General features: G+C 34.9%; 1 protein-coding gene across 1 annotated transcript; it reads left to right on the top strand.

The window, feature by feature from the left end:
- The first annotated feature begins 252 nt into the window (after nt 1–252).
- On the top strand, nt 253–48,239 carry LOC145667535 (caspase-1-like). Its single transcript, XM_081735009.1, has 6 exons — nt 253–383; nt 28,033–28,391; nt 29,190–29,440; nt 33,503–33,678; nt 36,323–36,458; nt 47,926–48,239. Exons 1-6 carry the CDS (start codon nt 357–359, stop codon nt 48,162–48,164), a joined length of 1,188 nt encoding a protein of 395 aa, XP_081591135.1. The 5' UTR covers nt 253–356; the 3' UTR covers nt 48,165–48,239.
- The last annotated feature ends 23,850 nt before the right edge of the window (nt 48,240–72,089 follow it).

The raw sequence follows: 72,089 nt of genomic DNA on the forward strand, positions 1-72,089 counted from the left end.
GACATGCAAGCAGTCGAAATGACTTTCAGTTTCTTGTCATAATATATCAAATAATTCGAAGCTATTGACAATAAACCTTGCCGTGTATTCTTCAATTCGCGGTAATCTTTCAACGTCAGTACATTTTTATACAATTAACTGTTTAAATCATTATCTTGAACTACTACACAAAGCTTCTATTGGTAAAGAAAAGAAAGAAAACATCGCGTCATCTAGATAAGGTTATGTATCTGTTACAGCTGAAAGGAAGAATAAAAATTGACGACATTTATTAGACATTCATTCTGTGAAATAACAAAACATTCTGGATTTGAAATATTTTTCATCAAGAGGTATAGACCAGTGGTGCTACCCAAATGAATTCTCCAGATGCTACTAAGGGGGTAAGGAGATGTATTTATATCTATTATTTAGTTTTGAGAAGTGGATTTCATTGACATCTAACCTTAGAAAATTAGTTTTGTGTGCTTAGTGGCAGGCAAAATTAAAAATACTTTTTGTTTTCGTTCCTACTTTATCCCTAAAGAACGATTCTACATTTAAATTTTAAACTAAATACTTTTAAAACACTACAAACTACAGTCAATGATGTATGCAGAAATATGAGAGTCTTTTTTAAATAAAAAAAATTGATTGTATTTGAGAGCTTCTCGGTAGCTGGGAATTCGTGATTTTCAGACGGCAATTTGACTGAACATCTTGGTTTTGTATATTCATTCATTTATTTATTTTCTTAAATACATTTTTCACTTCTTGAAAACAGTTTAGAGAAATCACATAGGTAAACATATAAATTTTATCAATACAAGCTTAGGAAAAATCTTATCTTATGTATTAATATTTGAATACAAAACAAGAAACAGTACATGAGGTAAAGTTTCTTTCCTTAGCATGTAGCGGTAAAATTGAAACATCGATCTATGTGACTTCTCTCAAGAGCCATTACTAATATTTATAATATCTAGGTAGATAAGTCACTAAGTGCAAAGACTGGATAGGTGATAAAGCAGGGATAATAAACTAAAGCTTATGATTTGAGGTAAATGTAAGTAAATGCAGAAGTGTAATCAATTTGTAATTTGTGCTTTTCTTAATTCAGTTCAATATTAATGACACACAACACATCAACATTACATCCGATTAACGACAAAGATTAGTGATGACCATGTCAGAGCTTATGAAATAGAGGTATTAGTTGTGCAATGATAGATAACTATATACACAGTAATAATAATCGTTCAAGGTGATAAATGATCATAATGTGCATGATTAAACTAATTCTGGCTAATGTTGAATAAGAATGCGTCGATGTAGTGTATAATAAAAGATTTGCAGACAAATTGTTGATCAGCGGCAAAATAAATTGTATCCAGCGATCAAACACTTGATAATAATTTAATATATAAAAATGAAACTGATTTTATGTTAGGTTAAATCACAGGAAAATGTTTGAATCGATTTATTGATTTTTTAAAATCATTGAATATAGTTATCAACTACTTCGAACTAAATTTTTTTATCACTTGTTTAGTTTGTAAAAAAAAAGTTTATCCTAAGAAGAGAGCGGGAAATCATTATTTATTCAAAAAATTTAGTATTGAGAGAACGTGAAATTGAAAGATGGAACTTAATATACAAACTTCTCATTAGAAATTAAAGGACAGCGTTCCCTTTTTAAAGAGAAGGGGAGATTTTCCTATTTTCACCATTGAAAAAACGTTATCTGTTATTTGTGATCACATCAGAAGAAAACTGCTGCTCCGTTTGAAATAAATTTCGGAACATAATTAATACTTATCACGAGGTAGTGTTTTATATGTCACTTTGATTGAAGAGGGAGTGAGGGGTATCAGAATTTCAGCCAAAAGTAGAGTATCTCACGATTCTTTCAAGTTAGGATCATAAAACTCAGTAGATAAATCCCGTTATTAAAAATAAGCGAACGCATATCTAAGCGTTTCTAAAATTTCCGTTTTCAAGATGAAAAAATTTCTATAACAATTTTCGTTAGATTGAAATCAACATTGTCTATTATTTATGATCATATGATGCGAAAACGGTTGACCCGTTTGAAATGAATTTTGGAACATGGTGTCTAGCTCAAATTGGATTTTTATAATGTCAGTTAGATTAAAGAGTGTATCCTAATGGGGAAGATGGTTCACTATTTATCACTAAAATAGAATATCTTTGTATGTCCAAAGGGTTGGGGGGAGAGGGTTCATATATTTTCCACAAATCTATTTTCCACATGCGAAGAGACATTTCAGCTTGTGTGATCTTATATCACCGGCAAACAGCTGAACCAATTGAAATAAAATCTTGAATATAGTTTTCAACTGTCCCGAACTAGGCTTCTATCATGTTACTTTGCTTGAAATGCATATCCTAACAGGAAAGCGGGGGTCGTACAGATAATTTATGTGAAAAATGTAGTATCTCGCGAGTACATCAAGTTAGGAGTGGAACTTAGTGTGCAAACTTCTTGTTAAATGTAAACGGAGTCTCAGCGTTTCTAAAATTCACGTTTCAAAGGGTCATTTTAAATAGTTATATCTTTTCGCCAGATTGAAAGCGACGTTATCTGTTATTTGTGATTGCATTACATGAAAACTGTAGAACTGTTTGAAATGAATTTTGGAACATTGTCGGCGCCTACCTCGAGCCAGGTTTTTATAATATCATTAATTAAAGGGAGGTGTGGGGGGATTAAAATTTCAACCGAAAGTAGAGTATCTCATGGGTCTCTCAAGCTAGGTAATGAAACTCTGTACATGAATTTCTCATCAAAAAAGAAATTAGATATGTATCCCAGTATTTCCAACATTTCGGTTTTAAGAGGGGCAATTTTTATAATTGTATTCACCAGTTTGAAACTGACATTGTCTCTTCTTTGTGATCTCATGATGGGGAAAACAACTGACCCGATTGATATGAATTTTGGAACATAGTATCTACCTCAATCCCAATCAAGGTTCTTATCATGTAGTTTTGATTAAAGATCGTATTCTAATGGGAAGGATGCCTTAAAACTTATGCTATGAAAAGAACATCTTATGGGCTTTTATTATTACACTTTCATTGAAATGTGTATCCTGATGGAGGAAAGAGGATTCAAATATTTTGCACAAATCTATCATCCTCGTACGACAAATGGCCATGGGCTGTACTGACATATATCTATCTGTTGTATTACAAGAGTATGAAAATAAGTTAGAATTGTTTATAATCTTTGTATTTTGAATGCTTTAGTTAATATGAGTGTTCAGTAAACATTTTCTCTTTATGACTTTCAAATTGTAAGACTTTAAAATTTCAGTTATTGTAAAGTGAAGTTTGAACGCAGTCTATTTTGACTCTACATCAGTGGAGACTCGGAACTAAAGCCAGCATGATTCACGCGACAATGGACTACATAAATAATAGAATACTCAACCTTTTTTTTTTTTTTTTTTTGGTTGTTGCAAAATTAACATCTTACGTCATCAGATAGACTCATCCGATTTTTATCAAATTTAGAGTAATGATAGATTTCGACTTACTTAATATGCCTCTAAAATATTTTTCTGTGCAGACCTCTGATTTCCGAGGTTCATAATATTTATAAAAAATAATACAAGTTTCCTTTGGCGTCGAGAGAATGAAATTCTGTGCTATATTATTAAAAACTCCACTAAAATTGATTTGTTCCCTTTGATGTTATTGATGAGTGTATACGTCATATATTAAGTAAATTTGGATGCCAAAAATCAAATTAATTGTAAGAAAAAAATAAAATAAGGTTTATACTGTCTACATAGTTTGAAGTATACCTAAAAGAGGTCTATGCATACAAACATACTGCTAGAAATTAAGTCCAATTCGACCACCCCTTACACGAAGTAACATGTGCCACACTGTGTTGTTGTGTAACTGGACAGTTAGCGAATTCCTTCGTGGCGATGTGGATAGCGTACGCCTCTTCGGCATCGAAGACTCGGGTTCGGTTCCAACTTTAAGCTGTAGTTTCTAGTCTCATATAGTCTTGCTGTTGAACGGGATGCTAAATTCAAATTAAATTCAAAATGGACAGTTAGCACGAATGATGCTCGCCATCAAGTATACAAATTGGGAAGAATAATTTAAACAGGTAACTAGGTAATACCAATGTATGGCAAAGTAGATTTTTAGAAGGACTTGCTATATATTTTGTGTATCTTTATGAATAAAGAATTATTATTATTATTATTATTATTATTTGCATAGACAGTGATTCCCAACCTTGTTTACTGGCGGCCCCCTTTATGAACCCCATATTTTTCATGCTTCCTCCTTCCTGCTCGTTGGTTATATGTGTTTGTTGTGTAACCCCCTTGGGCAATTTTAAATGCAACATTAACTTCTCAAATCTTTAACAACAACAATAATAATAATAATAATAATAATAATAATAATAATAATAATAATAATAATAATAATAATAATAATAATAATAATAATAATAAATCTTATCAATTTAGATTAATTTTCAGCAAGACTTCTGAATACTTGTAGTGCAGTATTATTATTTTTTTTAACGGCCTTGTTCTTAATGAAACCACAGTTCTTAGTAAATAGTTACTTTGTGTTTGTGCGGTACTTAATTTAACGCTTGTTTCTTACAACATTCTTAATATTGGTAATTGTGATTGTAGTTAATTTCTGTCAGTAACTTGCATCCTCTTGGTCGCTCCGCGTGTCTCCTGATCGGGAACCATTAGAGAGTATTGTCCTCTACTCAGGCACGTAGCCAGGATTTCGTAATAGGGGGGGTCCGAGACATGAAATACTGTGGTTATCAAACTATTTTACTAGCAACATATATTGGTTTGTTAAGACTTTAAAATTAGGACATATTAGCAAGGGCGCCGATTTCTCTGTAAATTTCGGGGGTCCATTCAGATGCAGAAGGCATATATGAGGATTTTAAGACAAATTGCATTCAAATTATGCCAATATATTGTATATTTATAAATACAACAAGGGGGCCCACATGACCTTTGGGGGCTGGCCCCCCTTGGCTAGCAGGATCGGCGCCCATGCATGTTAGTAAGTATTTTAGTAACAAACTATAATGAAATCTAGAATAAAAGAATATTTATAATTTTTTTTAAAAATTACAATATCTACGTTCTTTCTTCTGTTCATCCAAATATGACAATTTTCCTTTCATTATGACAACTATTTAAAAAAGTACTATCCAATAATGTGTTGTAAAATATTTTATATCTGCGTTCCTTTCTCTGTTGAATCAAATGTTAACAGGACTTGCTTTCCACATAACTTTTTTGTTTTTATAATTCCGTCAATTACTATCTGTTCCAAATGACAAGTTAAAGGAGCAGTAGAAAACCGTTTCTGAAAAAAAAAAAAAAACGTTTGATAGCACAGGGAAGCGATGATAAAAAACTATTTTTATTTTTAGCTTTATTTTTATCTTTATTTTTAACGCTGATTCTTCCTATTTCTTGTTTCTTTTTGTTTCGTCCTTGCTTAATTTTTTATTTATGGTCTCGAAGGGGGGGTCCGAACCCCCCGGACCCACCCCTTGGCTACGTGCCTGGAAGAAACATGTATAATAAGGGGGGAAAATGAAAAAGAATGAAGACTTTCAACATGTGGTTGTGGAAAAGAATGAAGACAATTAGCTGGTCCAACGGAAAACCAGTCAAGAAGTTTTAGGAATATAGGGAGAAAAGAACAATATTAAATGTGTTAAAAAGAAAAAGAAAGAAATAGTAGGGACATTGACTGGGAAGGAAGTGTATTCTGACAAATGTGAGAAAATATGGTAGAAGAAAACAGAGAGAAGGGCGAAAGAGGCTGCAATTGATGGACAGTATTATACCTGAAACTAGGATCGTGGTGCATGAAAGCGTCTCAAGTGATCAACCAGAAATGACAGAATACATAAAAGATGATGTAGTAGACTGTCTTGTTGTGTTGTGAATGGTTAGTCTTTAGCGTATATGCCATCGATACCAATTTGGGACACAGAACATTCGATTTTGATCCTTCATAGTGAGAAATTTAAGAAGTAGCAAACTGCGATCTAAATAACGAGAAATAATGGATTGGAAGATTACGAATGACCATATATCATCCACTTTATGTGTGCTATCTGGTCGGCTATAAACTCCTTTCTTGTGAAGGCTGTTTATCCAGAAATCTTCATTCTTATAGGTATGTTGGTAATGTTCAGTACAATTTACAAGGAACTATATTTCCAACATACACAATCCAGGTAGTTCTGACGCAGTTTTTTCTTTTTTTTCTTTTTTTTTTTTACCGTGATGTACATTGTTTGATCATACGATTGCAAAATTTTGCCTCTCAAAGCTTCTAATAATGGACCAGCTTCAAAAGTAATCATTCTTATAACGTTGGAGAAATTTAATAGAAGACACTAGATTTTCTTGTCTTGATCTACAAGAAACTCAAAAGTTGGAATCCATTATAGACACTACAGATTAGTTTATACGGTATCCAAAGTACATTCTGTAGAAAATATCTTGTCCATTTTTCTCCAGAGACAACCATGTAGACGATGTACACAACTGAAAATGGCGACTGAAATTTATTGTAATCTATGAACACAAACCATTCTCAGTTATTAGAAAAATATATTTTTCTTTTAGAAACACAAAACAGAGACATGATTGCAGTATTGTATAATTATTACTTACATACTTTTTTTTTTTTTTTTTTAATCATGACTGTGCCAGTAGCTTATTTCATCTACCATATTGTAATACATTTCAGTGAACTTAGGTATTCAACCGTCTATTTTACTTATTTTCTTTTATTTGATTCCATTCGAGAATTTTGTTTCCGAAGTTGATTGTTCGTAGCAAAAGCAGAATAAAACGATAATCAGAGTGAGGAATAATTGTAGTTGCTACTAGTATAACCTGTTTTTTGCTTATATTCAGTGGTAAAAATGAATCTGAAAAGCCAGTTGGGCGGTAGGTAGCGGCATAACGTCACGCCGTCCTCCTGTCTATCTTCGCACATTGTAATTTTTTAGGAACTGGTGGAATGCTGTACATATTTTTTGGAGGTGGTGGGATGGTGCGCCCAGCGTTCTCCCTCACTTTTACCCTTGCTTACATTACAATGGTAAAATAAAAAATGTTATCCAGCGGGCATCAGAATTGCCTAAATTTCATTATGTTAATATTTCTTTTGAGCTTCTCTGAACAATTAATTTACCTTTGAAATAAGGGATAGCGGATAATGAACTAACTCTATGACTTACGGAATTTGAATGTTCATTGCCGCATTCACAAAAGCTCTCTATTTGACTTCTGTCCTTGGCCATCTGGATCTAGTTTCGACTTTATATTACTATTTCATCTTAATATTGTCCTCCCATATACGCCTAGGTCTTCTTAGTGCACATTTTTCGGTTGGAATTCCAGTTAAAATTTTGCAAGCGTCCTTACATTCTTAAATTTTTGCTATATGACCTGCTCACTTGAGCCTTCTAGACTTAACCCGTCAACGCCCAGTGTCACCTACAGGTGACACTACTTTAAAGGCGTCTTCTTGTTCACCAATCGTCCAGCAAAGGGTCGTAGTGAACCAGTCTGAACCACAGTAGCACCAGCTACTTACCTATGTATGTTTCATCACCACACACACAAAAAAAGTTTCGAAGTCGACGTATTGTACAAGAAAGAAGACGCCTTTAAAATAGTGTCACCTGTAAGTGACACTGGGCGTTGACGGATGACCATAATAATGTTTGGTAAACGATATGAATTGTGTGAGGAACTGAAATTCTGGGTCATTTCCCATTCCCGTTCTTCTTGAGTCCGAATATTCGTCTGAGAATTTTATTTCAAACGCTCTCAGTTTTCGTTCTTCTATAAAACTCAGAGACCATGTTTCGTAACCATACAATACAACAGGCATAATTACAGTTTTATATATATTTAAACTCCAAATTCTTCGACAGAATTCGAGAAGACGAAAAAGTTCTGAATGAAGAATAATCGAATCCCCTGCTTTCAGCTGACATTTAATTTCTACGTAGACATGGTTTTGGTCTGTTAATGTTGATCCTAGATATTTGAATATGTTAGTCTCTACTACTTGATATTTTAGTGCATCCATTAGGAATTTATGAATTAAGAATTAGATTTTTGGGTTCTCTCGGCATCTAAGGCCATTTAGCCCGTTACGTATATGAGGGACGACGTTCCTCGACGAGCACACTATTCGATGAAAGAGACGGAAGAAAGGACTGGGGAAGGAAGGAAGCGACCTGGGACCATTACGTTAGGAATCATTCCGGCATTTGCCTGGTGTGAATGAGGGAAACCCAAGAAAAACCTCACTTAAGTTGGCTGGCCTGAAAAAGCCGTTACACTTTGAGACCGAATGTCCCCACCGAGAATCGAACCCGGCACCAAAGGCGAGAGCGTTAGCGACTACGCCACGCGGGGCCACTAGTGCATCCATAATTTGTATTATTCCGGTAAAGATAAATTTCCATGTGTTTAGTTTTCTAGAGGACATTAATCTAGGCTTAATTAGTTCGTGTGAAATTTAGCATCCATTTTCGGCACAAAAGATATATTCTGACCTGAATTTGCAATTTAACGTTATATTCTGACAACATGAAGATCTACTGGGAACCCAACATTGCTCTCCCCTCTCCCCCCACGATCGAGAACGTTATCTTTATATGCAGTGACTAATACATAACTTTCACACTCAAAAACGTAATTAAACAAGCGCTTCAGAAGCATACACGTCATCAGCGTTTTGTGATCAAAGTGATCTTTGAGCTTTCTTGCAACACAGGAGAAAACAAACACGTTAACACATGTTGCTTAAGTTGTTTCATAATTGGGCAACGATATTGATTGGAAGATTTTTATCATTGAAATAGTTGATTATTCTAATTCTAATTAGAAAATTATGTGATCTTATTGTTAGTATTAACATCAACAATAATACTGCGTAGATGAAAACAATAAGTGCTACTCTGATTAGATAAAACAAATGCATTAGTCATTTATCAAAATAGTAATACTAATACAACCAGTTCTGAAATTGAAGGAGTGAAATGATTCATCACATAATCTTTGAATTTTTGAAAATACGCAGTCAATAATTTGTAACACTTCCGCTTTTTCAAATTACATAAACCAATGAATACTGAGTGGGTATAGGCAAATGGTAAGTATTCATTGATTCGCAGTCAGCAGGTCTCGGCCTCGAATCCAGTGCTTGTCCATTTTAAAGTTCTACAATTTTTCTTCATTTTCATCTGACAAATGCCGTCATGGGCTCTTCAAATATAGGCTTTGGACGACTTTCTTCTTGTAGTTTGGTAATGATTGTAGTATAGTCTGGCCTTACAGGCCATCCTGATATATGTTACCGTAAAATGAATAAATACATGAAAACCTTTTAAAAACAAATAATAACGGACTTCAATAAAAACACTAAAAAGCAGAAAATAATAATAATAATAAACTGCTTAAAAACACAAAGTAATCTATAGAAAAATTGAAGTTTGTAGTACTAAGCCGAACAAAATTAATACCTCAAATTACTAACCAAACCAATTTGTGCAAATATGTTTTTTGCACAACTCATTTCAAACTCATTTCAAAGAATACTAAACTCTTTATCATCCTCATGTACTTCATTTTCTACTTCAACATCTAGGCCACACGGTCTATCTCTACTCTCATACATGTTCTTAACATTTTCTTTTCATCTTCCTAAGACTTCCATAATCGAAACTAAATCAATAGTGAAAAGTTGACTAGTTTCGTTTCTAGTATAATTTATAATATGAAATTTATTAATTTCTAAAATAGGGAACCAATATTCTCATGATGAATTGAAACAAGTATCCATTCAATTTTCGACCGTCTCTAAAGCAAATGAGTAATTCATTTCACCACTCATTTTCAGCACAAAGACGTAGACCAACTGTTTAGTGTAAACTCTGAATCACTTATTTTTTTTATCGAGAATCGAAGCCCGTGCCCCATGACGAAGACGCATTTTCAAATCATATAACCACGAGAGTTTCAAAATTTGCATGAAGTTCCACAACTCTACCGGGGCTGAACCTCCGGGAGTGTTATCAGCCTTATAATTATCCTATCTGACTTGACAATTGACTATTCTCTACTAACTCTTATCTTATAATTATTTATTTGAACACAAGCGTAACGCTTACATATTTGTCCGAGGCTTGAAATGATTATGCTTTCACAGTGACATTTCAATGGTTAATCAATTTAATAGTTCAAGAATATTCATTGGCTCACTAAATGCTTTTTTTTTTTTTTTTTTTTTTAAGTTGCGTAATCATGTACCAGGTGTTACTAAATTTCGAAATTGTAATGTACACTAAGAAAGTATTGTTTTGTTCCTTCATAATAATTTCTGAACATGAGCGTCGCAAACAAACAATGATTCGTCATAGATTCCACTCTTTCTTGATACAATATAGGTCATTCTTTAGTGTGTATGTTTGTATCCACGTACGACAAGCAGAATAAGTCTATCCCACTTCCATCGTGTTGAGGTGGGCAGCACAACCACAGAGCTTATGCTCCACCCTATTTTCTCTTCTCCCGCGATCTTCCGTACCGACTGAAACAGATTCTTTTTATCAGTCACGAAAAATGTGTGATTATTATACGTAAGGGCAGGTGTTAAAAGGGTTGTTCTATGAGGCAGGCGATCGCTAGAAAGAACCAAGCTAGAATATGTGAATTCGAAGTGTCATCAAGCATCGTGACTTCATCTATGATGCTTAATCTTTTATATATGTCTATCAAAACTTCATATTAAAATAAATATTTTTTTTTCGGTTGTTCCTTATTCGTATACAGGAATAAATGTCCATATTTTTTTTGTATTAATTGGGAAGGCACGTGGTTTTGTGACCACATTATAAAGCCGACTCTTACTTTGAGCAACTATTGGATCCCACATTAAGTTTACCTCTCATATAGCCTCGCTGTTGAAAGAGAAGCTAAACTAAAATAAAATCAAATAAAAAATCTAAAAATGTTATGGTTCTTTGACCTAGTAATAAACAGCAAAACATGTTCATATTCAGAATCTTCACTATTCATTTTGAAATAATTTAATCGAAACAATATATTTAAATTGCAGTAATGAGACTGCTCTACTCCAGAAAATCAAATATTAATTCTCAAATCTAAATGTGGTTACGGTCCTTATTCTACAGGGTGGCGCAGGGAAACGGGAAATTTTGAAGTTACGTAATTTGCACGAATAAACACAAGGAAAACCTCTCTTATTAACGAAAGTGCATGTATACAGTATGCCATTTATGTTTCCATTGCAAAATGTCACAAACTGCCTCTTTACTTCTCAAAGATGACATCGGAAAGATGCACTCCCTTTCGGCGTTCACATTCTAATAGCCTGTTATGGAAACTCCGATATGCTCGGTGTAGTATGTTTCGGGGAATGGCAGTGATTTTGTTTTTAATCTTCTGATTCAATTCATGGATAGTTACAGGAAGTGTGCGGTACAGCTTGCCTTTAAGATGTCCTCAGAGGAAGAGATCGCCACACTAAGATTAGGGAATCTCGCAGGCCATGGAATGTTATCGTTACGTGATATGACGCTCATTTCAAACAATTGGCGAATGATTTTCATCGATTGCCGAGCAGTATGTGATATGGCTCCGTCCTCCTGAAACCAGATGTTTTCGATGTTAAGATTAGGATCGTAGAGTCTGGGCTTAAAGAATATTCCAATCATTTCAACATACAAAGCTGATGTTACTGTTTTTGTAATGTCATCCTCAAGTTCGAAAAAGGAAGGGGCAATGACAGCATGATATGATACAGCACAGTACACTGTAACTTTGGCGCTATGTAATGGAAGCTCGCGAAGCTCACAAAGATTTTCCTGTGCCCGATAACGGAAATTCTGTTTGTTAACGTACTTGTTAAGTTGGATGTGGTCTTCATCTGACATCCATATATTGCTAAAGAAATTGCCGTCCTTATTAATTTTAACCAACACTCGTTCACTGAACTCCCTACTCGTGTCCGTGGGTTTTCCCAAGGCACTCTCGTTTCCTCCACTTTCTCATTCCACTAATTCCTTCATCATCCTTCACTTGCTTTAATCATTGTCTCCCATAGCCCTACAGGCGTAATCGTGAGACGTTAAACTGAAAGATTTCATTTCATTTACTAAACTCTTTACGCGACAAGGTCTCGTGGATGTAATTTCTGCACAATCTGCAACTTATAGTGATGGAGCTTTAATTAGTACAGTATTCTTTGTACACTTCGTCGCCCAATCTCTAGCGCAAATGCATGTTGTCAAACGGAGCGGTGAGGGCTACTCTGAATGGAAACTCAAACAGCTGCAATGTTCTCTGTGATACGCACTGTTCAAACGTTACCTGGAGGCTTCTTGTTCAAGGCTGAACCAGTTTCTTCACAATTACACATCCAGATTTGTAATTGCATGATCAGATGGGACACGTTCATGACATCCTAACTGGTAATGTTGTCGAAATACCCTTTGCGCAGCAGTTACACTATCACCTTCTTGTAAAACGCTCTAAAACGTATTGACCCACTCCAACGCTGCATGATTTCTAAATGGCAACAATGTGACCACTCAGTAAAAATATTTCGTACTAACCTATTTAGAAAAATAGTACTAGATTTGGGAGAAAAGTACCAAAATTTTATCTGCTCCCGTTTCACTCTATTTATGGCATTTTACGATATTAATATGTTATTAGAAGGTTTCCGGCAGCTCCCCTCCCCTGTGGGTGAGGGAGTGAAATCTCACATTCTTGAAAGAACCACCAACTTTATTTTTTTTACAGTCAAAATTCGATACAAAGCGTGCAAACTACTCACACCTTCCCAATTTTGACTTTACACTTTCAAACTAAAACTCCTGGTGAATTCCTGCTTAATTAACGTATTAGAACTCACTGTAAAACCACTTAAGTAACACAATTATGACAAATATAGAGGATGTCGGGAGAAAACAAGAAATATCATAAAATGGGTTTATTGAGAAAATCGAGTTTTAATTCCTTAAGAGTCTCTATTTAAACGGATCATTAAATATATAATATTGTTTACTATGGTCATTTATTAGTTTTGATTCTTCGTTATTTGACACTTTTGTACTTCCCATTTTTCCCCAATAGAATGAACTACAAGTTGCCAGAATTTCTTCTCATTGGAGGAGGCGACCGGACGGCACATATGTCTCACTTCCGCTCTTGTAAATGCCACTGTTGAAAAAAAGAAAAGGAAGAAAGAAGTTACCAAGAATAATGAAATTTTCGTACATTGCCAAATTTTCATGAGATTCCTTTTTCTCTCCCAAATGTATTTATGAGAAAAGAAAAGTAGGAGAAAAGTACTAGATTTGTTAGTGAACGTACTAGAACACTAAAATATTATAACAGATACTAGATCTGGTACGAAAGTACTAGAGGTGGTCACACTGAATGGCAACGTGTTCACAAAAGGGTTGGAAAAAATACAGTTTCTTTTGAAAAAGAACAAAACATGTGTTTAAAACATGAAAAAATGTTCAAAATGATTTAAACATGTTTCAAAACACACACGAAAAAATACATGTTTTAAACATTTTGAACAGTTTAAAACATGATTTTAAACATATTTCAAAATCATGTAATAACGTATTTATTAAGACTTTTTTGCTCTAGCAACTTATCTTTTCATTTATTTTATTCTCGTTAAAACTATACTATGTTGGGTACAGAATACTCGTATTTCAGTATAGATTAGTAATTCTCAACTTATTTCATATCACGACCACCTTTTATTACACCCTCTTGCCAGTGACTCTCATAAGTACTTTCTTCGTTGTAATAAGCTCTTTAGGTAGATTTTAAAATCTACCTACTATAGAGATTTCACACAATCTATCAATATACATGGCGAAACAAAAGTCCTCACCATCCTTGTGGGTGGAGAACGGGTCGAGGGAGAATGATGAAACTTGGAAATGCTCTGACACATCAGATGCTGCTATCAAGCATCATAGCGGACATCTTTGCTTGGTATTTGAAAATTCAAATGCAAAGGGAGTCATGTTACATGTTTTAAAGCTAGAATTTTATCAGAAATACGGTTGTACGGTTATTTTAGCCCTAAAGCAAGTCATCTTGGAGTTAACGCTTCTGAAAGTTTTCTAGTTATGCCTTTAGGAGCTAAGCTCGCGTTTCTTGGAGGTGAGTGAGATTTTTGTTGCAAAATTTGATTACTATTTCAGAACACTGATGCTAATAAAATTATTTTAAAATAATAAATTTTCGTAAAGTAATGTTTGAAGCACACTTCATGTTGTGCTAACTTTAGAATATTTTCTGTAAGTCTACGTAATTTTTTTAGTCAATAATTTATTGAAGAAAGGTAACATTTGGGATGTTCAGAGCACAACAGATTCAAATCCATTTCAATAAAGTTCAGTTTTGCTCAGCAAATGAATTCTATATCAAAACGTAATATCTTTGCGGTCAAGAGTCCGAAATAATGTAACAGTAGTAGGCCCCCCCGTATGCGCGAATGACTCATCCTCACTCTCTTTTACGACCACGATATTTGAACTTTGTTCCCTTTTACGGCTAAGATGAATGCTTTGGTACCTCGATTCTGATTGGCTGAGAGAAGTCACGTGACGTTAGGCCCCGCCCACGCTGGAAATTCAAACTTTCCAGGTCACGTGGTAGTAGTAGTGGTCCCCGTATATCTAGTCGAGTCAGCAAAAATTTTTGTGACGTCATAGGTCAAAGGTCAATGACCTAGGGGTACCTAGGACCACCCCCTCTAAATTTTGGCAGGGGTACCATGGCCCACCCCCTAAATTTTGGCAGGGGTACATAGGACCACCCCCCTTAAATTTTGGAAATTGCCAAATCTAAAAATTTGGTATGGTAGCCTAGGACCATAGTATGTACCTCTATCAGTATTGGGTGTCTATGTCGTTCCCTTTCATGGGTAAAAAATTGCCAAAAATTCAAATTTCGGGGTTTTTGACCTAATTTATCCTCTTTGATGAGGTATTATTACCCTATATAGTTATATGGGCGTATACAGGGGTCCATTACCTTTCATAAGACATGGGTATATTAATGCACCCCTTGAAAAATTTGGGAGGGGTACCTTGGCCCACCCCTTAAATTTTGGAAATTGCCCAATTTAAACATTGGGTATTATAGTACAGGACCCTAATATGTATTATGATAAATTTGGGTGGTCCACCTCGTTTCCTTCTAGGGTACACAATTGCCAAAATATAAACGTAAGCAATACGTTATACCACGTGTTTGGTTTTTGGTCGATTTTATCCCCTTTGATGAGGTGTTATTACCCTATATGGTTATATGGGCGTATACAGGAGTCCATTACCTTTCATAAGACATGGGAATATTAATGCACCCCTTTAAAAATTTGGGAGGGGTACCTTGGCCCACCCCTTCATTTTTAGAAATTGCCCAATTTAAACATTGGGTATTATAGTATAGGACGCTAATATGGATCACTATAAATTTGGGTGGTCCACCTCGTTCCCTTTTAGGGGTACAAAATTGCCAAAATATAAACGTAAGCAATACGTTATACCACGTGTTTTGTTTCGACCTAAGTTATCCTTTTGATGAGGTGTTATTACCCTATATGGTTATATGGGGCGTATACAGGGGTCCATTACCTTTCATAAGACATGGGTATATTAATGCACCCCGGGAGGGGTACCTTGGCCCACCCCTTCATTTTTAGAAATTGCCCAATTTAAACATTTGGTATTATAGTATAGGACGCTAATATGGATCACTATAAATTTGGGTGGTCCACCTCGTTCCCTTTCATGGGTACGAAATTGCCAAATTTAGGTACAACCACGTGTTTGGTTTTTGATTTAATTTATTCCCTTGGATGAGGTCCTATTACCTTATATGGTTATATGGTCATGTATAGGGGATCCATTATCTATTATAAGACATGGGTACATTGGTGCACCCCGGGAGGGGGTACCTTGGCCCACCCCTTAAATTTTGGAAATTGCCCAATTTCAACATTTGGTATTATAGTACAGGACCTCAATATGTATCATGATAAATTTGGATGGTCCACATCGTTCCCTTTTAGGGGTACAAAAATTGCCAAAATATAAACGTTGTACCACGTGTTTGTTTTTTTGGTCCATTTTATCCCCTTTGATGAGATTCTATGATTACAGGGGTTCATTTCTTATCATAAGACATGGGCACCCTTCTTAAATTTTGGCAATGGGGGTCCACTGAAATTGTCCAATTGAAGCATAGTACAGGACCTCAATATGTTTCGGTGGTCCTATTACCAAATTTGTTTAGTACAACCACGTGTTCGGTTACTGACTCAATTAAGGTTATAAGGTATGGATGGGTATCCCCTTTCAATTTGGTAGGACCCTTCGGGTGTAGTACAGTCACGTGATCGATGATTTGGTTTTAATGCGCGACGAGGTCCCTGGTCAATGTTCTCTAGGAAAGATTCTTGGCATTTAAAACTTTTTTTTTCAACTTTTCAAGCTAAAAAAAAATGAAAACAAAAATTGAAACGAAAAAATTTCGAAACAAAAATGTTCAAACAAAAAATTTTAAACAAAAAATTCGAACATTTTTAAACTTAAATTTCAAACAAAAAGTTTTTAGTTTGAAACAAAAAAATTTTAAACAAAAAAAAATTGGAAACGAAAAATTTCAAAACAAAAATTTCGAACAAAAAAAATTTAAACAAAAAATTTTGCAACAAAAAAATTAAAAATTTTCAAACGAAAAAAAATTTCAAACAAAATTTTGAAAACAAAAATTTCAAAACAAAAATTTTGAAACAAAAAAAATTTAAACAAAATTTTTGAAACAAAAATTACAAAACAAATTTCAAACGAAAAATTTTCAAATAGAATTTAAATCAAACAGTGATCAGCTTTCACGGTTAACCGTTAAACTTTATCCGGTTTTTAACTATTCGATTAACAAATAAACGGTTTTCAACTATTCGATTAACAAATAAACGGTTTTCAACTATTCGATAAACAGATGAACTGTTTCTTTCCTTTTCACACCAGTGAGTGTAAGAATTGTTGTACTCGCTTTAAATACGCATCATTTTTGAAACAAGGTGTTAGTGTTCATCATGGATACACAGTGGAAACATCCATTTACCTGTATTCTCGCAGGGCCTAGTGGATGTGGAAAAACGTATTTTGTGAAGCGATTACTGTCACATCTCCCAACCATGATCAATGCAAAATTTCGTAAGATATATTGGTATTATGCAGAATGGCAAGACGTGTATGCAACAATGCCAGTTCCAGTAGAATTTCACGAAGGACTTCCACGAATGAAAGATTTTCAGCCTCACGATGGACCACATTTGATTATTATTGATGACCATATGCGAGAAGTGAATAGTGATATTGTTGATATGTTCACAAAAGGATCACATCATCGAAATATTAGTGTGATTTTTATAACACAAAATGTATTTCATCAAAGTAAAGCAAATAGAAATATGAGTTTAAATTGTTCGTATTTGGTGTTGTTTAAAAATCCACGTGACAAGTCACAAATCAAGCATATGAGTTATCAAATCATGCCTGAGCATCCACTGTTTCTACAAGAAAGTTATGCAGACGCAACAAGAAATCCACATGGTTATTTACTGATGGATCTTAAACAAGATACACCCGATGAAATGCGATTTCGTACAAATATTTTTCCCGACGATTTGCATCATTATGTTTACGTACCAACAAAACATGTTTAAATTATTGTGCATGTGAAAAGAATGACTTAGTCTGTCACGATGTCTCCTACAGTGAAACACGCTGATCTGCTACGTGCTCTGCACAAAGCTAAACCAAGATTGCGTAAAGCTATTATTGCCAATGCAGACGCTTCATTAATTCATAGTATTTGTGAATGTTGTTATAATGTCTTAAAAGGCAATGTTCCACTGACAAGTGCGCAGAAGTCAAGATTAAAGCGTTACAAGAACACGCTCCGGTATCTTGTAGACAATACAAAATCATTGGATAAAAAGAAGAAACATTTAGCCGTACAACAAGGAGGATTCTTACCTGCATTACTTGCACCTATTGTAGGAAGTGTGTTATCCAGTATTTTGTTTAAACAATAAACATCATGGAACATAGCAAGAAGATGGTTTTAGTGCCACCAGAAATGCTTCAACGAATGCATGCATCATCATCCCGTGTGAGTGAAAATCGAGAATCTAATCTCGATCGTGAAATGCAATCTATATTGAATACATCGTATCCAAGTGATGAAGAAAAATGGAATCAGTACAATAGAATATTACAGAAATATCTTTATGTGATACGTAAACAAGAAGAACCAATACCACTTACAATTACATCAATGAAACCTGATGGTGACGTCCCGAATGTTGACGATAGCACGAAACAAGAAATTTTAGCCGCAATACCACAAATGTATCGTAAGAAAGCCGAACTACTATTCCGTCGTTTAAAACAAGATGACGCAATTACGTGGGATCATAAAGGAACAGTGTACATCAACGATAATAAACTACAAGGATCCAATATTGTAGATTTAATGTGCGATGTGACTCGACCGAGGAAACATTCTAATCCTCAAGGCTGGGAATTGTTTTGCAACTACCTTGCATCGTCAAACACACCTCAAGAATTGATTGGTAATCCACGGAGATTAAACTATATTGTCAAGCATAATAGTACAACAGCATCTGAAGGATCTGCACCACCAAAACCGGCACCTGAATTATTTTCTTCCGGAGAAGAAGAAGAAGAAGATGATGATGATGATGTTTTAGAAGTCCGACCAAAAAGAAAACGTATCATTCCACAATGGTCAACGTACAAACCATGAACAAAAAGTTGAAATCCATTTATTACAATCCAGCACATCCTGCATCATTTTCTACTGCAAAGAAATTATGGCAAGCCACAGGAAAATCTATACCTCTAGCCAAAATAAAACTTTGGTTAAACAAACAACCTACCTACACGTTACATCGTCCTGTACGTCGTCGTTTCCGTAGAGATTTTTATCTTGTCAACAATATTGATGATCAATGGGAATGTGATTTAAATGATTTACAATCACTTCAAAACTATAATGACAATTACCGCTATATTCTTACAGTGATTGATGTGTTTAGTCGGTACGGATGGGCTGTACCACTAAAATCAAAAAGTGCCGAGGATATAGTGAATGCATTTGAAATGATTTTCCAGGACAGGAAACCAATTGTGCTACGTAGTGATCAAGGAACTGAATTTACCAACAAGACAGTACAAAAGTTTTTCAGGAAACACAACGTGCAACATGTTACAACAAAGGATCCAGATATTAAAGCCAGCATCGCAGAAAGATTTAATCAGACATTGAAACATCGTATGTGGAAATACTTTACCAAATATCAAACATACAATTACATCAAAGTGTTGCCTTTACTTGTAAAAGCATACAATGAAAGTCGGCATTCCAGTATTAAAATGGCACCTGCAAACGTTTCTCAGGACAATTTACTGGAGGTGTGGCACAACTTATACGACAAAAAGCTACAACGTTCAAAACAAGATACGGATTTATCTGTTGGTGATACTGTTCGTATAAGTAAAACAAAACGTATCTTTGACAAGGGTTACCTCGAGAACTGGACTTGGGAAATATTCAGAGTAAAAGCCATTGTACCAAGAAACCCACCAGTGTATCGACTAGAGGATTTAAATCATCAACTTATCGATGGTGTTTTCTACAACCAGTACCGCTCCCTTCGACGTTCCTCATCGATAAAATATTACGTACAAGAACAAAAGGTCGCAGAAAGGAGTATCTCGTCCAGTGGAAAGGATATCCTTCCTCATTCAATTCGTGGATCCCTGCAACTTCATTGAAGAAGAAGAAGAAGAATGGAACCTGATCAAGATTTTTACGTTACACTTCCCAGTAATAGTTCCATGGATTATTTTCCAGAAAATACATTGACTTCATATATTACGAAATTACAACGACGTGTAGAGTTTCGCCAGAAATGGGATGTGGCAATTGTAGAGATTCATTATCCACATTCTTTGCTGAACATTAACAGTAAAAACAATAAAATATATTACAAATCATCAAGTAGTAATGATCAGGAACCGTGGAAGGTTGTAACGATCCCTGTACGCTATTATAACAATATACGGGATCTTATTCATGCAATTAATATACATCATAAAGAAACCAATTTATTTATATCTCATGACGCAACTAATAATATATGCCTCATAAGACATCCCAAAAAGGAAATCCATACTTCTGTACAATTGTCACCAAGTGTTAGTTTAATGCTTGGATTTGACCCGAAAAGTGATTTAAAAGATATGGAAAAGGGACAATATACACCGGATGTACGATTAGGCTTACCATCACAAATGTACGTCTATTGTGACATTATTGAATCTGTCATTGTTGGAGATACAATGGTACCCTTGCTACGAATTGTCAACATGGATCCTGTGAATCATACTTTTGGAAGTCATGCAGTACAAATCTTTAATCCTGCACATTATGTTCCGGTGGAAAAAATGAATTTTGAGCAAATACAAATCGATATAAGGGATAGCACAGGTCATCCTATGCCATTCACCTTTGGAACGGTGTCTACAAAACTACATTTCCGTCGTCGTCGTCATGACTGATCCGTATTTGCAATACTACCAAAAACAAGCGTTGTCTGGTATCGGTAACGTCTATGTGGGAAGTCCCTATCAAGCAGGACATGGCATTGGAAGTTTCCTTGGTGGCTTATTTCGTTCAGTGTTACCACTTGTGAAGCAAGGCGCTAAAACTGTGGGAAAAGAATTATTAAAATCAGGTGCCAATATGATTAATGATGTTGTGATCTCGAATCAACCGCTGGAAGAATCGTTTCATCAACGTATGCAAGAGGCAAAATCAAATTTACAAGAAAAAGCTAAAAACAAGTTGAAAACTATGCTGGGAAGTGGATATCATAAACGAAAATGGGATGACTGCTCTCAGTTTGAGTTTGACCTTCCAACGATCAACAACACCATCAATCCTACAAAGAGACGTAAATTATCACATAAGAAGAAGAAGAAATCATTGGCATCGTCACCAGATATTTTTGATTAATTCAACGATGGCTTTCTTACATCATCAATCCTGTGAATGTGTAAAAAGTGAATTGGACATTTTTTCAACGTTGCCCACGCAAACCAGTGTTCTGGACAATCGTATTATTGGCTACAAACCAATTAGTTCAATAGCTGAAAATTCACCAATAGAATTTGTAGTGAGTGGTAGCAGTGATGAATATATTGATTTGCCACAAACCTTATTATACATCCAAGCACAAATTGTGAAACCAGATGGTTCCTCCTTCATCAATACGGATAAAGCAATTGCACCTGTCAATGATTTTCTAAATGCTATGTTTAGTGAAGTACAAATCTACTTGAACAATAAACTGATTTCATTTCCGTCACATAATCATCCATATCGTTCGTACATGGAAAAACTACTCAATTATAGTGATGGAGCTAAAAATACACATTTACAAACAGCAATGTGGTTTCAAGATACGGCTGGTCATATGAACGCAACCACAAGTGAGAACAAAGGATTTCAACAACGCTATGAACTGACAAAACAAAGTATGAAATTCGATATGATTGGACATCTTCATTGTGACATTTTTAATCAAGATAAATTTTTAATTCATGGAGTGGAATTACGTGTGAAACTTATTCCTGCAAAGCCAAACTTTTGTCTCATGGCCGGTGAAAGTGGTGTCAATGCAAAAATCAATATTCTAGATGCATCGTTGCAGGTGAAAAAAGTCAGCATCAGCCCTAGTGTCAAATTGGCACACAATAAAATTTTACAATCTACACCGGCAAAGTATCCTCTGACAAGGGTTCAAATGAAATCATTTACCATCCCGAAGGATATACAATCCAAAACTATTGATAACCTGTTTATGGGAACATTGCCAAATCGTATTATTGTAGGATTTACATCGAATGAAGCATCCAGTGGAACTATTACCACCAATCCATTTGAATTTCAACATCTAAACATTAATTTCTTTACACTGTACGTGGATGGAAAAGCTGTACCTTCAAAACCGTTGCAACCCAACTTTGAAGAAAATCTCTACATTTCATCGTACCACACATTGTTCTCAGGCTCTGGCATACATTTTACCAATACTGGAAATACAATTTCAAGAGCCGACTACAAGAATGGATATACACTGTTTGTATTTGACCTAACTCCCGATTCTTCTGCTGGAGATTGTCACTATTGGAATTTACAACGACATGGAGCCATCCGATTGGAAGTTCATTTCCAAGAGAAATTAGCAGCACCTGCAAACTGTATTGTGTATGGAGAGTTTTCCTCACTCCTAGAGATAGACCACCAGCGCAACATTATCCTGGACTTTTAAATTACAAGGTACGTATACGTTATGTATCATTTCCATTCACGATGTTGAATACATTACAATTAGCTAGTGCTTTAAACGGTAGTCCATTATTCAGAAATCATTTTACCGGGGTATTTGCAAGCGATGAGTTGCCCTCACGGATTTCTCTTCCTCTGGCAATCATTGTAAATACAGATCCATCTACAAAACTAGGAAGTCATTGGATTGCAATTTATATTGATCATCGCGGTGTTGGAGAATATTTTGACAGCTATGGCCTTCCTCCTTATGTACCACAACATGTTGCATTCTTAAAACTTCATTGTATATACTATAAATATAATAATAGCCAAATGCAAAGTCTTGGTTCATCCGTATGTGGCTATTATGCTTATTTTTATTTGTGCTGTAAAGCCCAAGGAAAATCTCTGCGTGAAATTCAATATTTGTTCACAACAGTACCCACGGTTAATGATCGTAGACTGTTGCAATATACCTTCCAGGTAATTTTATCATATTTATCATTGTAAGTGTATTTGTTTTATCATCATCTATTTCTATACTAATCATCTTTTTCCTCGTTCTTTTTTACAGAATTCACAATACGAAGCTTTGCAAACGGGTGCTATGCTGCAAAACATGGAAACAAATCATCGCAATCAAGAAGAGGAGGCAGTCTAATGAAGAAACCCAGCTCAATATACAAACATTGTCAATAAGAAAGAAAAAGAAGAAACCAGAAATATGAATAAAATACAATTTATGCTTATTTATGTGTTTTTATTGTCCATTCCACATACAACGTTATCAGATTCTCCTAAAGAACTGTGCGATATAAGACGAGAACCCTGTGCAAAGTTTCCACCTAATTCCTAGAGAACATTGACCAGGGACCTCGTCGCGCATCAAAACCAAATCATCGATCACGTGACTGTACTACACCCGAAGGGTCCTACCAAATTGAAAGGGGATACCCATCCATACCTTATAACCTTAATTGAGTCAGTAACCGAACACGTGGTTGTACTAAACAAATTTGGTAATAGGACCACCGAAACATATTGAGGTCCTGTACTATGCTTCAATTGGACAATTTCAGTGGACCCCCATTGCCAAAATTTAAGAAGGGTGCCCATGTCTTATGATAAGAAATGAACCCCTGTAATCATAGAATCTCATCAAAGGGGATAAAATGGACCAAAAAAACAAACACGTGGTACAACGTTTATATTTTGGCAATTTTTGTACCCCTAAAAGGGAACGATGTGGACCATCCAAATTTATCATGATACATATTGAGGTCCTGTACTATAATACCAAATGTTGAAATTGGGCAATTTCCAAAATTTAAGGGGTGGGCCAAGGTACCCCCTCCCGGGGTGCACCAATGTACCCATGTCTTATAATAGATAATGGATCCCCTATACATGACCATATAACCATATAAGGTAATAGGACCTCATCCAAGGGAATAAATTAAATCAAAAACCAAACACGTGGTTGTACCTAAATTTGGCAATTTCGTACCCATGAAAGGGAACGAGGTGGACCACCCAAATTTATAGTGATCCATATTAGCGTCCTATACTATAATACCAAATGTTTAAATTGGGCAATTTCTAAAAATGAAGGGGTGGGCCAAGGTACCCCTCCCGGGGTGCATTAATATACCCATGTCTTATGAAAGGTAATGGACCCCTGTATACGCCCCATATAACCATATAGGGTAATAACACCTCATCAAAAGGATAACTTAGGTCGAAACAAAACACGTGGTATAACGTATTGCTTACGTTTATATTTTGGCAATTTTGTACCCCTAAAAGGGAACGAGGTGGACCACCCAAATTTATAGTGATCCATATTAGCGTCCTATACTATAATACCCAATGTTTAAATTGGGCAATTTCTAAAAATGAAGGGGTGGGCCAAGGTACCCCTCCCAAATTTTTAAAGGGGTGCATTAATATTCCCATGTCTTATGAAAGGTAATGGACTCCTGTATACGCCCATATAACCATATAGGGTAATAACACCTCATCAAAGGGGATAAAATCGACCAAAAACCAAACACGTGGTATAACGTATTGCTTACGTTTATATTTTGGCAATTGTGTACCCTAGAAGGAAACGAGGTGGACCACCCAAATTTATCATAATACATATTAGGGTCCTGTACTATAATACCCAATGTTTAAATTGGGCAATTTCCAAAATTTAAGGGGTGGGCCAAGGTACCCCTCCCAAATTTTTCAAGGGGTGCATTAATATACCCATGTCTTATGAAAGGTAATGGACCCCTGTATACGCCCATATAACTATATAGGGTAATAATACCTCATCAAAGAGGATAAATTAGGTCAAAAACCCCGAAATTTGAATTTTTGGCAATTTTTTACCCATGAAAGGGAACGACATAGACACCCAATACTGATAGAGGTACATACTATGGTCCTAGGCTACCATACCAAATTTTTAGATTTGGCAATTTCCAAAATTTAAGGGGGGTGGTCCTATGTACCCCTGCCAAAATTTAGGGGGTGGGCCATGGTACCCCTGCCAAAATTTAGAGGGGGTGGTCCTAGGTACCCCTAGGTCATTGACCTTTGACCTATGACGTCACAAAAATTTTTGCTGACTCGACTAGATATACGGGGACCACTACTACTACCACGTGACCTGGAAAGTTTGAATTTCCAGCGTGGGCGGGGCCTAACGTCACGTGACTTCTCTCAGCCAATCAGAATCGAGGTACCAAAGCATTCATCTTAGCCGTAAAAGGGAACGAAGTTCAAATATCGTGGTCGTAAAAGAGAGTGAGGATGAGTCATTCGCGCATACGGGGGGGCCTACTACTGTAACTAAAAACACCTGAAAGGGCGTGGGATATATTCATATGACAGCTACTATACAAGGGCGTCAGTGGGGCAGGAGGGCAGCCGTCCCCATCCTCACCCTGAATTTCAGATTTTGGGGACAGTAAGGTAGTTTTAGAAATCTTTTGATAAGGGAAGTCCAACAGAACAAGCTTGAGGTCCTTACACCGAATAAATACGGATATCATACAGATGATTAAAAATGGCTTAAGCCCAATTTCCAGAATTTTTAGCAGACCCGAAATTCGAAAGGAGAGCCACTTTTTGAATCCTTGGGCCAAAAAAATACACAAGAGAGCAACGCAGTCCTATAGCTCTTCACGATCAATGGAAATGGACTAAAACTAATCAAAATCCGTAATTATTCGGTGTAAGGACTTCAAATGTTTTATGTTTGACTTCGCTCAGCAAAAGGTTTCTAAATCTGCATTACTGCCCCCAAAATATGAAATTCAGGGTAAGGGAGGATGACCTCTCTAGCGGCAATCATACAAAATTCTAGATTGCATCTTGTCATGTAGTTTTTCCTTCTTTCATCTCGGATTCATGATTGTGAAAATATGACGTTTTCCGTCGGTGTATTGTTTTGAACACACTTTACATTTATTTAACGTAATTATGCATTATCGACTGTGGCATTCGGAGTTTGATTTGTTAATCATTCTCACGCTGCAGTGTACACAATACAAGTATGATGTTAATATCTTATATTTATGAGCAAGGAGGGGAAATTAACCCTCCCCCCTCATTCCATCAACGCCCTTATCTAGTGGTTGTCCTATGAAACTATAGTCCACACCCTTTAACGTGTTTTTTAATTTTTTTTTATTTCGTACCCTTGGCTACGAAGATACTACTTTACTGAGCAAAAGTGAACCTTTCTGAAAATGGTCTTGGATCCCTTGTGCTCTAAACGCTCCATATCTAAAAATATTTTATAAAAACTGAGTTGGAGCTAAATTTATCCTGCAACCCATGTTTGTTCGAAACGCATAAAATTAGTTTGTTTAATTTGATTGATTACAGTCTTGCTTCAGTAGCAAGGCTATTTGAGACAGGCCTTTTTTTGTTTAAAGTGGGATTCGAACCAGTAATTTTGAAATTTTACCTCGGATCGCATTCAAAATCTATACAGCAGATTCCAACGTTTCGTACTTCTTCCCTCAAAATTTAATGTTAAAAGACCGAAAATTACGTCCTGTAGCGTGGTGCATACGTACAGACAGACGAACAAATTTAGATCACATTGCCCCAGACACTGACGTTCGCCACTGATGTTCAATAAGTATCACGCTTTAATAGTTAGTTACGCGGGCAACTGCCATACCTTGAGCTTTCTCGCCTGGCCCTTTCATACAAGCTACACCAAGGTGTAAAGTTTTTAAGAAAATTTAGAACGGAGGTGGGGAGAGGTGATGAAATAAAATTTTCATAATATAATGAAAAAGAAATTGATGATACAAAATTAATTCTTGCCTGCAGTTTCCAGTTGCATCTCAACCACATCACTGACGTTAGAATCATCAGAAGCAATTTTCGGATCAACACTTTTACCATTTGTTTTGGTTTCCAGCATTGCATTTTTCATAATGATTCTTCATTCTTTGAACTAAACCAGCCATTTCTTTCATATACGTTTTGCAACGAGCTCGTATGATCGTTTTCTTACCTGATGAAGTTTGAGTTATTTTAATAAATTTGCTCCAAATGATGTCCTTTTTTCTTCCCATTAAACTTATGTTAAAAGATTCCAGGTTGTACGTAGACTGAGAACCAACATGTACTGTATCAACGAATGTCTGCGATATTTTAATTTCAGAACCGCAATTTAGCAAATAACCTTTTGTTTGCTTTTTGAATACAACACAAAAATTTGTTTTCATGATCATTATTTTACTTATTTTTTAATATCAGTTCTACAAGTAGTCCAACCTTCGACTACGACACTTTTTCGCAAGTTAACCGAGAAGCATTTAAACAATACAATAAACGTTTAAAACAAGGAGAAAAGCCTTTTGTAAAAAAGTTTCTTTTTGTGGCAGATTTTTTAAAAAAGAAAATAACATATGTTTAAAACAAGTATCAATTGTTTAAAACAAGTTTTAATCATTTGTTTTAAACATTTTGTTTTAAACAAAACAACCCTGTTCACAACAACCAGTATCGGCTCCGAACAACTGCGATACTACGGTGTTGCTAACTCGAACGTTCAAAATTTCCCGTTTCCCTGTGCCATCCTGTATTTTAAAGTAATTAAATTGAAACAACACACTTTTTAAGTTGCAGTTGCATTGTCACATTAGTTTTAAATCGGCAAGTTACTTGCATGCTAGTAACATCTATTAGCGTCAGGAAGGGAAGCAATAGCGCAGGTAGCGACATCTATTAGCTTGAATGTTTATTATTAGGAACTAACGTGACTTATTTATTCATCTGACTTTTATAAATAGAATATTAATACATATAAAATAGTTTTTTTAAAAGCATAAGTGAACTTCACCTGTACCTTTATCTTTTCACTATGTTATATACAAGTACATAACACTTAAAAGAATTAGCGTAAATAAATTTAAGTATTGGAAGCAATTTGCTAATATTCTACAAAATCTACATATTTTAACTTCTTTCACAGGAATCACAAATTGGAGATGATAACTTACCGTTTGATACAGGAGGACATGCTGACTATAGGTATAGGATCTCCGAAACCAAGAGCGACAAGAAAAAGAGGAAATCTTATGATGCCATGGACAGCACTGAACTTAAGATTTCATTAGCTAATGGAATCACTGAACACTTAGAAGAATTAGAAGTAAAATTACCAGTTGATGCTAAATACATATCGGGGGATAAATGTGTAGCAGAAGAAACAGATGCATTCAGTATGCATGTCATTGGAATGCCTAATAGAAAACATGATGTGGGTGACGGTACTCCTTTTATGCCTGGCGTGTTCGAGTCTCCAATTGGCTCTCCAAAATCCATACAAGGGTACGTAATGTAGGATGTTCTTATTACTTTCAGTTTCTACTTTCATTTACTTTTCTTAACATACGAGTTTAAGTTTCAAAATTAATTTACGATATATCCAATATTAACATACAGCTAGAAGACGACCACTTTGTGTCTACAAAGGTTCAAAAATGTTTGATTACCGACATAATGATATTTTGTTATTAGTATAGCACTTATTATAATTCGATAATAAAGTAAACATTCAAAATATAAACAATTCAGTAAAGGACTTTCTAAAATTCTGACTCGTGATATACACAGTAATTTCCCAACCCATCGCAATTCAGTTCATAATAATTTTACAGTATTCACGGCAGACAAGCATAACTGAAGTTGATCTTTAGATCTTAATGTTTTAAACTAAATGATTGTGTAATTCAAATTGGCTCTCAGACACACAACATTGAAACGTAGAGGAAAATCAGTTATTAGGGAAACGAAAGCTTTTCAAATCCATAACGATCCATATATACGATTTGTACACTTCTTGATTCTGAATTTATAAATCTCACCTTTGTCATTCGTAGCTTTGGTCAGATTTCACATAATTGCCATGCTAGGAATGTAGACAATGTTTGTCTTCACTCTGATTCAGACGGTCGTTAACTGAAATGTTAAGGAATAGAAAATATAATAATTACTATTAAGAAACAAGGTTTACGTAATACGTGAGCTACAACTAAATGACATTTATGTAATTACTTTTAGAAATCTTTAAAATTGCTTATTTTAAATCTCTTTATTCATAACGTTAGATTATCTCAATTATTCTAGAGAGCGTAGGAGATCCTCAGCACGCATGTCAGTTGCTAGAGAGTCTGATGTATACAACATGCATCATCAACGACGAGGTAAAGCTATTATCTTCAATCATGAGAACTTTGACCCAGATCTGGAAATGGATCCTCGGAAGGGAACCAATGTGGACAAGGAGAATATAAAGAAGGAACTGTCTGCCCTTGGATTTGATGTTGTTTGTTATGATGATCTGGAACTTCGAGATATAAAAGAAAAAATTTCGGAGGGTATAGAAAATTTATTTTATTTAGTTTGTTCTTCTAATATTAAAGGATCACAATTTTATTCAAGTGTATTGTGTATAGAATAGTAGGTATCTGAAAGAACGTAAACATGAACAAAAATAATGTGCAAGAGGTGAATAAATATGAAGGTTTGGTAATGGTAAAAAGATAGGCATATTTAACATAGAAATACATAGCAGGTTACTAGAAAGAAATTGCACATAACATTACCTCGATCGTAACCTATTACCTTTCGTAACCATAAATAAGATTATATGAAGTAATATGCACTACTACAAATATAACATAATTTATGGTTACGAAAGAAAAGATATCTAGAAAAGAACTGTTTTAAGGCAAAAAAACTAAACTATACTCTACTGGTTTAGAGGACAGACGTAGCTATACCAGAGTAACTGAGCTAGAACCTAACTTTGGGTTGAACATTAAATAAACAACTTAGAATTTCCTTTACTACATAAATATATCTGTACAGCCTTATAAATTTGATTCTTTTTAGTCTTCCTGATGCTTTCCATCACTACCAGCCTCAACAGGCCACGAACACAGAAACGTTGAGAGCAGTTAAAAACGGCCAGGGTCTTCAGAGGTTAAAAGAAATGTCTATAAAAGAAATTGATGTGAAGTGAATGTGGAAGAAAACAAGAGAATTCATAGTTACTTGTTCCCTAGAGGTGTACTTATTACCACACGTTACAGAAAAATAGACTACATCGTAATTTTATTTCTGCTTCAGACAAGTTATTTCAATTTTATAATTTTACTTTCTTAATTAGAATGCGAAGCCCTTTACTGATAACTGTAGGTTCTTGAATAATTATATTCATTATGGCACCACAGTTGGAGACACAATGGTCAAACGTTTCCAGCTTCAGCGTCGACTAATTGTCTTGAAACTGCAACTAGTTTTTAAATAATTAACGGCGGTTGAAGAACGTACGAGAGGATAGTTCTGTACGTGGGTGGCATAATTGTAGACTCATAACAAAAATATGTAGACCTGGGGCACTGTTCTGTTACAAAGAAAGTTTTTGATGTTTTGTCATATAGAAAATAAAATACTAGGTTTACTATTTATATTCGTGCAAAAGTGGGATCCAAAGTACCAACTTACCTACAATCATATTCTTTGCCTGTGTCCTTATAGTTGCCCAACGAAGCTGAAGAAATGTATCACAATTCTGCCCCTTTCAACGATTATAGATTTTCGTCGCTGCGAGCTAAGACTTATCCTTGATATAGAAAGTAAGAATCTTTTCCATTAACACATCTTCTCTAAATTGACAATAGAGAACAGATAGATGCGAAAATACGTACAACTAATACCTAAGTATATGTTAACTATTGAGAATAAATAATAATGACATTTAATCAGATAAGGAACTTTGAAGCGTCATGGCCACTCCACACGCGTGAAGATCTTGTGCTCCAAGCATTCCTCCACCACTTGAACCCTGTGTTGGTGGTCATTATTGTTCATTAGATGAGACCAAGGGCCACATACACCTCACATATTGTAGTAGGACACGTTTCGATAGATAATATCCTCCATAATATACTGCGGAACTACATGTAAGGGTGTCAGTAACGCTAACATGATGCAACTCCAGACTATACACTCGGCATCGCCATAATGATCTTGTTCCACAAAATTGGTAGTGCGTAGCGGTTCATAATTCCGATTGAGCATTTCTGGGGGACCCTTGGATGGATTGAAAATAGAAATCTATCACTCAAAACTCTGGATGATCTTGAGTGGGTGTTTGTTTAAGAGTGAAAGAGTTGTGTCGTCAAGGAGCTGCTGGCTGGCTTAATCCGCAGTATAGAGACACGGTGTGCAACCTGTGTAGCCTTCTGAGTGATCAAGTCTAATAGTTAACGTTTCTAGCGATGTCGAGTTAGACCGCTATTAAATTAACAGAATCAACCCAAGCAAGGTAGATGTCTTGTAGTTGCCATTTGCTATGTTTCTGTGTCGCATAACCTTCAGCCTGGTTCCTGGGCGTCTCTCCCACACGTTCAATTCTGCATTGGTTTCTTATCTTTATTCGTGCCAATTTTGCATGGCGTCCCTTAGCTTCTGGATACGGGTGTATTAAAAATATATCTTTGTATCTCACAGTCATCTAATAATTTAATTATCCAACTATTTTATTAATTAAGACTCTTAAACAACTTCAGTGGTGACTTGTTAAATGAAAATGCTATTTAATTAGTAACGACCACATTGAAGTTGTAAAGATTAGCTACTTGAAATTCCTATTCAAGTTCGTAATAAGGGCTTCCCAACTGTTGTGCTCATTATGGCTTACGTTTGGAATGACGAGAAAAACCGAAATATCGCTTATTTAAGGAATTTAATGAAGCCGTTTTTCTATAAGACATATCTGTGCTTGAAAATAATATATTAGTTCCTTTAAAAGCATTTAAGTTGTCTACTTTCAAAGATTACCGTATTATTTCCTATTGCATTACATAAAATAAAAAAAAAAGTGACGGGGAATACATAAAGTTCATATGCTGTCTTGATTAAATAAATTTGGCCATCCACTTTCTTTGAAGTTCTATTGGTTAAGCGAACTGTCTTCAATATTAGTTTCCCAATTTCAGAAAAAACGTCGTCCTTCATTGATTTTATTCAAATGAGTATTAAAATTATTTTGCGAAAATGTGACTAAGTCAAGACATGACATTTGATGGCATGTAACTCGGAATCCAAAAACCTGCACATTCTAATATTTAGGAAGCTTGTAAAGCAGATCAAGTTCAACCATCATGCCAAATTTGATGTAGATTGGCTGAGTTCAGTTGATGTTTTTCTCTTCTTCGGAAACTTGACCCTAAATTTGATGGACCGTAATTAGGAAGTGGAAACTCTGCATAATATGTCATATGCGTATTGAGCTGGCCAAGGTCTACCACCATACCAAGTTTGATCCATATGAGTTCTCTCGATAACGTGCTGTCACCTATAAATATTTTGTTGAAATTTTTCGAGTAGCCTACGATTCATTCAAAGTTAAGTGAGATGCCATTCGGACCTGGGGAGGTTTCTTAGCATCAGTGTTGAGCAATGAATTCATAGGCAACGGTAGCTCCAGCTACCATAATTCGCCTTCAGGTCTGAGGATATATACTGTATATATATATAGGGAAAATATCAATGATGGACGAAAGTATACACAATAATTTTTTTTTACAGAGATATACTAAACATACAGATTAACCTTTCAACTTAGTGATTTTAAAAGTCACAAAAAATATTTATAATTCGTGACTTAAAATTGTTGTATTTAAAGAAAATTAATGATCATGTTCAAAAATACTTATTAAGATATATAAAACGAAAATATCATTAGCAAATTGAGAGACCAGGATACACCATTCAGAGGTGGATAATAAAGGATATCGTTTAAGGTTTACGCTTCAACAAGAATTAGAAGTTTTTCTTTATTCTTTTTTTTCTTTTTTTTATAGATAAGAAGACAGTGATTTCTTGAATTTTGTTCTTAAAAAAAAAAGAAAACCAACAATGGAAATCCTTTTCTTAAATTCTTTTGTTCCTTAAGTATCAGGAACAAATGGGGACTGAAGTCTTTGTCACAGTTAGGATGGTATCTAGCCTGGTGTGATTCAGCGCCCCTCCTAAAATTTTCAGTTGTTTTAGATAAACATGTATTTATAAAAAATCAACAGTCAGGAATTAACATGAACTCAACTAGCCCCCCCCCCCCAAAGAAATTATCTCGGTGCCTCAGTCTTAGTGTTATGGCTATAGTCCTGCTTTAACGCCAAAGACATACATTCGAGATAGCTATGGAATTTAAGTTTCTTTGTAATTGAGGTTTAAGTAGATGGCATTTTCGAAGCAGTAGTTCTTGTCTTGAAAACGTACAGGTAAAGAATATAACTGTTTTCCAAAAGTTAAAGAAATAAATTATTAATAATTAATTATAATTTTTAAGACTAGTTTACGAAATTCATCAATGTGAATTCCTGTTTTATGATATTCATTGATTGAAATTTACTAATTTTTCTTTCTAGTTGTAAAAGAGGACCACTCTGATGAGGATTGTCTTGTTGTGGTCGTTCTAACTCACGGCAGCAAAACAAATCTTTACGCAAAGGACACTGTTTATCCTGTGAGCTTTATATGGAAACCTTTTACCGCTGAGAAGTGTCCAAGCCTTGCGGGGAAACCAAAGATATTTTTCATTCAGGTTAGAAAGCCATGTGTTTTCATACTTTCATGCACTGAATCATAGGAATGATATTAGTTTTCCTGAGAATGTTTTTAGGATATTTCTTTTCTCATTGTTCTTTTTCAAACTAGTTTAAGTGCCGAAAGTAAACTGAACAATCAAGATTATGGAGATTGTTCGCACATGTTTCCAAATACAATCTTGTAAATCCGGCAAACACTACTTTAGTTTGCCAATCTTCAAACAGATAACAGACAAATATATCCGAAAAAATGAGTAGCCTGATGTTACCATCATAATATTATATATATATTTGTATAGTCTGCGAGAATAGACTATTCAAATATATAGATTTCAGATTCTTACAGATTTCAGATATAGATTTCTTTCAGATTCATGTATATTTTTCTTTCAGACTCAAGTAATTTTTATTATTAAGGAATATTGTTTTAATTATGGTTAGATAGTAGATAAGGCTTCTTATAGCCTTAACCTCGATATATAAAATAAGTCAAAATCAATGAATATGATTTGAAAGTGATAACATGGAACGAATGGCAGTATTAGTTGTAGCCTACTGTTTCTCTATGATGATTTTGACTTTACTAAGCGGGTAACATATTTAAACAAATAAGACATGATTCCCAAAAAAAGTTTATGTTCTATGCCAATATGGAAACACACCTAAATGCACATTCAGAGAACGTTTCCGAATTTTATTTCTCGAAAGCACATTAAATATGAAGTATATCAATACGGTATGTATCGAAATATCTCTCGGCTTATTGCCTTATTTGAGACTGAAGAACGCTACAGTTTATTTCAACAAGATACCGATACGTGTCTCACTCAAAGCGCAACTATGGCCTCTAAGGACTTCTGATTTACAACCTGGAAACTTCTTGTCACGAGGAGTTTTCAAAGTGCGTTGTGTTCAAAATAGGTTTTGGACTTGCCAAGATATAAAACAAAACATTGTCAGCAAATATCATCAACATACACATACACAGCTTCTAGTTAAACAAGTTGTGCCATCAAGTTGCATTCAAGTTAAATGTGAACATTTCAAAAAAAGTACTGTTATAATTTGTTAAATAAGGTAAGAACATTAACATAACATTCTTGTGCCTTATATGTACTGTATTCTAAATTATTGAGTTTTCATGCGTCTTGACATGATCTGCTGATATATATTGGAGATGTATATGAAATCACATTTTCAGTGCAACTAGTTTTCTATACAGTATATTACATGCCAAATTCTATAAAGGACTTTGTAACGAGTCATAATGATTTCTTATTAAGTAGGGAACCTGTAAATATGTGATGTGAGGCATAATTAACGTTATGATTTCAATAATGAATATCTGTTTTATTTCAAGAAATGGTTAATATTTGTTATTATTATTGTTTTCTTATTTTGTTTGTATTATTATTAATATTTATTATTATTATTATTATTATTATTATTATTATTATTATTATTATTATTATTATTATTATTATTATTATTATTGCCATATTATTATTGTTATAATATGGAAATATGTTTGTTTTATGTTTTAGTATAATATCCGATAATTGTCGGCCATTGTTAGCTCCGACTTGGCGTGATCTATCTAAGCCACTTTCCATGAGTCTTGTTCATGTTTCGGGTCATAAAGCCTGAGTTTCCGTCGAATTGACCCTACGTTCTTGTATACTTCTGGAGTTATTTGCAAATATATATACTATATATCCTACATTTCAGATAGTCCCAGAGAAAAGTTTGTAGTCATTAAATCTGGTGGTCAGTTAAAATAAGAAAATCGTGAAATTGTTTTTTCGCCAAAAAATTATCTTAAGAGTGATATAGTTTGTCAAGCGGTGCGAGCAGTTGGTCCATCTTGTTAAAACCACACACATTGTCAAACATAGGCATTACTCATTGGAACAGTAACGATAAAAAAAACAACCAATTAGGACCTATGTAGAAGTCAGACAACCAATTAATCAGAATGTGACCATAGATTGATGCTAATTGGGCATCTCTGTCAATCAATCACATTCCGCCTTTTCCTTTCCCAGATGTCATAACAAGTGTGCTTCAGCTTGGTTCTTTCATAATATGCCCTGAAGATGAGAACAATGTGTTCAGTTTTCGAAATGTCGGTCAACTTTGAATTTATCTGGTTGTTAGCCCGAGAACTAGTGTATTCATCACGACACCAGAAAAGCTTTAGTTCTTATGCCCTAACATTGTTCAAACTGCACCTGTACTTCTGATGTGTTCAATAAGTAAACAGGCTCAGAAGCAACTTTTAGACGGTTTCAATACACTTTACATGCTTACAACTCACTTTCGCCTGTATACCTATGGGACGTATCAGAATTTCAGGTACATTTTGAGAACTCTTAGGGAACTTACTATTAACCACTACTTATTTCATTAATGCCAATTGCACTAGTTACTTAACTCTGACGAATATATCTCTAACATTTATTGAAAGCATTACAACACATACCATGTAAAGGTGTTCGATTATATTAAGTATTTTGCTCTGTATCTTTTCTCAACTGTACAGATGCCTAAAAACGTCAACAAAAGTAAACTGCTAATATTATACATAAAGCACTTTCAAATACTACTACCACTAATAATAAGTATTATTATATAACTTAGGCTTGTCGCGGTAATCAAGTAGACGGTGGGACAGTTTTGGAGGCTGATGCTGGATCAATGGAAACGGATTCCGGAACATCGTCCTATGCAATACCATGCTGCGCTGATTTTCTGATTGCTTTTAGTACAGTGGAAGGTAAGCAGTCTTTATATGAGGTAAGCTCTAATTTTTGTTCTTTCGCGTCATGTTAAACTGAAATGAATAATTCTGCATATTTTTAACACATACGGAAACAAGGTTAAGAGACTGTCAACTATAGGTAACCATTTATAGTTGTACGGTTAGCTGGAAAGCATGGAAGTATGAACACATATAAACACACACACACCCAGAGAGAGAGAGAGAGAGAGAGAGAGAGAGAGAGAGAGAGAGATGAAATAACCGAAGTTACGACTCTGAACTTGAGCTCTTACAATGACTTTGCCAACATAGGAGAGTGGAATCCGACAGCCACTGGGAATATGTATCTGGTGGTACTCCACCTCAGATATCATTAACATATAGGAGAAAATTACAACAGTTAAGAGGCAATTCTTGATATAGACTGGGTAGACGTCGCGCTTTTAACGGGGTCATTCCTTTCTTCAAAAAGTTACAGTGTCCCGATAAAAATTCAAAGGAGACTCAAAGTGTCCCTTTAAAATCGTCCCGATTGATATGTAGTAGGTAGTACAATTCCTACGTATTCTTAAACCACATAGTTCTGTCTTCGTTTGGAAAGATGTCGAAGTTGTGTAAAATAGTTTTATATGTTTCGAACAGATGGTTCTGTACTGAATTCCATGTATCGATATTTAAAAAAAAAAAAAAAAAAAACTTCCGTATATCAAATCGAAGACTATGTGTGGATTCGTTAAGTGGATTGTCAAATTATGCCAGTTTGAAAAGTGTCCCGTTTTTCAAATTTAAATGATGGTCGATTTAATCAATTGAAGGATATTGTTTCTTTAAAAATGGAAATATTTTGAGAAAAATCTTGTGAAAATACAATAAAAATTTTCTCAAAGAATGTTCTTTACTTTATGTTTTCAAGGAAAAATTGTTAAAAGTCGATTCAAGTTATTGATGAATTTCCACATTTTACACAAGAATAAAATTCCCCCTTTTTATTTGATTTTAGATTAAGCCCTCCAAACTGGTCTAGTGTTTTGTGTGCGCGCCCTTGACGCACAGGATTTCACATTGACTTTCCGGTAGGAGATACTTCAAATTTGAACGCATTTTAAGACGCATCAGTTCTGGAAAAAGGTGTTAAATTCCAACGAACCAACCAAAATTGATCTTAGGTTAAGCTTATAGAGCATCACTAGGCTAACTCCAATCTTCATACTGGAAATAAATAGAAAATATAATCTGTATATTTAGTCACCTACATAGGTAAATGGAATTATTATGGTAAAGTACATTTCCATTCACGAGAAATTGTTTTATTTATATATACTTATGCTGTATATACACAATATATATATATATATATATATATATATATATATATATATATATATATATATATATATATATATATATTGTGTATAATCATGTAAAATTAATTGAACACGATCAATATTATCGACGAATACTTAGTTTTCAGAGTTGCTGAGATGAATAGAAACTTTCCCAATGCCGTTTAAGTTCAAGTTTAGCTTCCATCGGCATGGGAAAGGGTGAAAAGTAAAATCTCCAAAGTAATCGAGGTAATTGTTGAATCCATAGTTGACAGGGCCGGGAAAACAGCTGACTCGTTTGAAGTGATTTATACTTACCGCAACCTGGGCTTTTATCATTCCACTTTGTTTAAAGGACATAATCTAAGGGAAGTACGATGTTTCAAAATTATGCCAAAAATAGATGATCTTATAGGTAATGTTACCCACAAGACGCGATTTGGGGCAGTCTCGTCCGAAAATGGTTGTCAAAATGATTTCTCATCTCGAAAAGTTCATCTTTTTCTGTTGGAAGACTTCTTTTTTGTCTTGTATCTCGACAAGAAATTCCTGTCTTGTATCTCGACAAGAAATTCCTGTCTTGTCTCGTTTCGCTTCATGGGCATTACAACTCACATGTTTTTTTTTTTTTTTAATCATTATACTTCCATTAAAACTAGAAAAAAGAAGGGGATTTAAATATTTTCCATAAGCGTGTTTTCATGCGAAGAATAGGCATTTCATCTAATTTATAATAAAATAATATTCAGTAAATGTCCTACTAGTAACTAATTGGAATACTTTAACCCTCAGAAGAACTTTCATTTCTACATCCAAATTTGGACTTTGGGAATCTCGCAGACCTTCTTATATTTTTTTCTATTTTAAATACTAATGGATATCAAATTATGAACAGAATTACTTCTAGATAATGGTGTATTATAACTAAATTTTAGAATACATTTTGTTATATCGGTGGCGTCCCACACAGTGGATTACGAAAAGATTTTAAAATATCGTATTAATAGCCTATATAAATATTAAAATAGAAGAGTTCCTGTTCAAACTTTGCAAATCATTGAGAAAATAACCAAAACAAATTGTTTTTCAGTTAATAAGCTTTGTATTTTTGTTTAAAGCATGGGCGGCGATTAGGGGGGCAAAGGGGGGCAGTTGCCCCCCCCCACTTTTTTGAAGCAAGAAATTAGTCTATATAGTTTCATTTGGAAATGTAAGGTTTTTGTATATATTACTGGTTCATAGAAAAAAAAAATGGTGTCATATAATATATGTTGTTGCGTTAGTACGTATTGGTTGTCTTCCTGTCGAGTTAAGAAAGCTACAAGAATTGCTACAGGAAACTAACTCAGAGAACATTTCGCAAAAAAAGAAAAAAAGAAGAAGAAGCCTTTTATAAGTAATTCTTTAATTGCATAAAAAATGACAGTTCGAACTGGTCAAACGCCCCTACAGCGGGCGGAAGATATACCAGGCCTTTGGTGAGTGTTGTGACTACGCGGACCTGCAGCGGTGATTTAATAAGTTTAATGACGGGCACGAAACACTCGAAGATACACCATGTGCCAGAATACCAACACATGTACAAAATGAAGATCTTCAGGGAGCAATTGAGACGAACAGTGGCCAGACATGTGATGAACTGGGACTACAATTCAGTGAGAGTAGAGAAACCGTTCGGTAGCTCCTCCATGAACTTGGGGAGCACTACAAGTTGGGTCGATGGGTCCCACATGATTCCGGGCCAGAAGGCAACGCGAGCAAACACCTGTGTTTTTTCGCTGTCTCGTCTGAGGAAGGAGCCAATTCTGGACAGTGTTGATATGTGATGAGAAAAGGGTCCTGAATGAAGCTCCGCGGTGCCGTCATCATTGGTAAGCATCGAATGGGCCGGTTCCTAAACAGCCGAAATGAGTATTGTACCTGAAGAAGGTCCTCCTGTATGTTTGGTAGACTGCTCGCGGCATCGTGCATCGGGAATTGCTACCAGCTGGTCAGAGCATCAATGCAACAGTGTACTGTCAACAGTTGAGCAGTGTTCAAGAAAAACTCAAAACTCTGAAGCCAGCACTTCTGAATCGCAAAGTTGTCCTGTTACAGGACAACACTAAGCCCCGGATGAGCCGGGACACTATTCTACACCTTGGATGGGAATCACTATTGCTTCCACCATACTCTCCGGACATTGCACCGTCCGATTATCAGCTGTTCCCTTTCTTGGACAATCACCTTAGAGGACGCCAGTTCAAATCCCTATTAGAGGTGTAAAATGCACTTGATACCTTCTTCGCTTCACGGCCCACCAAATTCTAATGCGACGGAATCCATGGCCTTCCAGAACTTTGGCAGAATGTCGTCGATGCTGATAGAAACTATTTTTGATTTTCCAGGCACGTCTTAGGTTACATATCAATGTTCAAAGGTGTGGGGTGAAAAAGTGACAGAACTTTCTTTTGTTAATTTTATAACATTAAGGAATATCAATAAAAAGAGAGTAATAAGGAACAACTTATCCTTTTCCATTGTGTTGCAGTGTAATATAATTAAACGTGAAATGAGTGAGTGAAATGGTGTGTTTAATCGTATACGAGTATATATACAATTAAATTTAGCGATTTCAACATAATTCTAGGCTTTAGAATTATTTTGTATAACTGAAGTGTCTACTGAGTGTAAGTATTGTGTTTTGATGTGTTTCAAGAAAGTGAAAATCACCTAATGGCAACGAACATGTTGCAGATAGCTGCAAAAGCAAGTATTTCTTTAAATGTCGTAGCATATGTTTGTATTTACGGTCTTTTATTTTCTAAGATAAATATATATTTAATAGCATGTGTAGGATTAAGAATTAAGTTCTTCATCAATCCCCAGTTTCGATATAACTTCTATAGCACAAACGTCATTATTCATTGCTATGATTAATATTATTCTTTCTATTTATTTGTTTTTCAAATTTGTTATTAAATTATCTGATTACACAGTTTTCTGAGACAGATTTTTAAGATGTTCATGTGCAATGAATCAAATCTCTTCTTACATTTTAGTTGTTTAAAAGTACAAAAGGCTAGTACATCTACATCTAATACAAAGGGCTAGAGCTTACTTCCGTAGTTCTTGTCAATTTACTTAATAAAATATGAAGTACGATACGGTATTTTAACTGAAAAAGATAGTATCCTATTAGTTATACAACATTTCGTCAAACAAAGTGTTAGAAACAACCAGGGAAACTAAGATTGATATACAAATATTCAGATCATGTCTTGCCCCCCCACTTTCAACGTCCAAGCGCCGCCACTGGTTTAAAGTCACTCCTTGATAAAATACTGTGTGTACCACTGGTTGCCTATGTTACTAATGATAAAGACATCTTTAATAATTATTCTATGTATTCTATCAATATGTTTGTCATCTCTCTGCATAAAATACATTTATGTGTTTCTCTGTAGTATACAGAACGAATATATTAACATATTCGTGAATTGCACGTATAGAAATGCAACTGTGCAAAATGTATGCAAGGAGTCCTAGATTAGCGAAAATTAAAAAATGAAAGAAAGCTGCTCTTATCAACGATATAGACTAATTTCGTTATTTTACACTTTCACGCGGCGAAACCTCAAGAACAAACTGCAATATAAATAGGAATAGCGAGAAGCAAGTTCCTGTATGGGGTAGTTAAATTATGACAAATTTCATGTAATATGACATTTTTCAGTATACGCAATGATATGGTTGTTGCTAGTAAGAATAATATTCCAATAGCTTTTCTAGATTCATATTTCTAATTATGATTCTGGTACTATTCTATACCAGGGACATATCACTTAAAAGTTTGCTACTCTGTCTGGGGTTCCTCTAGGATCTCATCTGGGTCCTCTGCTATTTCTCCTACTTATTAATGATATTCCGCTTTTTATTGAAATCTCTGAGATTCTCCTATTCGCTGATGATCTTAAATTTTATGCTAGAATTAATTCAACTGAAGACTACAAACATCTATAAGACCTACAGCGAATTCAAATATGGTGCGATGACAACAAATTAGTAATAAATGTATCCAAGTATATCCCATCACCTTTGACTATTCACTGAAAGAAACTAAACTGTATAAACCAGGAACTGTCAAAGATTTAGGCGTTATTTTTGATCCTGAACTAAATTACAATTAACATATAAATATGATAACAAACAGCGAATATAGAAACTTAGGTTTTATTTATAGCATAGGGCAAGACTTCTTCAGTGAGACAACGTTTGCAACACTTTATTTTACATATGTTAGATCAAAGTAAAACATAGTTCTACTATATGAACCCTCAATAATAAAAAATACTCTCAAGAAATAGTAAGCATCCAAACGAAATTCTTGAAAATGCTTTCATACAAAAAACTAGTTATTATCCCAAATATTTTTCATATAATGATCTATAAACAATTTTAATTTTCAAACCCTAGAAAAGAGAAGATGGATGTTGACCTTGTTATTCTTAAACAAGTTATTAAATAATAAGATTGATTGTATGGAGTTGGTCTCGAAAAATATTACTGCGTATTCCCACAAAACCAGAGTAGAGAATATAGGGACATTTTATTGTGCGAAAGGCAGAAGTAATATACATATTATATAAATCCCCTATGTGGAGGCTGTGTAAATTATACAATGACATTGTAAATAAGCTTGATAAAGTGGATGTATTTAGTCTTTCAGAAAGCAGGTTCAGATCATATGTGAAACAAGAAATTTTCTGTAGAAATAATTAAGAAATTTATATGTGTAACATTTACTGTATGTACACAGCACTGTAATTGGGCATTAAGCCTGTTGTGTTGTATATTAAATAAATAAATAAATATTAAACCAGTATATTTTCCAAGCAAAAGTTATTTTGCACAATATTTTTTGTATAGTAGCTACTTTGGCTTGTATTCTTCTTCAGTGTCGACATATAAACACTTGTTTTTTTTTTCAATGCATTATTAGACTTTATAGTTTTTTTGTGTGTGAAATTGTATTCTATATCTTCCCAGATTTACTTTTATAAGTTTCTTCAAATTGGCTGCAAAATATAATTATTTTCTCAACTGTCTATTTCTCTAACTTTCCGAAATAGGATCATTTCTTACAGTGCTTACATTTCTTCTTAACCTGATGGTCGTTAGTCAACAGAAGAAGGATAGTTGCTGAAATTCTTAACTTATAAAAGAAAGGAGAGTATTTTGCTGCTGGCTATTTGAACTATTTCTGATAAGTAGTGCTGAGGATGTCAAATAAAATTGTACTTTATTGAATAAAATTGTAAATAATATTTACACATAAGAATACTGGCACACACATTAAGTAGTAGATCCACGTCTCTTATAGCCTTGCTACTGAAAGATACGCTAAACTCTAATCTAAGATAGGAGCAAGAGTCAAGAAATTAAATTTGTGAGAAGGAAAATTACGATTTCTCTTGCACACTGAGTGAGTTCATTGACTTGAGAAAACTACCCTTAACAATGCTTTGTCGTTAAACGTATGATTCAAAATATAAGATAATTGGCGTCTTTTCCAATTTGTCCTGAAAAAAATCATTGGATGAAAGTTTCCTTTCTAAACTCGGAATATGAATTTCCTACTGTCAAGAGAAAACATATCGAGCTATCTTGTGATTAAACATTCAAAATGCTATTTCCTTTGTTACCGTCACTGGAGTTTTATTTTCAATCTAAGGCTGCTTATCCTGAAATTTCCAAGTGCTGTAAGGAAATTCCGTGTGAAGTAAGTTTTTAACACCACATATAACATTTTCTCATCTCGTGCATATGAAAATAAAAACCAGAAACATTTAAAGTGGAATCATTTCTAGATCTGAAATTATCCGGTTTTGATCTGGACATAGAAAAGTTATCATCTGGAAACTAGCCTCAGCTATCACATAAGGTGAGCATTGAATTCATAATAAGGTGAACAATGCTAATATTTCCAGGAATATTTCATGGTGGAATATGTATTATTAAAATTCTTAAAACTAAATTGGAAGTCAGTGAATTTTCTCTCAAATATTCACAAAGAAAGAAAAATCTAACTCACTAGGAAGCTTACTAAAAGTAAGTGCACTCCTGTGAGACTATAATGTAGCATTTACTCATAACCAGGCACGTAGCCAGGATTTCGTGAAGGGGCGGTCCGTGACATGAAATACTGTCGTCATCACACCAGCGGTCGATCATTCTAAACTATTTCACTGGAATATATATTGGTTCGTTTAGCCAGGATTTCATAACAGGGGAGGGGGGAGGACGTGACATGAAATTCTGAAGGCCCAGGAGATCGATCAATCTAAACTACTTTACTATCAACTTTTATTTTGGTTTCTTAGGACAATAAAATTAGGATATATTGGAAAGTATTTTAATAACAAACTATGAAGAAATCTCGAGTAAAATAATAATAAAAAAACGTGTTGAAAAACATTTTACAATATTTACATCCTTCCTCTGTTCATTCCAGACCAAAAACCAGCCACAGAGGTTTGGGATGGTCATGAATATGTTAGGGGGGCCAAGTCATTAACAATTCTCTTACAAATATCTAAATTGTGTCAATAATTGCATTTTGTGTCGAGGTCAGGAGGAGCCACGAAAAGTTTAGGGCGGCCAGGGCCCCTCTAGCCTCCTCTGGTTGCGGGCCTGGTTCATTCAAATATAACAATTTTCCTTTTATTATGACCTCAACTATTATAAAAAGTACATATTCACTATTATAAAAAGTACATACTCAATAATGTCTTGTAAAATATTTTACAATATCTGCGTTCCTTTCTCTGTTGAATCAAAATTAACAGAACTTTCTTTCCACATAAATTTTTGTTTTTATTATTCCGTCAACTACTGACTGTTCCAAATAACAGGTTAAAGAAGCAGTAGAAAATTGTTTTTGAAATAACATGTTTGATACTGCAAGGATGCGATGACGAAAAATTATGATAAAAAATGTCCACACTGTTACACAACGTCACCATGCTTTCGGAAGCTTGAAATCTCCCTGACTAGTAGGAGAAATTTACAAAATTCCGTAACTTTTTTTATTTTTATTTTATTTATTTTTTTTTTTTTAGAAATTTCAAATTCCCTGCCCACCATGTATTGGTAATTAACAATTTCCACTTTAAAAGACGGAATATACATAGGTTATATAAAAGTTTTTATTTTTTAATTGTTTGTTTCTCCAGTAACAAGTAAAATGATAAGATTCCTGAGCAATAAAAGGAGAACACTAAAAGGAATGGGTCGTAAAATATTCTTTAATTCAAAACATGCTCTGGCCTTCAATTGAAGCACGTCAATATTGTAGTAATTCCACCTAAAAATACCTATAAATTCTGGATTTATTTTAAAATAGAATGTTTTACGATTTAGGTATATGTGCCATGTATTTCTCATGCCTACCTTTTTTCTTCACCTCTTAATACACATCTTTAAATTGCATTAAACTGATAGGCGGCTGGAATTTGTTATATAATCTCAGGAGCGGAAGTATTATTGCTTTTCACATTACACTTACGGTAGTAATTCTAGTTTTTATTTATTTAATTCTGTCCACAAGACCAAAAATTTTCTTTTGATGCGTGTATACTTTACTTAAATTTGACTATAGTTGAAACAACGATAAATAATTTTAAAAATAATATTTTGACTCAGTTTTCTGGAGATTCCAATTACCATGTTGTTTTGTTTTCAATAGCGGAAAATTTACCATAATTTTCTTCAATACAGCTCATTTGAATTATACTATACACAATCTAAAAAATAATGTGATTTACTAAAGCGATCGTGCATACAAAGGACAATTTATTTTAATACAATAACCAATGTAATTATGCATTCTCTTAAGTATTTAAAAGAATCCTTTTATCTTGAATGGCTCAGATACAGAGTTTTGCCCTCGTAATTCGAAAGTGGGATACTGAGAATGTGAAAACTTCTATGATTGAATCCTAAATTGAATGCGTATGTCGGCTATGTAGTTGAGGAATATTCAGAGCTCCTTTAACATAAATGACCTTCATTCTTCAACTTTCATAGTAAAATTTTATCTAACTAGTGGCAATATTGCATTTATTTTATTGCCTATGAAAATTCCCTCCCCTCTCATTCTGGCTATTAGCCAATATTTCTGCCATTGTCATGGATTCCAGTTCATGATCAATATCAAGATTAGATACTTAATTTTCTAAGCTTGAGGAAAACGTACTTAGGGAAATAACCCGATACCATTAGCTATTGCTGCTCGTTTAAGTTTCCGTCGGTAATACCATATCATATGGTATATTTTTGTTAACATCCTTTGTTGCTTCTGCATCTTACGTATACTATGGATTATGAGATTTAAAAAATGTATTCAAAACTATTATAAAGAATTCTGGGAGCCATTTTGTTTGTACCTTCCAGGGTTATACTCGTACTAGTTGAAACATTAATTGTTTGCTCATTTAGTTTCATTATACTCGTAAAACATAACACTTTGAAAACCTAAATAAAGTTAAATTTATTATTATTATTTTTTTCTGACCAGAACAAAATGAATTATTTAATAACTATACGATTTTTGTTACAGTTTCAAGGACCTAACGTCCTCTTCATCAGACATTGAGAAAAGACAGATGACAGCAAATCTTATATCTTCCTCAGCCGTTAGTTAGCATTTTCATTTACATTTTATTAAATCTACTGTAAATATGAGTATTTTAATAATTTTATGAAAGAAAGATATAACTTGATTAGTGAACCGCCTTGCAGACGGCTGCCTGGTGAAAATAGTATTTGTATATTTATCCAAACTGGATTCAAAACATTCTTCATGAACATAGTCAAAGTGGTTCTCAGCCTCCTAGGATTTTTTTGTCTATTTTTCTACTTCTTGTGTATTTCGGATTTAGTTTGCCTACCTTATAAAAGTAGAACACAAGAATATTTATTCTAAATTATTAGTTAGTAAGAAAGAACATCTAGGCAGACGGAGATGACTACGTATATATGTATCTTCCCATACGTGCCTTGGGAACTGTTCATACAATGCGACTTAGTCTTAAAAGTGTTTAGTGCAGTGCGTGATTACACACAACTATCTCTGAAGCACAAGTTTCCTTTTTAAAAATTCGAGGTCAATTATCTTCTGCAGGTGATTATCTGTGGAATCCTCAATGTCATTAGAACAATTACATGTACCGTTTTCTTGAAAAATAGAATGCACATTACCCACCAGGAAGAAAAATCACTATTACAGAAATTGCTAGATATTATATGTAGCTCCATCTCTTAGTTGAAGTGTGAAGTACAAGGGATTTGCTGTCATTCAGGCAAACCTATTTGAAAACCTTTAAACATACATTAAAACAATTAAAACTAGTAGGTGCCAGAGTTACTCTCAAATCAAGTACAGTGAATTTTAAATTATTCTTTATATTTTGGACACGAGAAAGTTGGAAATTTATTAAATGCTTCCAAATGACGGCTAAAGATGTGATGTAAGATGTCACAAAATTTTGGAGCTAAAGAAAGATGTTTATTATCTAAAAGATAGGAAAAATCACATAGAGGTGATCTCAGGCCCCTCTTGTTCGTTTAAGGGTTAAGTCCATTTAGACACACCACTTGACGAAGTAGAGTTTATACAAGTGATTGAAATAGATATGCATATCCACACAATGAATTAACATTATAATGTCTTACAGGTACAGTCTCGGTTCCGGGGAGATTAGAATGGTGATTCTATTATGATGAACCTACCCTTATATGGATAGCTACGAACGTATGGCAACGCATCCTCTTGTTGTAATACACCATCTTTTATTTACAAATTATCTAGTACTTTCATACCATTTCGTGGTCAGGTGGCTAAAGAGCATGTTTTCTGTGTTTTGTCCCAGAACTCCAATGAGGATATTTGTCTTGGATTATAATCCGATTAGTGGTTAGGGGCTCACTTTCTGAACTTTGTTTGTACATAGATACTAGCTTTTGGCATATTTCAATCTCATTCTAGACATACTATTCCTATTATTTTAAATTTACACATTGGGATATAACCAAAAAAATCATGTATAGAGGGTTATGGTATGACTCGCTTTGAAGCAACTTTGAATTTTTAATATTTTTAAAATATTTTTTTTAAGGATTCTGTTCCTGGAGGAGTCCAGATGAGGGTACATGGTTTGTACAGTGCCTTTGTCAAGAGCTTTCGGAAAGGGGAACAGTTCTAGACTTGCTAACACTGATGACTCGAGTATCCCGAAGAGTTGCATTGGATCATGAATCATGCCACAAGCGTAAAGACATGAATGAGAAGAAACAAGTGCCTTCCATTGTTAGTATGCTTACTAGAGACGTTTATTTCTATCCAAAAAATTCTTGATTTTTGTTTTGTGCCTTATTTCAAATATTTAAAATGTTTTGTAAAATTGAAAAAAAAAGTGTTATAGTTCTTTTAAATTAATGTGTTATGTTTACATTGTAGTAATTTAATTTTGTAAGTTTGTACGAATGCGGATATTATTTAAACGTATATTTTGATACGTTAGAACTTTAATAAAGTTTTATTTGTTAACTTTATTGTTAATCATTTGTGATGGTAGTAATCCTTATGATAATACAAGTATTAACAAGCATATTCCCTGTGAAAGTTTCTGATTCTGTCCGCGATGAGGAATATTCTTGAGATTTTACATTAAGAGCCTGACTTAGTTTAAAAAAATACAAAATTTACCATTTTTCTTTTGCTTGTTTTTCATAAGTGAAAGGAGATAATGAGTACAACTTAACGTAATCATAGATAATGTTATTTTACAACAGAAAAATATGAACCTACAATCTTCAGTGTTGTCATCCATAGAAATTACAGTGTTGCCAGAATAAGATTTCCCTCAAAATCTAATTTAAGGCAGCGACTAGACGAACGAACTCAACTGCATTTGATTGCATATCATGTTTTGGTATGGTGTGAACTATTTTTAAATAATAATTCTGTTTAGTTTGTAATAAACAAAATAGTTTTAACATACAGTTATTAAAATTAAATAACAATGTTATTTATAAAGAAGATCAGAAGATACCCAAACAACATGATACGTAATCAAATGCAGTTCAGTTTGTTCCTCTAATCACAGCCTTAACTTAGATTTTGGGGAAAATGTTATTCTGGCAAGAATGTAATTTCTATGCAACACTAAAAATTCTTTAAGTTTATATTTTCTGTTGCAGAATAACATTATCTATGATTGTGGTAAGATGCATTTCATTATCTCCTTTTACTTATGAAAAACAAGCAAAAGAAAAATGGTAAATTTTGTATTTTTTAAAGTAAAGTCAGGCTCTATTTCTTCAGTACTGGAATGGAATGTTTAACTCCAAATAAACAAGCAATAAATAATGAAAGTAACATATTAATTGGCAACCAACCAACTTATAGCTGGTAAGAGTTGCGGTGGCGGAGGTGGTAAGACCTTCCCCTATTAACTGGACGGTCCGGGTCGGATCACGGTGGAAACAGTATTCGTTATCATACTTCCTCTTGTCCAAATGCAGATAAGTAGTTTAGCCAATTTCTGTCAAATGGACATCTGGAATATATATTGCTGGACCATGATGCTTATTATATTGCAAAGGTCATTGAAACGTAAACATATACATTCACATTCCGTGTCCCAAATGGGGAGTACATCTTTAGTTTATCAACATTCGCTCAGAAATTTATATACTTTCTGCTAAACTTAAGCTAATCTAATCTAACTTTTAAACATCTTGGTAGTTCACTATCTAATACACTATATTTCTTCATATACGTGATCACCATATCTCATTAAGTAAAGAACTAATAATGTACCATACAATGTACAGTACTTCTCGTAATTTTATATCCATTGTTTCTCTGAGTGAATCTGTACAAAATGGACTCATTTTCAAACTTTGTTGTTCTTCTAGTGCATGTTGCGCTAATGCTGACTGACTTCTGGTTGATCCAACCATATATATATATATATATATATATATATATATATATATATATATATATATATATATATATATATATATATATATATATATGTGTATGTATGTATGTATGTAAGAGATGGAGTGGGTCAGTGGTTCGTGGGTCAACAGCATGTGACCCACTGTGACCCACCACCCACCATGACCCACTGCGACCCACAGTGTCAGTCTGACCTACCGATTCACTCTGCTCACTGCATTGGAGACAGTATCTTCTGAAAACTGGTAAATTTGTCTGCGTTTTACTTTCAAGACCTTCATCTTCGTTCGTTTTCCATTTGTTTCTATCTACTTACCTGAGGTGAGTATATCTAAGTGAAAAAAAGAACTTCATTCACTTTTGGATATTGATATTTGTAATAATAGGAATAAGACTTATACTACTACTAGGCTTTCGAGGCCTGTGAGTTTTTAGAGGAGCTAACTACTGGAAAAAATACATTTTTGTATCGCTGTAATATATAAATTGTTATATAAAAATTGAATGTAACTATGTGTGCCTGATCATCACGGCCAAATTGCAAAGTCAAATTAAATGACTTTTGGTATATAGTTAGGCCTTAATCCAAACTGGGATGTTATATTACTTTCATTATAATACATTTCCTAAGGAGCTGGTGAGGATCCGAATTTTTGTAAAAAAAAAAAAAAAAAAAAAAAAAAAAAAAATCTCGCAAGCTGTTAAACTTACAGAGCTGAAATTCAGTGTATTAACTCTTTATTGATAAGAAACAGAATGTGTCCTAGCATTTTTTAAAATTCTCCTTTATGGGGGAGGGGCAACTTTCTATAGGGCTATATGGAAAATTGGTAGTGAGTTGGTTTGTAAAAATGATCAAAAACGATCGATAGTAGTTAAGAAAAAAATTCAGAAACAAAAAATACAGTGCTTCTCTTCATATACCCATTGCTTTAATTACTGAAGCTTATGTTTAATATATGGAGCGCTTACAGCACAGGGCAATCAACCCATAAAGTTGTGAGAAAAATAGGTATAAAATTTGTACTGTAAGCTTAGTTACACGGAAATTTTAAGTTTGAATTGTACTCATAATTATATGAAAAATTTTACATTTTTCCCCTTTACGTTGGTCTACCTATCTTGATTTGGATCTTTAGAATTTCATCTTTTTTCCACTGAAATGTATCGATAATTCAACAAGGAAATAATTGTACTATGATAATTTAATTGAAATTCATGGTAATTTGGTCCATGACAAAGAGCAGTGTGGTAATTGAAGGGGAAGAAGGAGGGAAATTCCCATTTATTTCTGAACACTTCCCCGGAACCTCGTTCGCTTTTGCTTTCTAGGGGAGCGGGGGAGGAGAGAATTTGGAAATGGCATCAAACCTTCATGTGTAATTACAAAAATTAAATTTATTAACAAATAAGAAATCATCAGTTTATCAGGCTTTAATTGATAATTTATGCACAGGATTCCCTTATCGAAGGTGTGGTAGATGAAGTTTCTGTTTTCCATAAGTCGGCATTGCCAATTGACATGGTCGATATAGAGAAGATGTTGTATGGTGATAGAGAGGTGATACTTCTTGCTGAGTATTTCAAAACTGACCGTTACCAGACTTACCAGAAAAATCGTTACCAGACTTAAGTCTAACAAGCAGATTGTCGATGAGGAATTGCAGAAATTTCTACGTCGGGTAGAAATATTATCAATTTCCACGACAGAGTGCGAACGGGGATTTCCCCTTATGAATTTACAGATGGCTGATATTAGAACTAGACTAACTGCTCAAACATTGTCTAACTTGTTGTTCATGAATGTTAATGGCCCACCGCTAGACAAGCTCAAAATAATCGGGCTAGTTATTTCTTGGCTGAAGGATGGACGTCATTCCGCTATGGATGATTTACCACGAAAAAGTTCTGGAGCCCAATAGGAAATAAACCCGATTTCAGGTTGCTTTTAAGGTGGCAAATTACGAGTTATGGAAAATGTATACTTATATTACTAATGGGTAGCGGTGGCTCAGTGGTAGAGTATTCAACTCAGGTGCATGGGGTCCCGGGTTCAAACCCTGCTCCTGCCAAGTGAACTTTGTGTGGATAAACACCGTGTACGTGGGTTTCCTCGGGGTTCTTTCGTTTCGTCCCACTTTCTTCATTCCACCATTTCGTTCATCCCTCATCATCACCCTCTCTTGTAGCCTAGAGACTTTCCAGCATAGCCGTGGGACATAAAACTCAAAAATTTCATTTTTTTTTCATTTTCATTTTGTATTATACTAATGGCCTGTTTGTGTTATTCAACTTTGTACCTAATTTTTAATAAGTCTCTTCTTTGCTTTTAATAAGCTAGATGGTAAACTACTTTGAATAAATATTCATAATCCATATTTGAAACTTAAATTTAACGTGGTGTTTTAGTGATTACACAAATTACAATTATGAGCATACTTTATAAAGATGCTTAAACAGAGGGTACCCGAACATCTTTATACGCTATGAAAAACTGATTTTTCAAGTCTTTTGTGAGAAAAATACTGCGAACTGAGAAATCATAACATTTCCATATTGTACAGGGGTATTTTCCTGCGAATAGAAGTTTCTTTTGGAATGCGTTGAGAAATTAACACTTGCAAGAATACTCTCTTAGTACAAGTATATTTTAGGCACTCACTAATCTCCTCTCACCTCGAAATGCTTAAATTTCCTCACTGACAAACACTTTACTATTTTATATCGTAAAGGTCAGATCCAGTAACAGAGCGGTTATTGTATCAGAGTGGTTATTGAGCGACCGTAGAAATTCAAACTCCAATTAGTGTCAATTTATGTCTGTCTTGCTTTATTACAAACGTAAACTCTTTGCTAAGTAGATAAGAGGCCGTGGATCATATGTCAGAGTTGATGACGATGGATTGTGGTGAGTCAGAGTACGCTACAGTGGATGAGAGTGGTTCATAGTGGATGGTGGGTCACAGTTGGCCACGGTGGGTGGTAGGTCATGGTGGGTCAGAGTGGGTCACAGTGGGTGGTGGGTCATGATGGGTTCATGGTGGGTCGTGGATCAGAGTGGGTCATGGTGGGTGGTGGGTCAGTAGATCGTAGGTCAAGTTTTCACTGACCCACGCCAACTCCGCCAGGAAGCATTCCAAAAATTAAAAAAAAGTTGGTAACATTGTATTGCGAGTAGGGGAATGACTGAGGGGGGCATGACTTAAAATGTACAACGAGCAATAAAGATGTAATAACAAAAGTTCGGTTTCTTTTTGAACACCCTCGAATTATTGACAATTATTAAGCACCATCGAAGATTTGCCTCGGTGGAGATTTTGTAGCTCCGCGGAGTAGTACTTATGGACCACTGCTTGGAATTGTTACAGACTTGTTCTTTCCTTTGATAGCAGCATAAGCTTTCTTACCAGCTTGAAAATAACCTTTTAATTATTCAGGTGTCAGCAGAAGATACACCAACATGGAAGGTAGAGATCGTAGTATTTTTCTATAGGAAAACCATGATCAATGTTTTTTAAGTTTATTATCAGTGGCGGCACTACAGGGGGGCGACGAGGGGCGACCCCACACTAATATTTTTTCTCGACCCATCTTCGCACCCCATTTTCTGTAACCGGTGAATAATAATAAGAATAATAATATGTACAACCGATAACAATAATAATATTCAAAGTAAAACAAGTGTGGTTGCCTCGCCTCCTCAAAATGTTTCTTGCCTCCCCTCTTGCCCCCCTTCTATCACGCGCCAAGCGCCGCTACTGTTTGTTGTGAAAATCACGCAACTTTTTAACTTACTCTTCTGAGCATATTCTATTTCTTTGACATGGCATGCAAAAAAAAAAAAAAAAAAAAAAAAATGCTTATTTCATTCATGCAGTCTTCGTAACTGAAAGTGATAGAAACCACAGAAAGATGATTTTAGTTCTTCTATATAATTATCCATAGGAATAGACCCTACTAATAGATTGAACGCTTGCGAGATACCGACATTTTCCTACAAATCTTCTATCAAAAATTTCTAAGAACGATATCACACCCCATTACTATGTATGACCCAGGGCCGTGCTGGGATACTAATGAGGGCGGTGGACATGTCTACTAAAAGGGCGCCTATACAAACGGGAATATATATATATATATATATATATATATATATATATATATATATATATATATATATATATAGAGAGAGAGAGAGAGAGAGAGAGAGAGAGAGAGAGAGAGAGAAAGAGAGAGAGAGACTTTGAAAGAAAGTATGGGTGCCATTTTATATCAAAATCATCACAAAATTTGTTTTAGTATTAACGTAAATAGCTAACCTCGAATCGAAATCCTCTTTACTGCAGAAAAACTTTTTAGTTCCTGTAATAACATTTCTGTCAAATAACAAGAAGCTAAATGTATCAACAACTTAATATAGCACACCCATGGACGCAGGAGGCTCATTGCCGCGTTTACAAAAATTCTCCATTGATTTCTGTCCTTAGTAAACTGAACCCAGTTTCTATTTTATATTTCAATCTCTGCGAGAACCATTTTAATATTGTCCTCCCATCTGCGCCTCCGTCTTCCTAACGATCATTTTCCTATTTGGATTTCTAGTAACAACTTCCAAAGCGTTTCTAATTTCTTCCATTCTGGCTACATAACCTGACCATTGAGTCTCCTAGAGTTGATGACCCTAACAATGTTTGGTAAACGGTATAAAATTATGCAGTTCCTCTTTATGAAGTTTCCGCCTTTCCCAATTCCCGTTGCTTTTGGAGTTCGAATATTGGTTTAAGAATCTTGTTTTTAAATACTTTCAGTCTGCGATTTTCCTTCAGTCAGTGACCATGTTTCGCAACCATACAGCACATCAGGCATGATTATAGTTTTATATTTTTAGCTACAAATTCCTCAACAGAATTAGCGACAACAAAAGATTTTTAACTGAATAATAGCACGAAATCCCTGCTTTCAGTTGACATCAATTTTTTTAGTGATTATGGTTTTGGTCTGTTAATAAAGATCCTAGATATTTGAAAGTATCCGCTTTGTCGAAAGAAAATATTATTTGGTATTTTAACGCACCCATAAAATGCAGTATTACGATCCCGACAAACTTCCATTTATTCAGTTTTCTCTGCATTTACTTTTAAGCCTATATCCCTGCAAGCGTTAATTAAGATTTATGCATTCCTTTCTATTATTCTATCATTACCTATTAAATTTACATCAGCAGCATACGCCATTTCCTGGCAAATACAATTCAGCTCTAGGACCTGATTTCTGTCTTTGATTTTCCTTATAGTGTTCTCCAGAACAAAGTAAAATAATAATGACGACAACGCATCTCCTGGTTTCAGGTCATTCTCAACGTGAAAGCTCGTGAACAAGAATTTCTCTACTCGAACCTTACTTTGGGATTCATTTAAACATATCTTAATTAATCTACCTTTTTCAGTATTGCAAATTCTGTAAGCATGTTGTACAATGTTTCCCTCCTACCAGAGTCTAAAGTCAATAATTGATGTGCCAGGATGTTGTATTCTCTCATTTGTTTTCAAGTATTAGTCGAATGGTAAATATCTGGTCGATAGTTGATCGATTTTACCTAAATCCGTAATGATAATCTCCAATAATTTCAGCTGCGTATGGAGTCAATCTTGCTAATACAAAGTTTAAGAGGATTTATTGGATGTTGACAGAAGAGAAATGCCTCGATAATTATTAAATCTGTTTTGTTGCTTTTCTTCTGAACTGCAACAATGATTGATTCTCTTCAATCTTGTGGCAATTCTTCCTTGTTCCAGATAATGAGAATGAGTTTGTGTATCTTGCTCTACTCTACAATTTTTCCCCTCCAGCTAAAATTAAGTCAACCAGAATTTCGTCTACACCCGGAGATATGTGTTTAATTTTTTTAATAGCGATTTCTATTTCTGTCTGGTACGGTTATGCTGCATGCATTTCACTTTCTCCACGCGCATTAGTTTTTGGCTATGTGTTAAGCAAATTGTCAAAGAAATTTTTCCATCTATTTAAGATGCTATCTGTATCAGTGAGAACTGTTCCTTTAGGTTTCTTTAATATATAGGCACGAAATTTATAGCCTTTCTTAAGTTCGTTGATGCATTTATGCATGTCCCCAATGTTTTTGTTTTCACTATTATCTTCAAGTTAATTAATTTTAACTTTCAAAAGTCGCGTTTCTTTGTTCTAAAAGTTTTAGAAGTTTTCTGCCAGATGACAATGAAATTTTATGTAGTTATTTCGTTCGGATTTTGTAGCCAACGCAGTTTCTTCTGTTTTTTCTTCTCTGCTACTTTAGTACATTCCTGGTTGAACCATGGTTTGTTCTACGTATTTCTGCGTGCTCCAATATTTCTTTTGCTGAAATTTTAATGTTATCTCTAATTTCAACCACGTATCTTGAACACTAGTTCACTCCGAACCTTTTAAAACCGAGAATCTATTCGACACTTCAATCTGGCACTCCTCTTACCTGACTTTCCTCTATTTAAAAAAAATAAACCGCTTCGTTTTCAGATATTGAATATTTCCTTTATTCAACGATATTCTCTCTCTTACTATCACAATCAACTCCTCTGAACGACCGAACATCAGTTGTGCTAGACTGTTCTTTTCTGTTGACTAAAACATGATCAGTTTGAATATGTGTTTTTCCATCTGATGAAGTCCAAGTATATTTATGAATGTCGCAATGTTGGAATTTAGTAATCTTCACGATAAGGTTTCTGGATATTGCACAGTTCACGAGTCTAACGCCGTTGTCACAACCTTCCTTATGCAAACATTTATTCCCTATAATCGGTTTGATGATACCCTCTTGTCCTACCTTCGCATTGAAACCGCCTAACAGAATTTTCATATGGTATTGCAGGAGATGATCAAATAGTCCTACCTGTTCTATTCTTTCGCAAAAACTGTATTTTTTTTAAATCGCCATCCTTATTTTCTATTGGGCCATGTGCATTTAAAATAATAATATTACACCACCGACCCTTAAGAGAAGTAAAAGAAAATCTATCATTAACAATATTACGTATTACGTATTCGTTTGTGAACGGAAAGCCCTGTTTCTAGTTGGTAATTTTTAATTTGTTCCCCGTAAAAGAACGTAAAATTTCCCGACTTGACTCCTCCATTTCCTTCTCATATAACTTTATGATATCCCACTAGGTCCAACCTCTATTTCTAAACTCATTTTTTTACAAATTTTAACGCGCCTGCCCTATAGAGACTTCTTACATTTCATGTTTCAAATTCATGTCGATTGTACTTTGCGGAGTTCGTGCCAAGTTATCAGTTCTGATTCGAGGATTCTGCGAACTTATCTGAACAATCCTTTTATATATATATATATATATATATATATATATATATATATATATATATATATATATCAGGATGAGGTTGTTAGCCTCACACCAAATTCTCAAGCTGGACTATCACCCCTTGTCTGTCCGCGACTGCTTACTCAGTATATTCGCAGCTAACCTCTACATTCCAAGAGCCTTCTCCTCGATCCACAACCTGAGGACGCGCCGTACCGTGGTGACAGGAAGACCACATTTTACGGAAATTAATACAGCTATATTTCAGAAATACAACAGGTACTGATTATCCCAACACTGCTTTAAAACACACAGAAACAATCAATATGCTCGGATACAGATGCATAGTAAGACTGTGAAAGCTTCGATGTCGTAAAAATCGTAAATTAGAGACTAGTGTCAGTGTAGTATTACATAAATGCATCGTACGTTTGAGTATCCGAACTATTCTTGATGTAGCACATTGTTTCGTTTTATAGCTATATAACTTCATAATATTTTTGTAAGTGATTATACTCTTTACCTGTTCTCTGCCAATAGCAACTGTATGCATTTATAATACAAAACTGAAATACAGAAGAATATATATATATATATATTTTAAATGTAATATTTCGCAGGGCATCTTATGTAAAAGGCGCCTTATATTCTTCACAGGTTCTGTACTACCAGTCAGTATTTGAATTTATTAAACAAAGCTGGAATACAGGATAACTAAAACCACTTATCTATAATGTGATGTTTCGTAGGGCGCCTTGTGTAAAGAGTGCACTGTACCTTTCACGGGTTCTTCGCCAACATTAACTGTGTGTATTTATTGTACAGAACTGTGCTATACAGAAGAGTAAATAAAATCGTTCATCTTTGACGTGGTCTTGGAAGGGCGCCTAATGTAAAAGGCGCACTGTACCTTTCACGGGTTCTTTACCAATAAAACTTTAAGAATTTATTACTAAAAACCTGTACCATTATTTATACTGTGATGTTTCGGAGGGCGCACCGGGACACGTCCCGGTGTCCCGGTGGGCCAGCACGGGCCTGGTATGACCTCACTAGTATTTTCAAAATTTGAGAAAAGGGAAATTGTACAATTGTAGTGGGGAAATTTTCATCCCCTATCAACGTAGTTATATCTCTAGATAAGACACTTATAGTGCTAATAGTTCAACTACATTCCAGCACAGGCCTGTAGCCAGCCCAAAAATGTAGGGGTGCCGGCTGTTGTTAGGGGGGCCCGATCCAACCATATTATATATAGTTCATTTGCCAGCCTACCGTGAAAATTTTAGGGGGCCAGCCAAAATTTAGGGGGGAGCCTGTTCCCCGGATACGGGCCTGTTCCAGCATTGGTTCCAAAACTGACTATAACTAAACTAAAACTAAATCTGTAACGGAATGAATGAAATAAAATTTTAATTAATGCAATTTGTAATTCTTCTCTATACATTTGCTAATCCATAATGTAGTGTGTTCATACACTGAAATTTTAATTCATATATTGTCAAGAGGTGGCAGCACATATACTTTTTGCTAATTGAATAATTCTCTTGAAGTAGGTGGAATAATAGAACAACTAAACACAACAAGTGAATTTTAATTATTACTTCCGACATATGACTTATGTGCCTTACTTTAAAAGTTACAATTTTCCCTGAAGTAATAACATTTATTCTACTTTTCGAAAGTATTCCCCGTTTCTCTGTAGATATCAACGGAAAGATGCTTGCGTCGTCACTCCGTTTCCTTCCTATGTGGACAACATCGTGTTCGTGGTAACTTTTTTGAAACGTGAATAAAGTTTCACGTTATGATAGAATTCAAATATATCTTTACTACAGAAATAGGTAGTTAGGCTCCATTTCCGGAATCAGTTTCTTTGAATCCGCAAAGTTAAATGATCTCGTGGTTATTTTCGATTTGATTCCTAAGGATTCATTCCTCTCTGGATCGAATCCTTTGGTTCCGACGAGTCGGAATAATTCTGAGTTCTCTTATGGCTCTCCAATTCGATTCCTCCTTTCACCCGAAGTCGTCAAACCACTTTTGTCGCCTGAGAAGTTGCTGCAGTGTGGTGGTGTGGGAAATTGGAATCAGTAGAAGCAAAAGGAGAGATTGCGGTGTTTTCAAACATGTTCACAAGATTCCATTTTTTCCTGATAAGTCAGAGATAATATTGCACATAGGACAAGAGCAGATACACATGTTGTTTGTTTCTTTGAAGTTTTCTGTTTTATTAAAGCGTGTTGCTAAGTGTGCACGTTGAAACTGTTAAAGAGTAACAAGTGGTCTTTTTCTTCTCATTTTTTTACATGACTATTAAACGCAAAAAAGTGAATGTTCTGTAATTTTCATTCTTACTATTTATTTAAACATTAAATACCACCACCAACAAACGAAGTCTCGGGCTTGTGTAGGAGTCAGTTGTTCTTTCAGAAAAAAATGTTCCGGGGGGCACTCCTGGTACTATTTTATTTATTATTATATTATAGACGTATTATTATGGTCTCCTCCGGGGGACTCTCTCAGAGCTCCGGGTGGCAGTGCCCCTCAAAAAAGACATGTCTGGAAGAAACACTGGTAGGAGTGTCATTTAGAGAGGGCAGGGGGCAATTGTCTATCCTAATTTTGAGAATTACGTACTTTTTCAATAAATTGTATAATAATAATAATAATAATAAAATAATAATAATAATAATAATAAAATAATAATAATAATAATAATAATAATAATAATAATAATAATAATAATAATAATAATAATAATAAACGTTACGCGGAAGAAAAAATTCTTCTGTATATCAGATTTTGTATTGACATTCATACAGTTGTTATTGGCAGAGAACAGGTAAAGAGTACAATCACGTATCCAAAGCCAGTAAAGCAATGAACATGTGGGTCTATTTGGTAAGATAATATAGGGGTTTTTCGTGCTGCTACTCATTTATTATCGCCCCCCCCCCAATAAAAAAAAACTTTCAGAAGATAAGCGCAATCGATATAGTACAGTTTAAACAATTCAAGATTTTTCTAAGCTTTTTATTTACAAACTTGATTGTTCCCGTGTGTTTTACAGCAGTGTTCGAACAAGTGCCCATTGTGTTTCTAAAATATAGCTATATTGATTTATTGGTATATAGGCCTATTGAGCTTATTTTGTTTGACAAATATATATATATATATATATATTACAAGAACTAAAAAGTGTTTCTCTAGTAAAGTCGTTTTCACAGTTTAGCGATTTACGTTACTAAACAAAATTGGTGGTTTTAATACATAAAATGGCGCCCTATATATACAGGGTGTAGCTTAATTATTATAACAAACATCGGGTGATGATTCCTGACACCAAGATAAAATGAAAAGTATACACCGACCTGGGTGTAAAAGTGCCTTCTTTTGGCGCCTTGATCACCCGAAAATTTGTTCGAAATATGTTAGAACAGCCATAACTCAAGAATAAAATGTCGAATCGGAGTCGGGGAAAAGAGAATGTCCATTATTTTTAGTCGTAGATTCCATTAGTACGTAATCGGATACAATGAAAGGGTGGCTCCCAAAGAAACTGGAGTATCCCTTCGAGTATTTTATCAAACGTTGAATGAGGAAAATGAACAAAAATCAAGTACAAGGTTTCAACAATCAAAAGTAATAGTACATCGTTCAAGTTAGAAGAATACTTTGAATTCGAAAGAGAATGGACGAAGCGCGAGATGTTGTACACGTTGCATAACGATACAAAGAAATGAACTGGACAGTATACTTCATATATCCGTTACGTGAATCTTCTTCCAGGGATACTTTCGAGAGGCTTTTCCCCTTCCTTGGAGTCGGCAAACCGCCCTTTACCCCTGAGCTACGAAAACCTACATTGGTACTGTAAATATACCAGAATAGCCCATTTATATTTTGATTTTGAAACTGCTGAAGAAATTTTCTAGAAGAAAACTCGTTGGAATTACACCCAAAAAACGAGGGAAATCATTTTTCGATGTTGTAATATAGGATCTAGCTTGGAGCTGGATGGAATACCTACACGGAGGAAAGAGAATATGGCACTTTTGCGTACATGTAGAGCACAAACGTAGCTCATAGTACTTTCACTAAGGGCATGATGCTTTGGTCGCACTTTACGGAACTATCGTTTCTTTGTACCAATTGCGAGTGACTCGCAGAAGGCTGTCTTGCAGTTTTGTTGTAGGAATGGCATCAATTTATCGTTCCTGTGTTGCAGTAGGCATCTACATAACTTGTAAGGGATATACATAGTGTGATGTTCTAGTGTTACGTGTGGAATTGCTGTAAAACAGGATAGGAAATGTTACGTTTAACGATAGAGAGTTGTGTCCAGGTATTCACGGTCGTATAAAAGTATAGACGTTGGTATTTAAGTAAAATTGATTGCGTTAATCTGCACGTGCCTGCGGAATGGCAGATTACATTGTCCAGGAGCTGGCAGATATGCACCTCATTTATGGAAAGGCAAGGGGAAATAGTCCAGAGGCGAGGCGTTTATATCGTGACCGTCGCCCTCAAAGGAGACTAACTTTCCCTGTAGTTTTTCCACGCCTCCATATTCGCCTTCGAAAGATAGGGTCTCTTCAATTTCCTCTACGTAAAATTGGAGGAAATCGCATCATGTGGACAGTTCAATTTGAAGACAGCATACTGGGAATGATCAGGGACCATCCTGAAACTAGCAGTAGCCATGTGTAGGGTGTAAAGATCCACATGCAACTCTAGTAAACGATCAACAGCAGAGATTTAGTGTGAGCGTGCGGTGCGGTATTTTGGATAATTTTGTGGTAGGACCTTATTTATTACCTGTGTGGGAGTACGTATCTTTTATTTTTACGTAATATTCCTTCAAAATTGTTAGAACATGTGCCCTTGAATATAAGACAGCAAATGTGATCCCAGCATGACAGTGCACCAGCATATTTTGACAGGAATATACAAACCTACCTAAATGAAACATTTCCAGATAGTTGGATTGGGAAAGAAGGACCTGTGTTATGATCACCTCATTCACCCTACCTCAAGCTCCTTGATTTCCTTTTTGAAGGGTATGAAACGCCTTCTGTATGAAACACCAGCCACGACAGCCGAAACACTTGTTGCTCGAGTTAATATAGCTGCGGCAGTCTCCGAAATTTCAGGTGTGTTTGATCGCACGCGAAAAAAATTGCTTCGCCGATGTCATCTTTGCAATGCTGTCAACGGTCGACAATATCAGACTGTGAACTGTTATTTTTCACAGTTGTCTCACATATCCATTACTTGCTACTATAATAATTGCTGCTATAATACATATCCATGTTTATTATATGGAGTGCTTAGAGCACAGGGCAATCAACCTATAAAGTTGTGAGAAAAATAGACATAAAATTTGTACTTTAAGCTTAATTACACGAAAATTTTAAGTTTGGACTGTACGCATAATTATATGGAAAATTTAACACATTTTTTCCTTTACTTTGGTATACTTACCTTGATTTGGGACTTTCAAATTTCATTCTTTTTTCCACCGAAAAATATCGATAATTCAACAAGAAAATAATTATACTATGATAATTTAATTGAAATTCATCGTAATTTTGCCCATGACAAACAATTTACCATTTTATATCATAAAGGTCAGATCCACCGTTATTGTAACAGAGTGGTGCTTGAGCGAATGACCGTAAAAATTCTAACTCCGATTAGTGATAATTTCACAGCCTTGTTGTATTACAAGTGTAAACTCTTTAGTCAGTGGAGATGAGGGCGTGGATCATGTCAGAGTTGATGACGATGGATTTTTTGGGTCGGAGTGGATCTTGGTGGGTGGTGGGTCGGAGTGGGTCATGGTGGGTGGTGGGTCAAGTTTTCATTGACCAATGCTAACTCTGATATCTATAGATATATATGATGTATGCTCCCCACATCTGATTTTTATTATAAATAATGTTCGTCCAACGTATACGAGGGTCACTACGAAAGTTTTGAGATACGCATTGTTGTGCCACAGTATTTGAATTCCAACAATGGCGTTCGGTAGTGGTATCCAGAGCGAAGAGGCGAAGGAAATTTCAACTCGCCTCGCTTATTGGCATGGCCGTATCGCCTTCACTTGTTTGTTAGTGTGAGCAGTATTCGGCTATCTAGAATGGAGGTCGAAAGGGAACATTTTCGGGAAATGATCCTTTACGATTTCAAAAGTAGTTTGAACGAGACACAAAGCCTTGACCGTTTGCAGGGGGCATTTGGGGACCTTGCTCCTTCCCGTGCTACAATTTTTCGGTGGTTTGGTGGATTCAGAAGAGGCCGGACATCGCTTAAAGATGAAGAGAGAGCTGGACGTCCGGCAACAGCTGTGTCAGATGAAAACATTGCCGCTGTGGAACAAATGATTCGAGAAAATCCTCGAACAACTTTCAAGGACATTGAATCTACAGTGAACATTGGATCGCCAGCAGTAACAAAAATTCTTCATGATCATCTTCTAGAAGCTTCGGGAACGGCGTCCAAGAACTGGATTGCGTGGGATCCTGCTTCATCATGACAACGCGTCCGCACACACGGCCAACATCACAATTCAGTTTTTGGAATCTACGGAGGTCAAACTGATGACTCATCCGCCGTATAGCCATGACCTGGCCCCGTGTGATTTTTTCTGTCCACAGGATCTAAGATCGCATGCGTGGGAAGAGATTTTGCAGTCCTGCAGAAGCTGTAGTGGCTTACGAAAATGAACCTTCAACACTTGAAGAAAAATACTGGCAACACTGACTCCAGAAGTGGTTTTCGAGGATGCAAAAGTGTGTACAGTGTAATGGTGAATACTTTGAGAAAATGGAAGTTATTTCACATCTCAAAACTATCGTAGTGACCCTCGTAGTAAGCCACATTCACATAGTATTCAAGAAATACCTGTTTAATTTTTCCTGATCTTTCATGGAACGTAAGATTTGTCTGATCTTTCAAGGTGACATGTGAGTTGTTGTTACTCCATATTTATGCAATACCCGATTTATTTTTATGAGAGGTATTGCATATGAAGGGTACGAAAGTTAATTTGTGATTTTCTTCAGATATCCTATTGAATGTTGCTTCATGTTATATTTCATGCTTTTATTATTGCTTTATTGATATGTTTTCTATTGTTAACACTGTCTAGAAGAACACATTTTAAATGGCATATTTCTTCTTGATGATTATCAGATATTGTTTCCGTTTTATAATGTTTCGTTTGTAAAATTGCATTTTCCTAGGATGGATAATAGTATGTACTACTAATATAGTATTACTAATATAGTATTACTAATCTATAATGGTGTATTTATATATGTATAGGATACATTTATACTACAGGATGGACACGAAGTCCCGCCACCCTCTTTGAAGTACTAAATATTCAAACTACGAACTTTAATTATAGCTACATATGTACACACTATTGACTGAGTTTTATGTATAATGGACACCTATTGCTTTAATATTTAAATGTGGGCTCTCTAAAGGCTCCATCATGTTCCGGATAGAAAATAATACGTCTTCAATTTCTGTGAAACAATCTTTTAAAATTGCTGCAGTAACCTGTCTGAAAGCATGTCTCACAGCTTTTAATTCATCAATCGTACCGTAACGTTGAGCTGCAACAATTTTCTTGATCAAATCCCAGTACGAATTCCCTACAGGTTGCTAAGTCTGCGATTCGAGATGGCCAATCAAATTGAATGGGCAATGAAGGCGATTCGCTGCCAATTCAGTGCCCTGGAAACACCTCATTAAGATATTCTGGAAACGAAGCGGCAAAATGAGGAAGCGCTCCATTTTGTTGAAACCAACATTTCCCCTTGATACCTTCGTCTTCCAAAAGGTGAGTGAACCAGTTTCTTAGCATGTAAAGATAACGATGTTGGCTAGTAGGTTCATAAAAAATATGAACCGTGAACGTGTTTGCCATCCATGCCAGCCCATATCATGACATTGGGGGGTTATTCTCAATCTTCTCATAAAAAGAATGGTTTTCATTTGACCAGAAGGCAACATTTTTTGCTCGGGAGCTTCAGTACGTGGTACATTCATAACTGAAAATCACTTCGACGTTTCGGGACAATGTGAAATATCTGAAGAAATGTATCTTATGATTTCTTCCTTCGGTGTAAATTATTGTACGATACTTTTTGAACAAATTTAGGTCGATATGGGTGTAATTTTAAACCACGTTTCATCTTTCGTGGTTTAAAAGTGGCTGCAAAAGTGGTTTAGAAAATGCCTGCAAAATAGGCTATGTGGCAGTATATTATTCTTGGTAGAGTTACGCATATTTTGGTTACTAGTACACCTAGATATTTTGTTTGAGGGAGAGGCTAACAAATATTTATTCTTTGAATTTGAGGTTGATAGTTCGTTCACAGTTTTAGTTAATGCACTAACGTCATGGAAGAGAAAGATAGGTGCAATTCAGAATGTTGCTTGTTCATCATAACGGAATTCTGCTTTTAGCTTCTGCAACCAAAGGAATGCCTAGATGTTACGAGTTTATCCTGACAAATTTCTGAATCCATATTCCAGCTCTAGAACAGTGCTGCCAACTATAGGGATATCCTTAAACATAGGGACATTTAGACCTTTTTCCCAAGAGTAAGGACGACTTTCGTAAATTGATGCGAAAAGCAGGGACTTTTTAAAAGCGAAACTTAGTAAGTGGAAATAAAGTGCAATTAACCGCCATTGTAGTGTTAATTGGTCAATATCAACGTATTCCATACTATCTTGACAAATCATAATTGTACTTGAGTTACCTTTTCCAGTTTTGATCTGTTCAGAGTCTATCTTTCGAAAAGAAGAATAACACAGTAGAATATGAGTTGTGTATGTCGAATTTCCTTTATGTTGGTCGATATTAAAACAAAGAAAACCAAGAATTTGGCTAGAGCTTCTAGATTCACTTTTAGTTATAAATTCCTCCTTGAAGGCGGAAGAAAGAGATTTCAGAACTTTTGATATAACGGATCAGCACGTAGGCCTATCTCTCCACAACCAAAGTATTATACAAGTTGCTTGTTTTTCACGTGATTCGAACCCAGTGATACCAGAAGAAAGCTCTATGTAAAATATAAGTGTGCTTTTCAATGTTATTTAAAACAAAATATTGTTTTTAGAAAAAGACAGGAATCATCATGAACATGAATAAAATAAAAAAGATTTTGATTACTAGAAATACATATTATGTAATTATATGTAGTGAAGTTAAGTAACTATAATGATTAGAGCGTGGATTTTGGAGCGCAACACTTTTCCGAAAATGTATCTGAAAATACCCAGAGTTCCAGATATGTATTTCGGGACATGAAATGAAGTGAAATGGACATATGGTTTGCATCTTTTTCATGAGATTTAAACATTTTCCCCTTTTTTTCACCTCTTCGATTCTTCAGCTCATTTATCCTCCCTTTCTCTCATGTTATTTTAATGGAAATAAATTATTTTCACTCTATTTGAGCAGCTACATTAAATTTGAAGCCTTATTTTGTAAAAATGAGCTATAAAATCATAATACTCAGTCGCAGGTTTAGTCGTTGGATTGCAAGGTTTGATGTTACACTAATGATTAGTGTTAGGAAAATTGAACGGTGAACTTCATTCTCTGTCATAATCAGGTCAGGGTTGATATGTTTAAAACAAAATGTTTAAAACAAGTGTTTAAAACATGTTTAAAACGAGGGCTGGTATTTTATTCAGTTTGTTTTAAACGTTTTAAACAAATTGTTTTAAACGTGTTTTTTTTATGGTGGTTGAACGTGTTTAAAACAACTAAAATATCAGATTGAGTAAGTTAATTTAATTTTCTAATAAACAACCCATCCTTCGCAGGATTTGTGCATGGAGTAAATTACAAGCAGAATTATATTATTATTATAACAGCAATTACTGAACGAAATTCTGCACATCAATGTGCGTATAACTAAACCAACAGAAATTCAAATGAAGTATTTCAACATTTCTTAATTTTCAAGGATAACGGAGGTTAAACACACTATACACTATTCTAAAATCCAAATTCACAAATTCAAAACTTGGGTATTTTTTGATCACTATTATTTCCATAATAATGAAGAGTTCTCACATCATAAGCTAGAAGAAATGCTCTGACAAATACAACTCATAGAAAAGAGTCGTATACAAGGAGCAATGACATATTTTAACTAAACAGTTTTCAAGATACATCTCTATCTGCAACATGGGTAGTTAATAATGATTAATGTCTACGGCATAACAACACATAGGCGCCCGCCAGGGATTTTAACAAAATGGTAGACTCTCACGTTCGGAGCTCTGGTGACCCCCCTAATTATCACAGTCATGAGTTATACACCATTGGAAAGCTTATAGACCACAAATTCCAATGAGGTAACATTCGTGAAATTCCCGCCGTATTCATAGGAAAAGAAGACATCAAAATCATTAAAAATATGAAAATATTGACTTTGCGGGGCCCTGGCAACCCTTGCAGTCACCCTACGCTGACAAAATGATGAATGTATAGGTCACATACTTGTGACAATAATATAAGAAATGGTAGCCATTGCGTAATGAATTCGTTTTATGTACGAAATATTTTCAAAAAAAAAAAAATAAATAAAAAATAAAATAAAATAAAATAAAAAAATAAGCGCAAAAAACATTCATTGAATTAGACATTCTCTCCCTTCCTGCACTATAGTACCACGTTCATATGCAAATCATTTTTGCTGCACACATCATGTATACGGACAAGAATTATGCTTCTAGACCACTTCAGTGAAATATATCTTGTTTATATCTGACCGTCCCGAAAATAAATGTAAATTAGCCAAATTTGACTCCCTCTTCCTCTATAAACAACATGTAAACATACAGGTTACTATCATGTAGGGGACTACCTCATTGCTTCACATACCAACTTTTATGGATGTACCACAAAGGGGGGAGGAATACCCGCCAAAACCTGATGAAAAAAATTTGATGAAAAATTAAAAAACGAACTTCATTCTCCCTTTCTCGGCCGTACATACGTACCCCCTATATACATAAAATGCAACTGACGGAAAGCTTTATCGCTCAAAATTATTTTGGTACCAAATCACCTTTCTAGCTTAATTTGAGGCTGAGCTATTGATGTTTGTTGTAAAAATAAATGTAATTTACGTCAAAAAACTTAAACTCCAAAAATTAGCTAACTTTGCCCCCTCCCTGCTCCCCCATATAAGCAAGAAGTACAAATACACGATATTACCATGTAGTGGCCTATTTCATTGCTCCACGTAACAATTTTTATGAATCTATCCCCCAAGAGGGAGAATGGTCCCCCAAAAACTGTTAAAAAAACAAAAAACACGATATTTACCCTCCTACCAAATACATAAAATGCACACCAGCAAAGCTGCATCTTTCAGGAATAAATTGGTACCAAAACCATCTTCCAGCCTTAATTTGAGGTTTAAGACAGCCATTGAGGTTTAAAGCCCTGACACTGCAGTTGCGACAATGGGCGTTTAAATATTAAGAATGCAGACGACCAGTAGAACGTAACACAAAGAAACTAAGCTACATATTCCGTGAACAGAGATCGGGAAAATCCCGATTTCTTTCTCCGGAATTGGACATTTGAGCGGATCGAGATTAGGGAAGTTCCCGAAATTTGATCTAGCGGTTGAATATAGATGGCAAGTAATACCTAAGAGTGTAAAAATGTAATATATATGCTTATTTAGATTATTGTTTTAAACAAAATAAACATTTTAAACATGTTTTTGTTTTGTTTAAAACAAAGTACTTTGTTTTAAACATTTAAAACGTTTTAACCAAAAAAAACATGTTTTAAACATAAAAAACGTTCTTTTTTTTTTAAACATGTTTTTTCAACCCTGAATCAGGTGAGATACCTGATTATAGCGTGCATTTTCCTTGCACGAAAATTTCGACAAATCAAAGGATTCATTCTTGCTTTACATTTAATACACGCAGCAGACATCAAACATGCTCAACCATTATTAAGCGACAAAGGTCCAGAGTTGGAACTTCATACGGGACTATGCATGACCAATTTTTGTATTTGTTGCAGGGTTGCTAGAAAATGAAATTATGTGATGGTTCATTATCTTGATCGTTTGTTTTATTGAGTTTGACGTCCAAAGGTTGTGCTGTTTAGGATATGAAATTGGAAAATACAAACGTAACAATAATGAAAATAATTGAGATTGGTTAGTTGATTTGAATTTAATGTCTGTTTTCGGCACAGAAGCTACTGGAGACAGATTTACAACGTAAAATTAGATTCAAAGCACTAGAGGCAAATCAACGTGTAGGTGATTGAATAGAAAATGTGTACATCACCACTTCATCACAAAGAGACACAAGACGGGACACGATTCGTGATCTAGTCCGTTTCCCCTAACCAGTCTAAAACATTAATAAATTTAAAAAAAACTAGGGGAGAAATTCGGTCGCATGTGAGAATTCTTCGTTACTTCAGCTCTGAGACTACCTTGATAGATGTTAACAAACATGCCTTCGGAGTGTGATATCCGGGTGGAATTGCAGGTGCGAGCTCAATGTCTTGAATCTCATGTTGAGACTGTAGTTCCACATCTTGTGTAGTTTCGTTACTGAAATTGGACGTTAAACTATAAATCAATCGACCAACATACTTCTGTATAGTTCCTTATCTGGAGTGACATTCTTGTACTTTCCACAGAGAAGAGGTCTTGTTATTGACCTAAATTTAAATAGCCTATGTGTTTATATTGCTCAAATATTACAGTGAACTATCTTAAATATATACTGCTAAAGCAGAATGCATGCCAAAAGTTTCTTCATCTTGTTGTATATACCTATATATACGAAGATTCAAGATTTGGTCAAGTGCCGAGTGCTATAAGAAGTGATCTTTTGCTTCTCTAAAATATCGCATCCTCAAACTTTTATCTTCATACGCACCCGCTTCTGCGACATCTCTTTATATATCCACACATAAAGATAACAGATATAAGCTATACAGCTTATTTGTTTAACATAATAAGTATTTCCTTTGAAGTTTTGTTTTTTCAAATCTAAATATTAAATTCATTTTTTTCTGAGTGTGAAAGTCAACTACTAATAAACACAACCAAATCGTGCAGTCACAAATTACAAAATTAATAATAATGATAAAAAAAAGTGTATCTGTTTAAAGCCCTCTTACACGCATATTTATGACTAGCAGCGTTCACCCCGCTTCGCTGCGGTCACCCCGGAACGCAATAAACTTTGTTACTTAGATAATTTTTACTTTTTCGCTTTCAAGTGATATGATAAAAACCATAGAAGATTGCAGTAAATCTTAACATTATATCGCCTGTCATTTATGTTAACCCGCCCCGCTTCGCTGCGGTCATCCCGGTGCTGGCATATTGTAAAAGTGTCTGTAAAAATAAGCAAATCAATTAAAAAATTTTAAACAGAAGATTCAAGCTATTTTCCGCTGTATATCGCCTGTCATTTATGTTAACCCGCCGAGTGACACGGTCATGCGGGTTGCATATAAATACGTTTATTTTTACCTATGATGAACTAATAACAAAGGATTTGTACGTTATGGACACTTGAATGGTCAATTATCTCAAGACACTGGTAATTAAAAATTAAAGTGATATGATAAAAACCATCTAGGGTCCAAATCCTAATAATCCCCCAAAAATGAAAGAAATTGGTTCAGCCGTATTAGCGTGATGAGCGGACAAAGGATTTTGTACGTTCTCTTTTATATATATAGATAGATAATTAAATTGTCATTTAGTAATACCATCCAAATAATATCAGAGCACATCACTATTTTTTTTAGAACCTCATTACTCATAAGGCAGAGCGTTTCTGTTTCAAACGCAAAACTGAAATGTAGATTAACTTCAGAAAGAAGAATAAGCCACCTCAAGTAAATTCGCATAAAATCATGTTTTATAGGGTTTTAAAAGGAATGAAAGAAAATCTAACGAAACGCGATTTGGCAGTGGCAGTTGTTTAACCGGGAAAGCACTTCAGTACCGCTCATTTTTATTCACTCGTTTCTTCCAAAATATTGCGGATAATAATGCCAAAATTATTCTGGGTATTTTATGTATAAACTACTTAGTAAAATACTTTGTCGCAAATATATTCTTCATTTCCAAAGAATACATCTTCAAACCAAAGATAGAGAGTGTGTGTGACTGAGGGAGAGAGAGAGAGATTCATATGGAAACAGGTAGTTCTAAACGAACGTAAAATTTACTTGTCAATTCCAACTAGATCTGGTGACAACATTTCCCTTTTGTTTATGCACAGCCGTATCAGGACCAGAATAAGCTCTGTTTTTCTAGTGAATGTATGAAGTATGAGAGAAATTGGTTGAAATTTCTTCTTTTTACCTCTACAGCTGACTCTCTCTGATTTGAATGTGGATAATTCGAACAAAACTCTATTCATCTTAAAACAATGGTAAAAATCTTGAGTAAAACGAACTTATGAACCTCCTGTTTGGATAATTTGAAGTGATGATAGTGCTTAAATCGTTATTGTTTGCGAGCACAATGCAGTTTCAACAGCCTAATGGTAGGGATGAATGATGCAAAATCACAATCCATCTAATGACGATAAAGATAATGAAGCCGAGGTAAGTGATGAAGTAGAGAAAGAGTGGCGTGCGCCAAACTCATCTAAAGCTTTGGAAGTGGTTGAAAATTTCTTAAATCTAAACCAAATGTTTCTAATGACGTATAAATTAAATGAGATTTTTGTTGACCGTGTTAATATAGTCAAGTCAATCTAACGAAAATTACGAACTTTCTTACGAGATTATTACTCTTCTATGTGATTTTGTATGTTAATTCAGAATATGTGGCACTACACTTAAATGTGTCTTCCAAGGTACCTGTGGATTAATTTACATGCGAGTAAATATTGTTTGTTTTTCGGTATTGAGTCCAGAATG

Source organism: Thermobia domestica, chromosome 1 (genome assembly GCF_964235325.1).
Source record: "Thermobia domestica chromosome 1, izTheDome1.hap1.1, whole genome shotgun sequence".
Classification (NCBI taxonomy): Eukaryota; Metazoa; Arthropoda; class Insecta; order Zygentoma; family Lepismatidae; genus Thermobia; species Thermobia domestica.

What these genes read in the sequence shown, in the direction of transcription:
- LOC145667535 (XM_081735009.1), top strand. Translation starts at nt 357, where the DNA reads ATGAATTCTCCAGATGCTACTAAGGGG. An exon ending in CTCCAGATGCTACTAAGGGG is followed by an intron (nt 384 to 28,032) that starts GTAAGGAGATGT and finishes CTTCTTTCACAG; the next exon opens with GAATCACAAATTGGAGATGA. An exon ending in TCTCCAAAATCCATACAAGG is followed by an intron (nt 28,392 to 29,189) that starts GTACGTAATGTA and finishes CAATTATTCTAG; the next exon opens with AGAGCGTAGGAGATCCTCAG.